Source organism: Heloderma suspectum, chromosome 7 (assembly GCF_057233095.1).
Source record: "Heloderma suspectum isolate Gila_16-S chromosome 7, 16-S_ref, whole genome shotgun sequence".
Classification (NCBI taxonomy): Eukaryota; Metazoa; Chordata; class Lepidosauria; order Squamata; family Helodermatidae; genus Heloderma; species Heloderma suspectum.
In genome coordinates this window covers 27,320,531-27,387,131 of record NC_139464.1, presented here as the reverse complement: position 1 = coordinate 27,387,131, position 66,601 = coordinate 27,320,531, and the positions used below count along the sequence as shown (strand labels likewise).

Here is a 66,601-nt window from a genome sequence, read left to right as displayed (position 1 = left end):
GATCTGCCCCATATTTTGCATGTATATAGCTATGTAATTTTCCAGTGGATTAGCTAGGTTTGGTGCATAACAAAGCTTATTATGGGATGTTATCAAGAAAAAGGATTTACCCCTCATGTAGGGCCTGATGGATGGAAGTTAGCATTGTCCTTTGAGATATAGGTCCATGGCGAGTTCTTCTAGTGCATTGTTGTTGTTCAGTCGTTAAGTTGTGTCCGACTCTTCGTGACCCCATGGACCATAGCACGCCAGGCCTTCCTGTCCTCCACTCTCTCCCGGAGTGTGCTCAAGCTCATATTCACTGCATTGGTGATGCTATCTAGCCATCTCATCTTCTGCCGTCCCCTTCTCCTTTTGCCTTCCATCTTTCCCAGCATCAGGGTCTTTTCCAGGGAGTTTTCTCTTTGCATTAGGTGGCCAAAATATTTGAGCTTCAGCTTCAGTATCTGTCCTTCCAATGAGCAGTCAGGGTTGATTTCCTTTAGGATTGACTGATTTGACCTCCTTGCAGTCCAGGGAACCCGTAAGAGTCTTCTCCAGCACCACAGTTCGAAAGCATCAATTCTTCGGCACTCAGCCTTCCTTATAGTCCAGCTCTCACAGCCGTACATTACTACTGGGAAAACCATAGCTTTGATTAGACAGACCTTTGTTGGCAAGGTGATGTCTGTGCTTCTTACTATGCTGTCTAGGTGTGCCATAGCTTTCCTCCCAAGGAGCAAGCGTCTTTTAATTTCATGGCTACAGTCACCGTCTGCGGTGATCTTGGAGCCCAAGAAAATAAAATCTGTCACTGCTTCCATTTCTTCCCCTTCTATATGCCAGGAAGTGATGGGGCCAGATGCCATGATCTTCGTTTTTTTAATGTTGAGTTTCAAACCAGCTTTTGCACTCTCCACTTTCACCCTCAACAAGAGGCTCTTTAGATCCTCGTCTGCGTATCTGAGGTTGTTGATAATTCTCCCGGCAATCTTAATTCCGACCTGTGATTCATCCAACCCGGTGTTTCTCATGATGTACTCTGTATATAAGTTAAATAAGCAGGGCGACAATATACAGCCTTCTCGTACTCCTTTCCCAATGTTGAACCACTCGGTTGTTCCATGTCCGGTTCTTACTGTTGCTTCTTGACCCTCATACAGGTTTCTCAGGAGACAGGTAAGGTGGTCTGGTACTCCCATTTCTTTAAGAATTTGCCACAGTTTGTTGTGATCCACACAATCAAAGGCTTTAGTGTAGTCAATGAAGCAGAAATAGATGTTTTTCTGGAATTCTCTTGCTTTCTCCATGATCCAGTGAATGTTGGCGATTTGATCTCTAGTTCCTCTGCCTCTTCGAAACCCAGCTTGTACTTCCGGTAGTTCTTGGTTCACATACTGCTGAAGCCTAGTTTGTAGGATTTTGAGTATAACCTTGCTGGCATGTGAAATGAGCGCAATTGTACGGTAAACACTCTCTGGCGTTGCCCTTCTTTGGAATTGGAATGTAAACTGACCTTTTCCAGTCTTGTGGCCATTGTTGAGTGTTCCAAATTTGTTGGCATATTGACTGCAACACTTTAACAGCATCATCTTTTAGGATTTTAAATAGCTCAGCTGGAATACTGTCATCTCCACTAGCTTTGTTGTTAGTAATGCTTCCTAAGGCCCACTTGACTTCACTCTCGAGGATGTCCGGCTCAAGTTCAGTGATGGCACTATCATGGCTATCAGGGACATTAAGATCTTTCCTGTATAGTTCTTCTGCGTATTCTTTCCACCTCTTCTTAATCTCATCTGCTTCTGTTAGGTCCCTGCCCTCTTTGTCCTTTATCATGCCCATCTTTGCACAAAACGTTCCCTTGATATCTCCGATTTTCTTGAAGAGATCTCTAGTCTTTCCCAATCTGTTGTTTTCCTCGATTTCTTTGCATTGTTCATTTAAGAAGGCCTTCTTGTCTCTCCTTGCTATTCTCTGGAACTCTATGGTAGAAAAAAAATGAGTGTGAAAATTCGAGAAAAAAGAGTGAAAAGGCATGACCAACTGCCTGTCTCGCAAAATATGGATGGAAAGCTCCCAAATTTTCCAGGCGGGGAGAGAGTGGGTTAAGTAGCAGTGAGGTCAAAATCCAGCAAGATTGGTCAAGAATTGGGGGAGATATGAGCTTCTCCAAAAAATCCCAGTTGTTTGTATTGAGGGAAGTCAGCTGGAGCCATCAGAATGTTTGCAGCTGAGCTGTGGCATCCAGCTGGTGGGGTGGGGTGGGGAGGGATTTAAAAGGGCTCTTCGGAGCCCATGGCAGAGCAGCTTGGTCCAGGTCAGTCAATCAAGGCAGGGAGATGGAATTACAGGGGCTCTGCCTGCCCCTGCAGAAGGATGCTTGAATCACATTTGTTTGTTTCCATGGGGTTGTGACTGAATAAATAGGGTAAGGGGTATGTATTTAAATCTGCTCCCACATTGTGTAACAATGTATTTGGGCTTGGTGTGTGTGTTGGGGGGGGGGAGGGATTTGTAAATTGTTAAATTCTTACGTGTGTGTGTTTGTACATAGTGCTTGGTGTGGGTGGATTCTATCCTTAATATAAATCCTTTTCAATGTATGGTGCTGCAGCTTAAGATGACACTATTGTGATAGACTACACATTGGCATTATTTGCTTGTGTGTGCCAGTGATGGGATATATACAGCAGTCCTGTGTAGGTCTACTCAGAAGTATGTCTCATTGAATTCAATGGGACTTACTCCCATGTAAGCATGTGTATATGTGTGTGAAATAAGTTTCTTCCTCCCATGCCCCTTGCTTTCAATAAGCGGGCTCTGCCACAAACTGCTTTCTGTGTGTTGTTATTCTGGAGAAATATCTGGGAGGAGGGGTTGGTGGATTGAACTGTGTAGCAAAAGGCTTATATATAGCAAAATAGGTGCCCTTGGGTCCACTTCTGTTGACCCCTTGGCTCTGCCTCCAGTGATCCCCCGCTTTCTGCCTCACCGGTTAGATTGGCCATGAGCCTCCACTGCAGAAACCTAGGTACAAACCCCCCAAACTGCCCCCCCAACTGCCCCCCCAGCCTGAAGCCCCAACCAAGCTCCCCCAACCAAGCTCCCCCAACCAAGCTCCCCCCCCGACCCCCACCCCCATCATGGGCCACCACCCCAGACCCCCCACCCCTGGCATGAGCCCTGACCCCAGATACCCATCCCTAGCATGAGCCCCCATGCAGCAGAAACAGGCATGAGCTCCTCCCCAAAACCATGCCCCTAGCCTGGAGCCCCCATCTCCAGGCCCCGACCCCAGGTATGAGCCCTGACCCCCACGCATCCACCCCTAGCATGAACTATGCTTTGGAGGGGGAATCTATTGTGATGACAGTATTCTTCTGAGCAAACGCATTGTGTGTGGGGGTGTATCCCCATGCTTTAAATGTGGGAAATTTTTAAAACTCCAGTGTTGATAAACACCAGAGTCTCCACATCCTTCCTAACAAAACCTGTGATATCAGTGGCAAAACTTACAGTGGTTTGTGAGTTATGGTTGAACTGAACACACAAAAGCTGGGAAATCATTTTTCCAACCATAACACCAGCCCCCTTTCAAACCACAACATGCCTTCAGCAAAGGGACCAGCACATGTGTGGCAAGTGATGAAGGGCAGGAGCCTGTTGGGATGCACATGTGATTGTTGAACCACAGGGCTCTCGGACCTATCAGTCAACAGCCTGAGTCCTTGGACCTGTGAAATAATATGCATGCCAAGTCAGAGTTGCCTCCTCATGCCTGAGTGAAAACAGCAGAGGAAAAGCCAGCAGTACAGGGGTGAACAGTTTGGTAGCAATGGCTGCCACCCCATATCCCGCTTCCCATTTGTTCCACCACCACCTGTGCCACTGTCAGCAGTGAAGGGGATAACAGCGTGAGTGCTGGTTGGCAGAGAGAAAGTTGGGATGTCATAGTGGATAGAGGGAGGAAAGCCACTGCCCAGCACAACAAAAAGTTAACAGTTTGGCCTGCATTGGGCTGCAGCAGCATGGCAAGGCAAACAGTCCCCCCCCCATACCCTCCATCCCATTTCTACCTGCCTATGGGACTGCAGGAGTTAATTTCAGGCAGCTCCAGTCGCTAGCTAGTAGCTACCAATGGTATCATCACATTGTTGATGTTAATAGGCTAAGTGGCTGAGGATACATTTCTAGTGGCCTGTAATTAGCTGGGGATGCATTTTCAACTACAATGTATCAAGCCATTGTTGAAGCCTCTAAGCTACTACAATGGGTACTGCCCCTGTGTATTGCCTGGCTGTGGGCTAGATTAATTGGTGCTAAGATAGTGATAAGCCTGATCCAGGTTTGCTTACAAGGAGACTTGATTGAGTACTTACAGCACACAGGCGTACCCAATGGTTGGATCAGACAGCTTCTCTGAAACCAGAGCCATGGGGTACAATGGGTTTTATACCATACATGTTAGCAGTGAGGCAGCATGACAGGAGCAAGCGCTAATTAGCATTCATCTGCAATTTTCCCAGCATAGGCTAACAGTGCTTGGTCAAAAGGAAAACAATCAGAACTTTCCCAGCACAGACACCTGTAACTCGGCATAAACATAACCTCACTTCCCAGGCACATCTTAGTCTCTGATAAGATACCAGCGCTCGTTAGCATGGATTGTGATGAGGTGGCCATATCGACCTTTGACTCATCTTACTAGCAAGAGAATTGCAGAGCATTATGGATCTCTAGGCCCCTCTAAAGCTACTGGTGACTTGGCTACAGGCCTGGGGCCATTACACACTGCAATACTATATGGTGCTAGCAGCTTCTGCTGATGGCACAAGACTGGGTTGGAAATATGTGACAGTCCTAAGGGGGTTCACAAACTTTTTTTCATCTCTGTATCTCTAACGCATGCTGCTTACTTTAAAATGAGCCTTGGTTCTTCTTTTGTGCCATCAACAGCACTTTTCCATTTCTCCTTTTTCTAGAGAAGGGGAAACCCAAACCACAACAACATCTTATTTTAATTCTCCTTCTATAACCTTTTACTGATCACCTTGTTGCCCTATAAAGACTCACACAGCTGAAAGATTAATACAACACGTCTCATCAATATACATATAGCATCTAAATAGTTTCTAATACAGTAGATCTGCATGTATTTGCTCCCCTACTTGCCCCGTCTACGTTCCAAAGTATTACCTCACTACAAGCACTATGATTAAGCTACTCCAAACTCCCCTGCACCCCAAAAGCTTCTTAGTACACTAAATAAAAATCGCAAAGACTAAGGAGTCCTTTCAAGTGGATTGCCACTTTGGCGTCTACCTGCCACATATGTATCTTTCGCTGTGTCTTATTAGGAAAAATCTTTTGTTTCATGTCTACTGGACACCACCATGGCTCTTTAATAAGGGATTGTCTAATTGCTGGTGGTGCAATACAGTTAGGGATGTACGGATTCCCCACCTTCCAATCCGGTGTGGAATCCGCCGGGGGGGGGAAGGCGATCCATTTCTCCCCGCCCCTGGAATCCTCTGGAGTGGCTCCTCTCCGGGATGATTCCACAGAGCAGCACTCCGGCTCCCTATACCAAGCAATATGGTAATGGCAGCTGCCATTACCCTATCGCTGGCTGCCGCTGTCCCTCGTCCATGCGCTGGCTGGCAAAGGCCGGGGCGGGGAAGAGGGGTCTTAGCACAGCCCCCCTGTGCTCTCGCCCTGTCCTTCTCAGGGCAAAAGCCCTGGGGGGGGGTGCTGTCACCGTTGCTCTTCCACGTGCCAGCTAGCAAAGGCCGGGGGGGGGGAAGAGGGGCCTCAGCGCAGCCATCCCCCAGCGCTCTCACCTGGTCTATGGAGCACTGCTCCCTTTACCAGGCAATACGCTAATGATACTGCCATTAGCCTATCATTGGGAGAAATACAGATGCAAACAGCGTATTGCACGCCACTTGCAGCTGTAAAGCACCGTGTTTGACCTAAATACAGCCCTGGAAAGGAAAGGTTCCTCCTGTGCAAGCACCGGGTCATTACTGACCCCTAGAGGGACGCCGCTTGCACTGGCGTTTTCATGGCAGACTGCAGCGGGGTGGTTTGCCATTGCCTTCCCCAGCCGTGACTACCTTTCCCCCAGCAAGCTGGGTCCTCATTTTACCGACCTCGGAAGGATGGAGGGCTGAGTTGACCTGAGCCGGCTACCCGAGACCCAGCTTCCGCTGGGATCGAACTCAGGTCGTGGGGAGAGTTTCGGTTGCAATACTGCCACCTACCACTCTGCGCCACACGAGGCTCTTAAATACAGCCCTAAATGGCTGCAATTAGGTCAAAGCCAGGGCTTTACAGCCGCAAGTAGCATCCAATATGCTATTTACGTCTGTATTTCTCCCAGCGATAGGCTAATGGCAGCCACCATTAGTGTATCACCTGGTCTAGGGAGCCGGGGAGCCGCTCCGCGCGAAATCCTCTGCAGCCGGAGGTAAGTGGAGCCGCTCTGCTGCGGATTCTGGAGGACTGGACTCCTCACTGGAGTCCGCGGAGGATTTCTCTGCCATCCCTAAATACAGCTAATGGTTCTTTTAAACATATCTTTTGGCAATGTCCAGTAGTTGCTTCTATGGGGGAGGAGGTTTTCACACAAATAAATTTTGTACTGGATTCTCTGCACACTTTTGACAGCTAAAAGACTGATATTACAACACTGGAAAGATAAACATTACAATGCAATGTGTTGAGGATCTTACAAGGCTTTGAATATTTGAATGGGTGGCATATAGACACCACTTTCAAATGGATACTTATTTGGATATTTAGTCTGCTTTTGTAGAAGCCTATGTATAATTGCTAGGAAGTTGTATGCATTTCATATGTATTCGTTGCTATGCACACACACACACACACACACACACACATTTATATTTTTAAAAGGGAAAAATAACGTGAAAAAAAGTTTTGTGGGTGCCACATTGGGGATCCCTGCTGTAGAGTCCTGCAGTCCAGAAAATGGCAATTAAGCTTCTCTCTCTCTCTCTCTCTCTCTCTCTCTCTCTCCATGGATTACCTCAACAAACTTCATGTCTTTCAGTATCACCTATCAGAGGTGGGCAACTTGCAGCCCTCAACTCCCATGTTTGGGCCTACAGCTCCCATCATCACTCACCACTGGTTATTGCTAGTGTTGCAGAATTTTACCCTTCTGCAGGCTCAGCCAGAGAACAGACTTTTGTTCGAGCGGATGTTTATTACAGAACACCAAGGTGCAGTGCAGTCAAGAGCTGCCAACATCGCCCCTCAGGATTGAATCCAGAACAATAGGCAACTTTAGTATTTATACAAACAAGTAAACAAGGCACATGACGTAAGCTTTGGTCAGTATTTGGTGCAGCACTTAGTCAAGGGGCTACAACCTTTCTTCAAAAGAAGTTTTCCCGTTTCCAGAGACAAGGGTCCTGCTAGGCATTGTGACTCATGTGCAGTAAGTTAATCAGCCACTGTCCTCTAGCATTAATTCAATCACTACGTCCTTTTGCCTACATGACTCTCTGCACCTCAGCAACACATTCACATGCTAACAATGCAAGTGGCTTCTCATCAATCAATCAATCAATCAAATAAATAAATAAAATATCCAGCACAAACTCCCTTTTCTTTCTTTAGTTCTCCACAGGCTTGCCTCACTCTTCTCATACAGGCTTTTTTCTCTCCCATTGTCTCTGCCTGTGACCTTCATTCCTCCAACTCTTACCACCCTCAGTCTTCTGCTCTCTTAAAGGACTGATTAGTGATTAAAATTGCAGCCTAAATTTCTGAAGTTTTTTTCTGGACCTGCTCTTGCAGTTTTAAAAAGTTTTAAAAGCAGCCCAACACACACAAATCTAGCCAGTAAAGCATTTCCTGTCATGGAAATAATAGTGATAGGAAAAGAAAAGTAATCTCCACACAAAACAACAGATGTTTGCATCAGCAGTGGCACCAGAAAAAAGGAAGAAATATACTCTTGATGTGCAAATTCTATTTTGGATGTTACAATCTTCTAAACTCCATTCTAAACATATTTTCTCAGAAGCCATTCATGCTTATTTCAATGGGATTTAATTCCAAGGATGTAGGCTTTGCTTAGGAGTGCATCCTTAATTAAATATTCTATTTAAACAATTTTAATAGTTGGATTTTGATACAATTTCTTAGTCTTAGGTGAGGCACATGGAGCCACACAAATTCATTTTTTCCCTTTGCCTCTGTAGGCCTCAAACCTTCACAATCATAATTTATTTATACAAATCTATGGTGCAACCACACAAGGGATACTGTATACCAGGGGTCCCCAACCCCTGGGCCGTGGACCGGTTCCGGTCCGTGGCCTGCCAGCAACCAGCCGCAGGGGTGTGGGAAACCCCCTCACCTTGGGTCCGCGGGGGGGGGAAGAGGCGATCCATCCCCCGCCCCCCGGAATCCTCGCCGGCCCTGGCCGGCTCTGCTCTGCAGTGAGTTCGCAGAGCTGCCGGCCGGTTCCGGCCACTGGAGGACTTCCAGCCGCTGGGACGCAAATGGCGTCCACTATGCGGATGCCATTTGCATCCCTGTTCTACAAGTAAAAGGCACATAAATCTTTATGTAGCTGATTACTGCAAAGAATAGGGACGCAAATTTGCATCCCAGCGGCCGGAAGTCCGCCAGCGGAAAAAAAAACACCCCGGTCCGTGGAAAAATTGGACCAGTCCTTGGCGCCAAAAAGGTTGGGGACCGCTGCTGTATACAATTCCAGTCACTGCACCTCAAAAAGGATATTGCAGAGTTGGAAAAGGTGCAGGAAGGGGCAACCAAAGTGATCCAGGGGCTGGAGTATGTCCAGTATTTGGAAGGGGTCTAATATTTGGGGCTTTTTAGCTTAGAAGAAATAGGAGAGTAAGGGGAGACATGATAGAGGTGTATAAAATTATGCATGGTGAGGTGAAAGTGGATAAGGAGATGTTTTTCTCCATCTCTCGTAATAGAAGAACTTGATGTCATCCAAAGAAGCTGAGTAGTCTATGGAATTATCCACAGCAAGAAATTATTGTTACTGTCAATCCACTACTGAAGGGGTTGTATGATATTGTTGACTATGTTGTGAAGAAACTGCAAACTGCTCACCTCGTCCTGAAATAGGCAGATGGCTTAACAAAGAGTCTTAAGGAGACTGTAGAGGAAAACCACCGGAAGACAGTTGTATATCGAGGAGATAGGGATGGTGTGCCACAGTTGTTCCTTCTATTCCCAAGTCTCCTGGAAGACATTAAAACTTAGGCCTCCTTAAGGCCCTTGGCTTGAAATTTATTTTCCAAAGTCAGTTGCAGGTGGGGATGGTACAGCCTTGGAATGCGGGAGGATACCATCTGGCTGCTGTCCATCTGGCTGCTGTCCACTCGCCTCGGCTTATCTTTTGGGTGGTACAGCCATGTGAACACATCATCATGAGACCTAAACACCACAGGTGTGATTAATTGAGGTGATGTCCTAGCCTATGTGAAGTGCGCATAGCACTCAAGGGTTTAGGGTATAAAAAAACCTTGTAGCTCTGCCCAAGAGAGCTTCGATGCAGACCTGACTGGGAAGGTGCTGCATGCCGGCCGCAGACTGGGGTCTCCTTGTTGTCGTCCAGTGGGGCTCCTGACAACTGATTGAGGAAGATAAGCTTGCTTGGTATTGTATATTCTTAATATCCCTTCACCTGCTTTAAATAAAATCCTTTGACTTCAACTCACTTGTGTGCTTATTGCTCCTGAATCCAAAAAAGAACCCTTGCCTTTGGAAACCTACACAAAGACCCCAGACTTGTATTTAAGAAGGTACCAGACCTACCTCATAACATTTGATGTTATTGCCTCATAACATCTCTGAACTAAAGGTTGTGAAAGCTGAAGGAGACCCTGTATTGGAAAAAGTACTGTGCAGCTTATTGTGCATTAATCTTTGTTCTTTGCTTTGTGCAGGGAAGGGAAAAAAAACAAGGGATGGTTCAGTTCAAGGCCTCACAGCTATTGATAAGAACACAGAAGAAAAGAGCTTTGAGGCATGCTACTCAGATGTTAATGAGTAGTTCATGGCCAGCACCTGAAATGAAAAGGAGATGGGGAATGTTCCTACTTGACACCTATTGGTTTGAGAAGTCATAACAATAGAACAAACAATGCTTGGGAGAGGGAATAAGTGGCCTTGAGCTTATGGTGATGTACTGGAGGGAGGGGTGTGTGTCAACCAGATAAGACATGCAGATAGAGGAGCTTCAGGGAAGTTTCAAAGGACTATGCAAGGAGATATAGCTCCTCTGTAACAGCTCACTTTGTTGTTTGTGCTTTTGCTCTGACTGTCACTTTAGGACCACTGTTGTAGTGGTCCCATCTCTGACCAGAATAAGGGTATAAAAGCTCACGCCAGGGATCTCTCTTTCTCTCTCTCTCTCATTCTCTCTCTCTCTCTCCATCTATCTCTTGTCTTCATGATGCTTTCATCTTAATGTCTTCACCTCTTGATCTTCACTGGATGATTGGACCCAGACATAACTATGGATCTCTGTGACACTGAGGCTTAGTGCCATAGTGTCTTAGTGCCACTGAGGCTTAACCCTATGCAGGCATTTGCCTGTAACCCAGATACAGCTAAAGAGGGGATGGGATTTGTGCAAACATGCATGCCCCACCCCAAACATCCCTGTGCCACTGTCATTTCAACATGTGAAGATCTGAATGAGGGCCTGTAAACATATTTGGCTGAATGCACTTACAGAGCTCTTGTAGTTGGGGACACTGCCTCATCCAGGAGTTCCAGGGAATATACTGGCATTAAAATCAAGAGTCTCAAGAAATTAAGTTTCCTTTTAAAAGTATTTTACTTTCAAAAGTAGATAAATACACATATATATTTAAAAATCAACCATTGCTTGTTTCAGCAGCCCTTGGGAGAGTTTTAGGTGCAACCTGAAACTATCTCAGCACCCGACAGAGCCTAATTTGAATATTTGCAGCATCCCCCCCCACACACACAACATTCCATCTTTAGACTGTAACTAAATGCAGACTTTATGGCTTAAACATCAGCCACCTTTTTCTCTCCTTATTTTGTTTAGCATCTTGTCTGTTGAAGAGTTCTGGAGAACTCAAAAGCTTGCACAATAGTTTGTGACTTTGAATTGGCCTAGTAAAGGTATTGCCCTAATATGGATGTTGGAATTTTCTTATGGCCAACCTTTACTTTTTATGGGAAACACAGCATACAATCACAAAACATAGTAGTTTCCTAAAAGAGCAGTTCCTCTTTCCTCCAAAAGAGCAGTTCCCCCCCCCCCGCAAAAAAAATTCCCAAAGAGACAGTGTCAGGGTTCCCCTTCTGATGGGACCCCCTGAGCAACTCCTTAAGGATCTCTTACATCCTTATGAGTCTCACCTTCCTTCCTTTAAACTTCTCCTTCCCAATAACATGGGGTTTAGGCTGGAAACATGGGGTGATTGGCACTTCAGACACTTGGGGTTTAACCACAACAGTTTACTCGTAAATTAAAGTAAGCAAATTACAACTAAAGGTATTTACAGAATAGAGCTGAGCGATACAAGAGGCATTCAGAGAAAATAAAGGTTGAAAAAATGCAAGTTCCTTTACCCTAGCTGCACTTCTTCCTGCTCTATCTTCAGGCTCTGGTCTCTATCTCTCAATCTCTGGTCTTCCTCTTTCTGGTCTCTCTCTCACTGGCTCCCCCCCGCCCCCGCCTTTATATCCCCCTTCTTCCCAAAACTGAAAGTACTGTTTCAAACCTGGAGAAATTAAATGTAACTCAGTAAAATGAAACTTAACAGGGAAAATGAAACTACTCTTCTCAGGATTACTCCCTCCCAACACTCCTCCCCACCCCCAGCCTCTAGGCCTGACTTTTCTCTTTTCCTCTTAGACTATGTTCCTCCATCTTGACAGCCTGTGTAGTCCTAGTTGAGAACAGCAGAACACGCTCTGCTGTCTTTCTTGTCCTTATATAGCAATGCAGTTATAAGGGAGCTGCAGGCAATCTGACAAAGGATACTGGTGGTAGCTTGTGCACATGCTTGACACTGTGCCATTATGTATCCAACCAAGGTAAAGGTTACCTGACTGCATAAATGTGTGTGCAACTTCTGCTTGCAAGTAGGTCAAACCACAGACTGTTCTATTTAGTGTTGTGGTTAAGCATTTCCAAAGACACGTTTCCTGATTTGTAAACACTTTGACACAACTGTGGAAAGATGAAGGGCTCACACGCCGCAGTGCTTGAAATAAGATGTGCCCATGAATGCCATGCATTGGCCACAAGACAGTTCATATATTCTTATAGGCTAATAACTGCTTTGCACGAGACTGTAAGAATATGATTGGCTATGACGTAATAAGTGTAACCCAAATATAAGCTTTGAATCACTGGTAAGAGATTGGGCAGGAGGATGGTGATCTGAAAGTGGAGGAATTAACATCTGTCCCTTTGTCATGGTCAGATCACTTCCTGCTGAGGTTTAGACTCCTGGCGGCCTTTCCCCTCTGCAAGGGTGGGGGACCTATTAAAATGGTCCGCCCCCGGAGATTAATGGATTCCGATGGATTCCAGAGGGCTCTGGGGGATTTTCCTGCTGGTATGGCTGGTGCTCCTGTCGAAGCCCAGGTCGCTCTGTGGAATGCAGAGATGACTCGGGCGGTTGACACGATCGCGCCCAAGCGCCCTCTCCCTCTGAGCAGAGCCCGGCCAGCTCCTTGGTATACACCTGAGCTGAGGGCAATGAAGCAAGAGGGGAGATGGCTAGAACGCAGGTGGAGGAAAACTTGTGCTGAGTCTGACCAAACACAGGTAAGAGCCCACTATCGAGCCTACTCTGTGGCGGTGAGGGTGGCAAAGAGGCAGTTCTTTTCCACCAGCATTGCATCTTCTCAGTGTCGTCCGGCGGAGCTTTTCCGAGTGGTTCACGGCCTGTTACATTCTGGGCCAGGGAGAGAGATGGTGGAACCCTCGGTAGCACGCTGTGACGAGTTTGCGCGGCACTTTGAGGATAAAGTCGCTCAGATTCGTCATGAATTGGACACCACCATTAATGCAGTTCCATTGGTAGAGGCGTTCAGAGCACCGTCTGGTCCAGTTTTATTGGATGAGTTTCAGTTACTGAGGCCTGAGGATGCGGACAAGGTGCTTGGCCAAGTCCGATCGACCACTTGTGTGCTTGACCCTTGCCCTTCATGGCTTATTAAATCAAACAAGGAGGGGTTGACCGGCTGGGTCCAGGAGGTTGTAAATTCCTCCTTGAGAGAGGGAGTGGTGCCTGCTGCTTTAAAAGAGGCAGTAATTAGACCACTCCTGAAAAAGCCTAACGTGGACCCAGAGGATGTTAACAATTATAGGCCAGTGGCCAACATCCCCTTCCTGGGCAAGGTGCTTGAGCGGGTGGTTGTAGGACAGCTCCAGGCACTCTTGAATGAAACGGATTATCTAGATCCATTTCAATCGGGCTTCAGGCCTGGTTTTGGAACGGAAACTGCCTTGGTCGCCCTGTGGGATGACCTCTGCCGGGAGAGGGACAGGGGGAGTGCGACCCTGTTGATTCTCCTGGACCTCTCAGCGGCTTTCGATACCATCGACCATGGTATCCTTCTGGATAGGTTGTCTGGGTTGGGAGTTGGAGGCACTGCACTACAGTGGTTCCGCTCCTACTTGGATGGCCGATTCCAGAAGGTGGTGCTGGGGGATTATTGCTCTGTGCCATGGCAATTGTGCCATGAGGTTCCACAGGGCTCTATTTTATCCCCCATGCTGTTTAACATCTACATGAAACCGCTGGGGGAGGTTATCCAGAGGTGTGGGCTGAGGTGCCATCAATATGCGGATGACACCCAGCTCTACCTCTCTTTCTCATCAAAACCAGGTGAGGCAGTGGCTGTTCTGAACCAGTGCCTGGGCACGGTAATGGACTGGATGAGGGCTAATAAACTGAAACTCAATCCAGACAAGACGGAGGTACTGTTAGTGGGTGGTTCGTCTGCCCGGCTAGGTGATATTCAACCTGTTCTGGAGGGGGTTGCACTCCCCTTAAAGGATCAGGTTCGTGGTTTGGGGGTGCTCTTGGATCCAGAACTGTCACTTGAGGCACAGGTGAACTCAGTGGCACGGAGCACTTTTTATCAGCTTAGGCTGGTATACCAACTACACCCTTATCTGGACAGAGATAGCCTAGCTACAGTTATCCATGCTCTGATAACTTCTCGTCTGGATTACTGCAATGCGTTATACGTGGGGCTGCCTTTGAAAACGGTCCGGAAACTTCAGCTGGTCCAAAATACGGCAGCAAGATTGTTAACAGGGACTGGCCTGCGAGCTCATATTACGCCAGTACTTTTCCAGCTGCACTGGCTGCCAGTCCATTTCCGGGCCCGATTCAAAGTGCTCGTGTTAACATTCAAAGCCCTTAACGGCTTGGGGCCAGGTTACCTGAAGGATCGCCTCCTCCCATATGTGCCTGCCCGGACCTTAAGATCATCAGCAGCAGCCCTTCTCCCTGAGCCCCTGCCAAAGGAAGTGAGGCGGGTGGCTACTAGGAGGAGGGCTTTTTCTGCTGTGGCACGCCGGCTCTGGAATGAGCTCCCTAGTGAGGTTCGCCTGGCGCCTACATTGTACTCCTTTCGGCGCCAGGTGAAGACCTTTTTATTTTCCCAGGCATTTTAGCTTTCTAAATTTTTATCTTTGCTGTTTTAAATCTGTATTTTAAACTCCTGTACTGCTGCTAGGTTATATTGTGGTTGTATTGTTATATTGTGGTTTTAATGTTCTATATATTTTAAATTGTTTTATTTTGTGTTGTTTGGTTTTAGTTTTTGTGAACCGCCCAGAGAGCTTCGGCTATTGGGCGGTATAGAAATGAAATAAATAAATAAATAAAATAAAATAAATAAGAGGGGGCTTGGCGATTGTCAAGTCCACACATGTGTGTTCTCTCATCACCAATAAACGCATGCTCCTCTAAACTAGTTTGTGAGTCTCATAGAGTTTTCTACAACACTCTGTAGGCCTCAAACCTTCATAGGCAGTAAGGGCAAAACACACAAACAAAGTGAGCTATTACAGAGGAGCTCCAGATGTGCTGATTCTCTGACACACGTTGTTTACATCATCCTTATTTTGACACCTTAGCTTAATGATCTATTTAAAGCTGTCAGGAGCATTGTTGAGGCTCTGGAACCTCCCATAGAGCACAGGAACCATAAAATGTACTTCCTCTCTCCTTGATTAAAGAAGATGGTTGAAAACATGCAAATGCCTGCCTAACTGACATGCCCTGCCAACTAATCCATGAAAGTACTTTTGAACTGGCCAAAGTCCGTAGTGGGATAAACGGTCCAATCCTGAACCATCTTTCCCCTGCATAGGTCAGCCAGGTCAAGTGCTGCCTGAGTATCCTTGATGATACCTATTGTTTTGCATATTTTTACAATGCTACTTTGTATAGCCAGATAGTTGTAAAATGGATCAAGAAGCAAGGAAGTTCCCTGAGCCTTCCATTAAATTGCCAGAACCAAACTATTGTTCCCTTTGTTTTAACCTCATTGGAAGCTCTAAATAGAAGCCCTGTTGCCAAGGCTCTCCATCTAAATCTCTTTTTAACCAACCAGGTGGTGGCTCCAGGGCCCCCAGTAATGGCTTAGCCTTTGTTCAGTCTCCCCCATCATGTCCCCCACACAAGCCTTTTTTTAAAACATGCCTGTGAATAATTTGGTGCAGCCCATTGTCAACAATGTAGAACAACTTGGGGCTATTGCCCTCCTGTTTAAAAATTTGGAAGTAAAATTGAAAAACCCAAGGACAGCCTGTGCCCATAGCATTTTTCTAATTTTTGGCAACCAACCAAAACCAGGTTCCAACCAGGAAGATAAGTTCTTTATGTTCTTTCCCTTGAAGTCAGGTAATCATAGCCACTCCTGCTCTATTTCTTTTCCTTTCCTCTTAAATCTGTCCATTTCCACCCCTGCAGCCCACCGTTGCCACCAGTATCCAAGCTCCCTTGATTGTACAGCATGTTCAATCCCCTGCTCTGCCATTTCTATAGTGCCACCTTCCCCTCCTTATTTGGCAAATATTAGTTTCCCAAGTCCTTGACCTGGTTTGCATGTAACAAGAAGCCACCATGGGTGAATTTCCCCACAGGGCTTCTCGTCACGACAGTGGCCACCTTTTGAATATTCGAGGCATGGCAGGGGCATACCATAGCTTCTCGCTATGTGCGAACCTGGCAAGGGGTGGGTTGTTGGGGTGGTTGACAATCACCCAGAACCCATGGGCTGTTTTAGAGTTGCTGTTCGCTTGTCAACCACCCCAACAACTCATTCCTTGCCAGGTTCGCACATAACGAGAAGCTATGGCATGCTCCTGCCACACCTCGAATATTAAAAATGGTGGCCACTGCCACAACAATAACCACCACATGGAAATTCTCCAGTGGTGGCTTCTTGTTACATGCAAACTGGGCCTTTGCCTTTCTCAATTTTTTTCTAGTTTGGCCTATTAGAACTGGTATACTGGCTCATGTGCTAAGGGGTGGGTATACTAATCAAACCGATTTTCTCATCTGTAATGAACATGCATGTGTGTGTTTTGAGAAAAATTTGTTTAAAAATCAGATCTATCTTTTTGGACTTTGAATAAGTGTTTGAGCTACTTTCTCCAGTTTAGAAGTAGCTATTTTCTATTTTTGTAAGAGCACATAATGCATAAATTTGCTGCATACACCACACTTCTGGTTAAAGGTCCCATGGAAGTTATGTGTCCATGTGAACAAGGACACATGGCAACAGAGATAAGAGAGCTCTGAAAAACAGTTACAGGAACATGCCTTGTTTCTTACCAATGGTGTTCAGAAGAGCCAGGGGTGTTCTGGTGAGAAAACTTACCTTCTGTCTAAATTCTCTCTATATTTATATGATTTTTGATGGGCTGGTATGTGATGGCCAACAATGAGGGGAAGTTACGATCAGCATTCTTCCTGGGAATAATGTTTTATTTCCTGGAATATTAAAACAATACATTTCCTCTCAGTTTCAAAACAAAACATTTGACTTTTAGTTAATGGTCATGTTTCCTTTCTTTGGGCTTCAGCATCAGCATTCTCCTTATCTGAACCACATGCTATTTTTTCATGTGTTAGGTGGGCAAAAAAGTTCAGCTTTGTTCGTTGCTTTGCCATTTCTAGAGGGTTGCCATGTTCGTATATTGCAGCAAAAACAACAACAAAGAGCCTTGAGGCACCACTTAGGTTAACAATAGTAGGCTAAAAGGTGAGAGTGAAAGAGTCAAACAGAGTGAATGCATCTGCTAGAATCAAAATTGATTTCCAGTCACATTTTCATTTTTCCTCTTAATATCCAAGACACCAGGACACATAACAAGGGCAGCTACAGCCACAGCCACATGCGGACAGAAGCAGACTTCAGTGGCGCACTGCACAGGACAGGGAGCGAGCTGAAATGTGAGGTTGAGCCCCACCAGAGGGAAGCTGGGGAACAGTCCCACTCATTTTTTGCATGCTTGGCAAAACAGTCATGACAGAAGCAAAAGGGAGGGAGCTCCTAGGACTCAAACCCATGCTGCAGACACCAAAGAGCACTTCCTCAACCACTTCACAGACAAGAGACACATCATGGGGCATTTGTCTTCCCCAACATTCAATCATAAACATCAGGACCACAGGGCCTGCAGGAGGAGCTCTGGTCCAGTAGAAGGACTCACGTTTCTTTTAAAACTTAAATGTCCCTAGTTTGAATCCAGGACACCCTGTCGTGTAAAATAATATAATGGCCCCCTTTTGGGTGAAAGGGTTCCTGAGCTTTGGATGGAGGAAAGTTACCAGAAAGAACGTGCAGAGACACCAGAAAGAAAAGGCTAAAGAATGAGAAAAACAGGTGTGACTACATCCAAAGCTGGCTGTGGAACAAGATGCAGTTAATTAGCTGAGTTTGGGGAAAACACTAGACAGAGAAACTTCCAAGATAAGACCAAAACTTAAGGCAATGTTCATATAATTCAGGAAGGTTACCAGTAGGTGAAATGACAGTCCAGGTTTCTGAGGGAAAGGTGATGTCCTTTAACATCCAAAATAGGAATTTCCAAAAGAGATAAGATGAGCCCAATTAATGTACAACCAGGACACCGGGCGGGGGGGTATCTTCGTGAGGCTTTTACTCCAGTTCTACTATGCCCACAGGTTGATAGTTTCAGATGATGCATGTATTTTTAGCATGGTGTTTCTTGCCCTAAATCTGGTTTAAAAAAACAAACTAATTTTGTGACTTTTTTCAGTTGCAGGCAGAAAAGCTCTTATCTCCCATCAGCAGCTGATCGGAAAGTGCTTAGCACTGAAAAAGGCTCCTTTCTCAGTGTTTAGCAGGCGAAAGCATTTATCTCCAATCAGCTGCTCATCAGAGATAAGAGCTTTTCCCTGAGGGCCAAAGGGATGGGGCCAGAGGAGGAAGCTGCTGAGGTTTTTTTGTCCTGCTTCCTTCTGACCCTTGCCCTCTTACTTCTGAGTAGTCATACAGAGGCTTGCCTTGCTTACTTCTGAATAGATATGATGTTCATGCTTACTTCTGAGTAGAAATGCTATTTGAAAGTGCAGCTGAGTGATTCAGTCTGGCTTGCTTCTGAGCCTTGTCCTGCAGAATTTTGTCCCGCTTACTTCTGAGTACACATGCAGAGGCTTATTCTACATAGTTGTGAGCACACATGCTGCTCATACTTACTTCTGAGTAGACATGTTTCCTACTATAAATTGGCAACAATGGAATTGGACAGGGGTAGATTTTTTCAGCCTCACTGACATTTGCCATTGGCCCCACCCACCACTGGAATATGCTCACTGAGAACTTCTCCAAAATGGAATCTGGCCCTCAGGCTAAAAAAGGTTCCCCACTTCTGGACTAGCAATCAATGGCCTAGCAACAAAGAAGCAACATATACAGCAAAGATAACTGTAGCCAGGTCTCTCTGTGCTGCAGCAGCTGCAGCTGACCTACTAGTCTAAATTTGGGGAAGGCTATTTGTGCTAAAGACACCACCTGAGCATTTAAAGTAAGGACTGGATGTAACAGTACCCTGAAACTGTACTTTCCCTTTAAGGAGTGGGACAGCTTCCTCCAGAATAGGTTCAGTTGACTCCTTGGGAATGTGGGAGCTTTCCTCCCATTACAAGTATTTATTTATTATAATAAGTAATACAAAGCAAAAAATTTTGAGGGGGAGGGGATTTTGTTGTGACAGAGAAGAAAGGGTTAAACTCCACCTCCATACCTGCCATGGTCCTGATCCTGCTTGTGTTCCCCCTTCTTGCAGTAGCTATTTCCATTTTTTTAATGACAATTAAATGCAATAATACATTTAGTGTCATGTCTAGTTTGGCCTACACACTTAAAATGTGAGCCACTGTACAATAATTTTATGTATAATCATTGAAATAATTGGTTGCCAGTAATCAGAAGATCAGAATCCAGAAAGTTGCTTCAAATCAGCCAAATAGAAAATTAGCTTCTGGCAGGGCCAGCCCAACCATTAGGCAGAGTGACTCAACTGCTTCAGACAGCAGATGTTGTGGCGGGTCAGCAGCGACAATCCTCTGGCCATTCCACCTGAGCTCTCCCAGCCGTTCCATCTGTTGGAAGATAGAGCTGTACGTACCCCATGGCCTGACCTACACCACTAAGCTAGCCTGCTGCCCTCAAGTGTGGTGGAGGATGCTGTCCTATTGTCAGTGTTGAAATAAAATTCAAACTGTTCGTTTCTATACATAGAATGGTCCTTAAGTATCAAAATGTCTTGGGTCAGCCTTGGCTTCTGGTTATGTAATAAGATCTTGACAGCTTCAAACAAAACAATACCAAATACCTCCCCACCCCCACTCCAAATTATCCCATTAGAGCTTGTCTAACATGAAAATATTGAACACAGAAAAAGCAATGCAATCCTGCACAACTGCAAATACTCAACGCTCATAACATCCGCTATTGATGAAAATATCCATTTGATTCAACCTTGCCTTATTCACATTTGTCCTTTTAATCCTTTAATTCTCTTGTTATCAACACAACAGGGTCAATTTTTTACCTGTATCTCAGTGGGATTAAAAGGAAGAAAATACTTTAGATAAGATGGAGTCAGTAAGTAGGGGAAGTTAGTTAGTGATGATCTTCCTGGAAGCAGAAAAAGAAATAATTTTGTTTGAAGATAATAGTGTTGGAATGAATGCAGACGAAAGAAGTTAATTATAAATCTGATTTAGAAACACCTGTGACCCAAAAATGCATGCAGCCTTATTTCAAGTGCCACTTAAACTACGTTCAAAAGCTCTCTGCAAAGTGAGTGCAGACCTCAGTGGAGACCTCTGGCAAGAGCAACGTGTCCCTCCTTTGACAGCCTGCTGGGCAGGGAGGGAGGTGGCAGAAAGAGTTAGTGAAATGTAGAGAATTATCTGTTGTTAAACCTACCTACAGCAGGCTTCTGCACAACAAATCAAGCCTGTGGTTTAAATCCATTAGATTCTTATATTTCGTTTTTATTTAAACAATATATATAACACTTGCCCACAAAATTGGACAAATGTTTTTTGTTCTTTATGAAGCACATCCTTCATTTCCCTCCCCGGAGATGTTTTAGGGAGCAATCCTATATCTCCTAGACAGCATCTGGAAGGCATAGGATATTTCGGATTCCTGGATCTGAGGCCAGAAACAGAGCTCCGACTTTGGAGCTAGGAAACTGAGCTCCCCACCCCTCCTCCTCCCCTTTGCAGCTGGCACTGCGAGGACTGCACCACCTGCTTCTGTGAGCTCGTGGAGGGGCTAAAGGGACCGTATCGGTGGGCAGGGAGGGGAGGAGACTGGGGATCTGCGCTATCTCCAGCTGTCACCAGCCTCCTTCCTTCCCCCTCCCCAAAGCCTCTGCTAGATGGATGAAAACGCCTGTCTAGCTATAATGCAGAGCGAGAGGTGCAATGCACTTCCTGCTCTGCATTGGCTACACATAATTCTTTGAGTTCGGAGGTACATGGATGAAGTAAATAGATGAAGTAACTAGAGGCCACAGAGCTGGCCCAAGGCATTTTGCTGCCTGAGGCAAAGGACAAGATGGCACCCTCCCCTGTTGCATGTGCAAAGGCTGACCGGACAGGCAGTTGAATATTTTTTCAACAGTGGCAACGGGACAGCATCTTCCACCACACCAGAAGATAGCAAGCTAGTTTACAGGACGTAGGACAGGTCAAGTGGCCCTAGGGATGGCAGAGAATTCCGCCACGGATTCCAGTGAGGCCGGATTGGCCCCCTGGAATCCATGGCGGAACAGCCCCATGCCCCCCCGCACGGAATCCCCCGGGGATGGCACTTACCTGGGGCGGATGCGGTGGATGCGGCGGATGCGGTGGCGGTTCCGGCGGCGGCTGGTCTCCTGGCCGGCCGTGGCCGGGCTGCCGCCACCACCATTGCTGTTCTTGCAGCCGTGATGGGCTACGTAAGAATTTACGTAGCCTATCACGGCTAACCCCCCCCCCAAAAAAACCCAGCGTACGCAAATGGCTACGGCGGCCGCCATTTGCGTTCCCTATTTTTCAGCAATTTATCTTACATAAATATTTACGTAGGCTAGAATGGCAAAAAATAAAGGAATGCAAATAGCGCCCACTACGCTATTTGCGTTCCCCTTTTTTTCACCATTTTATCTTACGTAAATATTTATGTAAGATAAATCAGCGAAAAAAAAGGGAACGCAAATGGCCGCCGTAGCCACCGCCATTTGCGTACGCTGGGTTTTGTTTTTTGTTGGAGGGGTTAGCCATGATAGGCTACATAAATTCTTATGTAGCCTATCACGGCTGCCTTGCTGGATGCAAATGGCGGCCGCTATGGCGTCCACCATTTGCGTCCACAGAAGCCCGTCCGCAGCCGGAAATCCGGCTGCGGATGGCCTGGAGCCAGCCATCGAGGATTCCGGGGGGGGAAGACTGGATTGCCTCCCCCCCATCGAGGATTCCGGGGGGAGGGACGGAGCACCTCCCCCCCCACCACGAAAGATTCTGCGAAAAGGTAAGTTAGTTTCGTACATCCCTAAGTGGCCCACAGCTCTCTCCTACAACACTTTGCTGCCACCTCCTAGCATCTGTTGCCTGAAGCGACTGTCTCACTCTGTCTAAGAGTACGGCTGGTCCTGAGAGGCCATCCTCCCCTCCCCCTGCAAAAAGTGCCAAATGTATGTTATGTGTGCCTCTCTACCTTCTCCAAGAGAGCCAAAAAGGCCAAGGGAAAGAACAGGATGAAACATCTACCTCAGGGGTGTTCTTCTTTCAGCCCAAGGACCAAATTCAATTCTGAAGAAGCTCCCAGGGGCCACATTCCAGTGGTGGGTGAAGTAGAAGGCAAAAGGCACAGGGCCAAAAACACCAGCATCTTTTAGCTTAAAGTTCTTACAGCCAGTAAGTAACTCAGCCTTCGAAGAGGCAGTTCAAACTTTTAGAATGGGAAAAAAAAAACTGCACAAAAGCTGGGAAACCACAAAACAATTGGTGGGGGAAAGGGCATCAGATGCGGACCCCAGGCCAGCCAGATTTGGCTCGTGAGCTAGAGATTCAACATACCTGATCCACCTCCTGGAAGTCCTATATTAGCTGATAATAATCATGGGCAGGGGGTAGTTACAGCTTACCTCAGATAAGACTTATACCACCCACAGATACCAGATTAGTATATTTGGTCTGCAGGAGAGTGAGGGCAGGGGGCAGGGAGTAAGCTGAGGTAAATTTCACACACACACACACACACACACGAAAAAAATTGGGCCAAATGGTAATGAAATGCAAAAAGTACAGACTGTGACAATTCTATCTAAAGAACAGCTGAAACGGGTGATAATACAATTATCCCAGTTTTGCTGTCCCACCTGTGGTGGGATAGGAAGCCATTGTCTCTGTTGAAGCTTCAGTTAATAGAATAAAACTTTTTGATTAGTTCTAATTCAGCAATTTCATGCTGGGGAGAAAAACAGCTTTTAAAAAGTGTTCTAGCGATGTGTTGGAACAAGATGGTTGCAGACTGGCAGTGGCCTAAGGCAGCCAAGATAAGAGAGAAAGCAGAGAATGTATTGTACCTTGCCTTGATCAGAGATAAGATAAGAAGAATGGTCAGTATGTGCCATGTACCACCCCATCTAAAATGTTCCAAGAATGTGGTGAAAGTTTTCTTTTTATTTACACTTAGTTTGAGCTGTTAGTGGGGGCATTAAATAAATCATTTAGGACTGTATACTTTGTACACAAGAAGAGCCATGCTGGATCAGACCAAGGGTCCATCTAGTCCAGCATTCTGTTCACACAGTGGCCAACCAGCTGTCGACCAGGAAATCACAAGCAGGGCATGAGCACAACAGCACCCTCCCACCCATGTTCCTCAGCAACTGGTGTACATAGGCTCACTGCCTCTGGTACGGGAAATAGCACATAGCCATCAAGACTAGTAGCCATTGATAGCCTTTCCCTCCAGGAATTCCTCCAGGAATCCTATGGTCCCATATGCACTAATGGTCAATAACATCAAGGTAACATCATCATAGGGTAGTTGCCACCCTATTTGCTCTCAGCAGCAAAGCTGACAACAAAATTTTATCATTTTAAATAGCAGAGAACACAGCAGCTCTACCAGGCATGTCCCCAACCTCCATGGCAACACCACCAACAGCCACCAATCCCAGAGCAGCATGCTGATGATTCTCCTGTGGTAGCATGCACAGGAGTCAAACTCATGGTAACAAATCCATGATGTCATCTTGCCGCCGCCCCCCTGCCCCACCCCCAACACAACCTGGAAGATACAAACACATGCCAGTGCCCTAAGTAGTGGAAGCCACTGTGACGGACCTGATATAAGGCCAGCCACTGACATCCTAGAGGGATCTGTGCACACGGAACTTTGAATCTTCTTACATCACCCAGTCAGCCAGCCTGGAAATGACCATACTTTTGAAATGCCAACACACAGGGAAGGACAGCTCAGTATAACACCCAGAGAGCTCACCTGGGAGAAGGCAGGCATGGACAATGCACAGGCTCTCTAGGATATGGTATTCAAGCCCTAATGGGGGAACATAAGAACATCAGGAGAGCCCTGCTGGATCAGACCGAGGTCCATCTAGTCCAGAATTCTGTTCACACAGTGGCCATCCATCTGCCCAAGGGAAACCCACAAACAGGACATGACTGCAACAGCACCCTCCCGCCCATGTTCCCCAGAAACTTCATATTGCCTCTGGTACTGGAGATACCATATAGCCATCAGGACTAGTAGCCATTGATAGCCATATACTCCATGAATTTATCCAACCCGCTTTTAAAGCCATCCAAATTGGTAGCCATCACTACATCTTGCGGATGAGAATTCCATAATTTAACTATGTGCTGTGTGAATAAGTCCATCCTTTTTTTTTGTCCTGAATCTCCCACCAACAATACTTGTTCAAGGAGAAGGAACTTTTTGCCTGGGAGAAGAAAGCAGGAGGGTGGGAGGAGACATTAGGACAAGCAACAAGGGTACGAACAAACCCCACTAGCTCACTGTGACCCTTACTACATTCCTTTCTATTGTGCACTCGTGATTCCTCACTTATGGTAGTTTGTGGATCCTTTACACAATGTCATCCTCCTCCAGGGCCTCTCCTGTGCTTTGCAACCATTTTAGTGGGAGTGGGTGGGTTTCTAACGAGGAAAGCCTGGTATTATTTGTGAATGGCAGAATAAAGCCTAGTGCAATTGTGCAATTCTGGTATACCACAATGCCACCTAGTGCTTGTGTAATGGAACATAAGGAAAGGAAGAGAAAGCCACCCCCCGCCAAAAAAAATGTGTAAAGGAGCCAAGCTTAATCCTGCAAAGAATCCAGAAACAGAAGCCTCCATAAAGTGGCAGGTTAAAAGCCTCATATAGAAAAGCCCTGTGACTGAGCACTGGGATGGGAGACAGGAGATGTGAGACTGAGTCCTCCTGCAAGGGAGAATTCAAGCAAAACTCATCTTGTAGATGCCTGGCCAGCAACATTAACATCAGAGGCAAAACAGTTAAAGGGTCAAACAGGACTAGAACCCACACTTCCTAACAGTGCTATGCATAGTTTATGCCAGCTGGGGAGGTGACCAGTGTCCACAATTTCTTTTCCCTCTGACCAGTTGACCTCAGTAACAATAAAAGGACCAGGATTCTACCGTGGTTACTGCTGCTATGATGAACCATACAGTTGATCAATGTAAGGTGGGGAGCTGAACAGTGGGAATTATACACCAGCTTGCAAAGCTAATCAAGGAAGGCATCAAGGAAGAGATGTGGCTATATGGGATGACAGGGCTGGGTGACAAGAAAGGCACTAGCACTGATGCTGCAAACTGTGTATTGGCTAAAGTGTATGACAAGCCAATTGTTACATAATTGTAGTAAGTGAGTCTACCAGGGGCATTTTCATTAATTTATTAATTCTATTACATTACATTTCTATACTGTCCAATAGCCAAAGCTCTCTGGGAAGTTCACAGTATGATAAAACATAATATAAAACCTTTAACATTCAAAAATTTAAAATAATTTAAAAACTATTAACAATAAAACTACTAAGATCTAATAAAAACCTAAGATGCCCCATCATATGCTGTCAAATGCCTGGGAGTAGAGGAAAATCTTAACCTGGCACTGAAAAGATGACCATGTCGGTGCCACACAGACCTCACTGGGCAGAGCATGCCACAGGCCACCACCAAGAAGTCCCTCTCCCTTGTTGCCATCCTCCAAACCTCCCTTAGAGGAGGGCCACAGGTTTCCTTTCTGCTCCGCATTTTCAAAGTGTGCCTTGGCAGCAGCAGGACTACCTACACACGCTTTGCCACTGTGTGAACCTTGGGGTTTAAAAGACAGAAACTTGGAAAATCCACCCTCAGCTACCTTGTGAACGGTAAACATTATTAACACACACCCCCTCCATTTAAATGCTTACTAAGCCCATCCAGACATTTGCCCCTGTTGCGATGTTTGGAAGGGGATTGACCCCACCCTACCCAAATGCAGAGAAATTTGGCTTTGGTTAGATGTTTCAACACAGCTCTAACTCCACTCAAACATTGCAATCCTAGCCAGACAATCATGACTCCCTTTGCCTTGCAGGATGGCAATCCAGGTTCACAGAGCAAAAACAAAGAACCCACAGGCAGAGTTTCCATATAATTCTTCACAGGGGCTTGGTGAGTTTGTCTTAACTTGTAACTTAAGCGCTACTAATGTAAACTTCAGTAGCCTGTAAATGATTGAGAAGAGGTTCCTAATTGCTGTCAGGCTACTTGGATTGTGAATAGGGATGTACGGAAGTGACTTACCTTTCCGCAGATTATGTTAATGGTGGGGGGGAGGCGTTCTGTCCCTCCCCCCGGAATCCTGGCCAGCCAGCTGTGCTCTGCAGCGATTCTGCAGAGCCGCCGGCCGGCTCCGCCAGCAGCCGGGACGCAAATGGCTAGCAGGGACGCAAATGGCGGTGGTTGTAGCCGCCGCCGTTTGCGTCCCTGCAGTCAGCCTTGATAGGCTACGTAAATGTTTACGTAGCCTATCACGGCTGATTTAAAACAAAAAACAAAAACGCGTATACGCAAATGGCGGCAGCCATGGCCGCCGCCATTTGCGTTCCTTATCTTGGCACGTCTTAGTCTATGTAAACATTTACGTGGACTAAGACGGCGAAAATAAGGGGAACGCAAATAGCGTAGCGTCTACGCTATTTGCGTTCCCCTTATTTTCGCCGTCTTAGTCTACGTAAATGTTTACATAGACTAAGACGTGCCAAAATAAGGAACGCAAATGGCGGCGGCCATGGCCACCGCCATTTGCGTACGCGCGGTTTTTGGTGTTTTTTTTAAGTCAGCCATGATAGGCTACGTAAAGATTTACGTAGCCTATCACGGTGTTTTTTAAAAATCTAGCTGTGATAGGCTATGTAAATCTTTACATAGCCTATCACGTTTTTTTGTTTTTGTTTTTTTTTTAACCTGGAAATGGCGGCAGCGGCAGCCGGTCGGAAGACCGGCCGCTGCAGCTGCCGCCACTGAACCGCCGCCACCGAACCGCCACCGGAGCTGCTGCCGGAGCCACCGCCGCCACCAGGAAGATCCGCCCAAGGTAAGTCTCATCCCGGGGGGGTGGCGGGCCGTTCCGCCACCGATTTCGGGGGGCCAAATGCACTGGCATTTGGCCTCCCCGAGATCCATGGCGGAACTTTTGTACATCCCTAATTGTGAAGCATCACTAGATCTTTCCTGAATATATAATTACTCACTCAGCACTTATGAGCATTTAAGTTAGATTGCCCTTCCTTTGCAAGAGGAGCAGAGACTTCAGAGTAACATCAGTTTCTCTTTTTTGTTATACACCTGGACCTGGCATTGCACAGTCTTGACTGCTAAGGATTGGCCCAATATCAAAACACGTGCATGGCTACCTCTGCCTTCTCCCCTATCAGACTGCTTCTGTCTCTTAAAGCAGCGGTCCCCAACCTTTTTTGCACGAAGGACCGGCCTCGTGGAAGACAATTTTTCCACGGACTGGGGGGGGGTTCCACAGGCGGACTTCCGGCCACTGGGACACAAATGGTGTCCACTATGCAGACGCCATTTCCGTCCCAGTGGCCGGAAGTCCGCCAGTGGCTGGAGCCAGCCAAGGCCGGCGAGGATTCCGGGGGGAGGGACGGATCGCCTCCCCCCCCCCCGCGGACCCCCACGGACCCAAGGTAAGGGGGTTTTGCACACCCCTACTGCAGCCCGGTTCCTAAAAGGCCATGGACTGGTACCGGTCTGCAGCCCGGGGGTTTGGGACCCCTGTCTTAAAGGGAGGGACCTGGAAAAAGAACCATTTCCAGTTAGAACTGGCTAGAATGTAAGGCCCTGAACACCTGATAGTAGTAGCAGTAATTTCTACAATTTGTTGGCCTTTGGGAGGAAACTGGTTGAGGCAAAGTGATGGGGTGGGGATCTCTGCTTCTCCCATGTCTCCATGCTACCCTGATTCTGGTGACATTTGATTGGTACTTGGAGTGATACAGGAATTAATAACCAAATCGCTAAATATTATAAGATCCTTTACTTTTCTATAGGGGCTGGCAACAGTGGTGTCAAAAACGCCCATATCAACCAGCCCATACACCCAGTTGCTTTCTTTCAAAAATTACCAGAATCACATGAAGTCTTGTATTGTTAGGATTGCCAGGTGATCCAAAAAACAAACAACATAAAACAGCGCTGAATGAATTTCCCCACTCTGCACATCATAATAGTAAGACTTAGCATTTTGGCAGTGCATTTCAAATATTTAAAACATATCACACAGAATCTATAATAGATTCGAAATAATCCTCACAGCAATCCCTTAAAGTAGACCAGGGTTATTATCCCCACACTGCAGATAGAGGGAATAGGGCTGGCAGAACAGTGGCAAACCTAAAACCACCTAGTGAGCTCATGGCAGAGCAAAATTCAAACCAGGGATTTCAGCTCACAGCCTCTTCTCAAACTGGTACGCTAGCTCTCATGTCAGAAATATAATCGTATAAGGAGAGAAGGGAAGTAGGGTCACACCGTTGCATCTGCAAGGCCTCTTTTGCCAGGATGCTGGAGATGGGGAGCCAGAGCAGTCGGTGGCTCAAGGTGAACAATTTGCTTCATGCTTTGCGGATAAAGATAATCAGATTATTCGCCTTGACTTGGACACTAGCATTAGGGCAGGTTGGAGTGATGTAACCTCAGCAACCACTTATCCAGTTGTTTTGGATGCTTTTCAGCCTGTGGATCTCGAAGATGTGGACAGGGTCTCTAGAGCAGTGAGGGCCACCACCTGTGTACTTGACTTTTGCTCTTCTTGGGTGATTATATCTGCCAGAGTGGGACTGATGCCGTGGCTAAGGGAAGTGATTAATGCCTCTTTGTGGGAGGCGGTTTGTAGGCCCCCAGGCCTATAAGCAAGCTAACGGTAGTTCTAGAGATGCTTAGATATCCATAATGCTCTCTGCTTTTGCTTATTAGTTGCAATTCCTTGCAGTTGAGCCACTTGGCTCATAAGGTGAGTCAAAGGCCGGTGTAGTGCCCCCTCAGCTTGTTAGCTCTGGAACCATTTATCTTATCAGAGCCTAGGATGTGCCAGAAAGTAAAGCTATGTTTATCTTAAGCTACAGGTGTTATGCTGAGAAAATTATGATAGTCTTGCTTCTGCCAAATATGTTACCAAGCACTGCTAGGCTATGCTGGGAAAGTTGTAGATAAACTCTAACACACATGATTAATGCTTGAACCTGTCATATTACCTCACTTATATGGCTGAACAACATGTATGATATAAAAGTCATCTTGCAGCACAGTTCTTGGTTCAGAGCCTTGTCGGATCCAATCACTGGGTATGCCTGTGCTCTGTAAGTACTCAATAAAAATCTCCTTGTAAGCAAACCTGGACCTGACTTATCACTTTCTCAGTACCCCTAAATTTTGGAAGCCCATGGCCAGGGCATACAAGCCTGTTCCCAACTGCTTAAATGAGGCAGTAATAAGACCTTTATTAAAGAAACCTTCTCTTGACCCAGGAGATCTAACCATAGACCAGTCTCAAATGTACCATTCTTGATAATCTGGAAGGTGGTGACATTTCAAATCCAGATGCATCTGCATGAAACTGATTATCTGGATCCATTTCAGTTGGACTTTAGCTGGGATATGGGACTGAGACTGTTTTGGTTGCCTTTGTTGCACAAGGGGCAGTTCCGCTTCCCTTGGAGGCAGTCAATTTCCCCAAGAAAATGAGTCACGCTCAGGCTTGGTCCAACACAGTTTTATTGTTTGCAAACAGTCTAGCAAGTGGCTAATGCCGAAAACAAAGCTGGCCCCGGGCAACGCCCGAGGCAATGTATTTATAAGCTATACAGACAAAGCCTCTTCCTCTGATTGGCTAATGCACTTTATGGTACAAATAAGGCAATAAGTGACTCACTTAAAACTTTGCCCCTTCCCCTTCCCCTTAGTCTAAGAATGTACTAGAATAAGCAAAAGCAGTTCTTTGTTGACCAAGGGTCTAAGAATATGCTAAGATAAACAAAAGCAATTCTTGCTGACCAAATGTCTAAGAATGTGCTAGCAAAGCAATCCTTGCTGACCAACTGTCTAAGAATGTGCTAGCAAAGCAATCTTTGCTGACCAACTTAGTTGATGTACTAATTCCCAGCTCAGCTAATGCATCACCTTGGTGGATGACCTGTGCCGGGAACTGGATGAGGGGAATCCAATCCCATTTGTTCTCTTGGACCTCTTTGCAGACTTTGATACCATTGACCTTTGATATCCTGGTAGGGCTGGGTCTTCTGGGGTACTGTTTTGCAGTGGTTCCAGTCCTTTCTGTCAGGCCATGTCCAGAAAGTGGTGTTGGAGGTTTCCTGTTTGACTCCATGGCCTTTGACCTGTGGTGTCCCACAGAGTTCTGTTTTGTCTCCCATGCTGTTTAATATTTACATGAAACTGCTGTGAGAGGTCATTTGAAGCTTTGAAGTAAGGTACTACCAATATGCTGATTGCTTTATTGCTTTATTAAAGCTCTGTTGCTTTTTGTCACCTAACACCAAGGAAGCAGTCAAAACTGTGAACATTTCCTAGGTTCGATAATGAGCTGGATGGGAGTGAAGAAGCTGAGGTTAAACCCAGACAAGACAGAGGTGTTGTTGGTCAGCAGAAAGCCTGACTCGGGGATTGGGATTCTATCTTTTCTGGAATGAGTTATGCTCACCCTGAAGGATCAGGTGCATAGCTTGGGAGTGCTCCTTAATCCTTGGAACTTCAGGTGGTAGCAGTGGCAACAAGTACATTTGCACAATTATGCATGGTGCGCCAGCTGCAATCCTTCCTGAGTCTGTCTGACTTGGGAACAGTTATCCGTGCCTTGATTACATCACATTTAGATTATTGCAATATGGTCCACATGGGGCTACCCCTGAAGAGTGTCCTAAAGTTTCAAAAGATGCAAAACACAGCAGCTAGACTGCTACTTGGTACATGGTATCAGGACCATATTATACTTGTCCTGAAAGATCTGCACTGGTTGTCAATTGCTTTCTGGGCTCAATTCAGGATTTTGGTTTCAGCCTTTAAAGTCCTGAATGGCTTAGGACCAGGCTACCTTAGGGAACGCCTGTCCCCCTATGAATCTCTCCAGATATTAAAATTTGCAGGCGAGGGCCTTTTGAGTGTGTCATTACCTGCAGAGGCCCACTTGTCAGTCATGTGTGAGAGGCTTTCTCTTTTATTGCTTCCAAACTATGATATGCACTCCTCAGGAACTATGATTGGCCCTTACTCTCTTACCTTTTAGAAAGGGTGTAACAGAGCATCTTTTCAATTGAGCCTTTTAAAAAGTTTAGGGCGCAGTCCTATGAATCTTTAGACAGAAAAAATTATGTCTAAAGATGCATAGGATTGTGCCCTTAAGGTTTTAATGCTTTTAACATTTTTAAAGGAGCAATCCTATCTGGGTCAGCGGTCACCTCCGAGCCCAGGGGCGACCACCTATCCAGTGCAGGGCAGGAGGAGTTTTGGCTGTCTAGCTGCGGGACCTCAGAGTGCAGGAAGTGGCGGCCCGACGACACATAGGTTGTGTTGTACCAGGATTTCTGACTTTCCCGCCCCGCCCCCAGGAATGCCCCGTTTTCGCCGCTCTGTACTGCTCTTCCGAGTGCGGAGCATGAGGCCAATCCACGCTGCCTACAAGGTGTTGCTTCTCTGGGAACCAACCTCGGAACATGGGCTCTGAGGTTGGTTCCTGGGAACTGACCTATCCTATGGCCATCTAGCCGCTGGCTAGCAGCCATAGGATTGTGCCCTACGTTTCCCATTTTTATTGTTTTATTGTTTTACGGTTTTATTGTTTTACCTTGTTGTATGCTATCTTGATGGCTTTTTAGCAGAAAGGGCAGTATATACATGCTAATAATAAATAATGGTTGTAACAGCCTACTCACTCAACTGTTGGTAGCCATTCCATTAGGCTACAGCAGAAGAGAGAAAAGAAGCTCGATGCTCTGACTTGGATTCCTGCATTGAGCAGGGGGTTGGACTCGATGGCCTTGTAGGCCCCTTCCAACCCTACTATTCTATTCTATGATTCTAAGCAAGACTGCTACTTCATTGGCTCCTCTGAGAGACCAGCTCCATTTGGCTTCCACTCTTCCTGAATGTCCAGCTGGTCATTATGAGAACTACTATATAACTTTAAGGATTGGTGCATGGGTTTGCTTATTTTCCTCTTAACTCCTTCTAATCCCCTTTTTCTTTTGTGTTGTATATTTTAGATTGCAAGCCTGCAAGCAGGGATTGTTTTATTTTTGTTGATCTTATGTAAGCTGTTCTGGGTGCCTTTTCAGCTGCAGAGTGGGGTAAAAAATGTTTAAAATAAATAGTCTAAACTGACTGAGAAAGCTTGAAGGCCAACATAGCTGATCCAAGTTATTGTATATCCTCAAGCGTTACACCAAAATTGTGTAGATATTTAATCCTCTACTCAAACTAGACGAAGTTGAAATTCAGAGCACACTTATCCAATTTCTGGCCAATGTGGTGGGAACTTATGTGTTAATTTTCTGTCCTAAAGCAAACCTAGAGAACATTGCTTATTACATTTTAAACTGCCCAGTAACCAACCAAACAAACTTGTACTACAGAGTAAACAAAACTAGAGCAAGAGTCATAGGCATCCAATGTTCTAGATTAGAATGGTCAGCCTCTTTGAATCCTGTGCACAACAAACCCTTATCTTCAGGATGTAGAGACCAAATTGGATTACGTTCAAGGTATTTTTACTAACTGTGTCTTCTAAATCAGCATGTGTTGTCTAAGATCCAGCATTTAACAAGGCCAGGAGGTGGTTCTTTTGCAGCTTGTTACTGTTTTTTAGCTTGGCTTGCTGATCAAAGCATCTTTCCTTGCTATTAAATTGCTGATGAAGCATCTTGACTTGCACATATTGTATTATTTTCTTACTCATGGGTCTAAACGGAGCCTAAGTTTGTCTGGGACAGATGCAAATGAATGACTAATATTCTGATATTGGGTGGATTACTTAACATGGACTTCTGTTTTCTTGTCAGGCATATTTTTGCTTCCAATGGAGGGCTCATAAGCAGAATTAATCCAATTGTGTTAATATTCCTATACATATCTTGCCACGCTGCTGGGAAGTCACGGGCCTGGAGTACATTTCTTGAGTACTAGAATGTCCCAGCAGCCAGGAGAAACAAAACATGATAGCCCACACAGGAACTCTGAAAATGGGGATTAGGGTTGCCAGATGTTTAGAAAAGCTTGCTTCTGTGCCTTTAACATCAGCTTGATCTGCAGAAATCAGCAGATAATGAGCTGGTTCTTTCTCCTTGCCCTGCAAAGTTTTATGATATACCAATGGCTGTGAATCAAGTTACTGTTAAAGGCATGGGAGCAGGGGCTGGTAAAATGTTAGCAAACTCTCCTGGCATGAACTGACCCATACACTGTGTTCTGCATCGAAGACCCTCCTCCAGGTGCCTCCTCTGAGGGAGGCTTAGAGGGTGGCAACAAGGGAGAGGGCCTTCTCAGTGGCTGCCCTCCCAATTATGGAATGATCTCCCCGACGAGGCCTGCCTGGCGCCAACATTGTCATCTTTTCAGCACCAGGTTAAAACTGCCCTCTTCTCTCAGGCACTTGGCAGCGTATGAGTTTTTAATCAGGTCCTGGATTGTCTTTGGCTGATTGTTTAAAAATTGTTTTTAGATATGTTATCTCTGTATGTGCTATCTGATTATATGTTTTTATGGAAATGGTTTTGTGCCTTGTATAATTATTTTACTGTTTTTTAATTTTTGTGAACTACCCAGAGAGCTTCGGCTATGCGGCTGTATAGAAATATAATAAATGAATGAAGCTGAATGAAGGATAGGAAAGAAAATCTTGTTTTGCAGCCAGGAAAGAAGAAAGGAGAAATGTGCATTTATGTATGCATTTGTTTATTAACAAATTTGCATTTATATATCACCCTATAACTGTGTGTTGTCTACAAACAGCAAAACATTAAAATAATTAATCACAAAGCAATAAAAACAGTAAAACAAACTCCAGTATTAAAAAAAATGTCAATTGTAGGAGTATGAAGGTATATAAAGCTTATACACAAATATATATCAACTACATAATAGTAGCAAAAAGCTAGCATAGACATAAAGGTAAGGCATAGGTCATAGCCCTGCTACAGGCATAGCACAGCAGTAAACAGAAGTTAGGCTGGCATGTGCAGTGTGGGCTTCGGAAGTTACAAGAGAAATAGAGCAGGGTACAACCACAAGAACGTGTCTCTCTTGTGGTTAGGACAAATGTACAAGAAAATACCAAATGATGTGGAAGTTGTAGGGGTTCAGTAGAAAGGATAAAGAGTCACTAGCAGAAAGGGTTGATAAACAAGTATATTTTATTTATTTAAAAGATGTTTAAACCACCTTTCAGGGCGCACTGCTCTCATAAAGTGACTTAATATTTTAAAAATGAACACACACATAACAATTTAAATGCACACACAACAGTAGGAGCAGCTGCTAATGATTTTTAAAACACCAAATGCAGACTAGAATAAATGTGTCTTCAGGTTGTCGTTGTTGTTGTTGTTTTAAAGCCAGCAGTGATGAGGCCATATGTATCCCTCCCTGTGCAGGGAGGGACAAAGGTGTTGGGGCCACCACTGAGAAAGCCCTATCCCTTAGGATCCAATAGCCTAATGGCTCTTGCTGGTGGGACAGAGAGTAGGGCCTCTGACACTGATCTTAATGTTTGGGCAGGCTCTCACAGGTGTAGGCAGTCCTTCAGATAATGTGGTACCAAACCATTTAGGGCTTTAAAGGCCAAAAGCAGCACCTTGAAATGGGACCAGAAACGAACAGGCCACAAGTAGTATAGTCAGGTGTCCTCTTTTCTACTGGACCACTTGGTATTTTAAGTGTTGCCTAAGAAAATGTCCAGGGACTGAATAATATGTCTAGTATTAGACAAAAACAATGTGCCTGTTGATCTTTCTTCTAACATAACTAAGGCAGCCAAAGGCAAGGAGTTGCAGAGCTGCCTGTCGCATGGCATGAACTGATTTGTCTGTCTTGGAAGTCCCCATTTCTGGCCATTTTCCAAAATACAGCCTTTGCCTGAACCAGGTACTGCAACATGGCTTTGTGGATTTTTTTCACAGAATCATAGAATAGTAGGGTTGGAAGGGGCCTATAAGGCCATCGAGTCCAACCCCCTGCTCAATGCAGGAATCCAAGACAGAGCATCCCTGACAGATGGCTGTCCAGCCATCTTGAATGCCTCCAGTGTGGGAGAGCCCACCACCTCCCTAGGTAATTGGTTCCATTGTCGTATTGCTCTAACAGTCAGGAAGTTTTTCCTGATGTTCAGCCGGAATCTGGCTTCCTGTAACTTGAGCCCATTATTCCGTGTCCTGCACTCTGGGATGATCAAGAAGAGATCCTGGCCTTCCTCTCTGTGACAACCTTTCAAGTACTTCAAGAGTGCTATCATATCTCCCCTCAGTCTTCTCTTCTCAAGGCTAAACATGCCCAGTTCTTTCAGTCTCTCTTCATAGGGCTTTGTTTCCAGTTCCTTGATCATCTGTGTTGCCCTTCTCTGAAGCCTCTCCAGTTTGTCTGCATCGTTCTTAAATGTGGTGCCCAGAACTGGACACAGTACTCCAGATGAGGCCTAACCAGTGCTGAGTAGAGGGGAACTAGTACTTCCCGGGATTTGGAAGCGATGCTTCTATTAATGCAGCCCAAAATAGCATTTGCCTTTTTTGCAGCCACATCACATTGTTGGCTCATATTCAGCTTGTGATCGACAACAGTTCCAAGATCCTTCTCGCTTGTAGCATTGTTGAGCCACGTATCCCCCATCTTGTAACTGTGCATTTGGTTTCTTTTTCCTAGGTGCAGAACTTGGCATTTATCCCTATTAAATGTCATTCTGTTGTTTTCTGCCCAGCTCTCCAGTCTATCAAGATCACTTTGAATTTTGTTTCTGTCTTCCAAAGTATTAGCTATCCCACCCAATTTTGTGTCATCTGCAAATTTGATCAGCATTCCCTGCACCTCCTTCTCCAAGTCATTAATACAAATGTTGAGGAGCACTGGGCCCAGGACTGAACCCTGCGGTACCCCACTCGTTAACTCTCTCCACTTTGAGAAGATCCCATTGATCAGCACTTTTTGAGTCCAATTCTGTAGCCAACTGTGGATCCACTGGATCGTTGTTTCATGTAGCCCACTTTGAGCTAGTTTGCTCATCAGGATATCATGGGGCACTTTGTCGAAAGCTTTGCTGAAGTCGAGGTATATTATGTCTACAGCATTCCCACAGTCCACAAGGGAGGTGACTTGATCAAAAAATGAGATCAGATTCGTCTGGCAGGATTTGTCTTGACAAATCCATGTTGGCTTCGAGTAATCACTGCATTGTTTTCAAGGTGCTTACAGATGGATTGCTTTATCATCTGCTCCAGAATTTTCCCAGGGATTGATGTCAGACTGACTGGTCTGTAGTTCCCAGGTTCCTCCTTTTTACCTTTTTGAAGATAGAGACGACATTAGCGCTCCTCCAGTCATCTGGCACTTCACCCATCCTCCATGATTTCTCAAAGAGAATAGACAGTGGTTCTGAGAGCTCTTCTGCCAGTTCCTTTATTACTCTAGGATGCAGTTCATCTGGCCCTGGAGATTTGAACTCTTTCAAAGTAATTAGGTGTTCCTTGACCATATGCCTATCGATCTCAAGCTGCAATCCTGCCCCTTCAGCCTGTACTTCACCTTTGCCAGGGGGGTCATAGACGCTCTTTTGGGAGAAGACTGAGTCAAAGTAGGAATTGAGCACCTCTGCCTTTTCTTTGTCATCTGTTATCATTTTGCCATTCCTATTTAATAGCTGAACCACCATTTCTTTCTTCTGTCTTTTACCATGCACGTAGCTGAAGAAAGCCTTTTTGTTGCTTTTAGCGTCCCTCGCTAACCTCAGCTTGTTCTCAGCTTTAGCCTTCCTGACACCATCCCTGCAATTCTGTGCTACCTGCCTTGTACTCTTCCTCTGTAGCTTGGTCTTCTTTCTACTTCCTATATGTGTCCTTTTTTGTTTTCAAGTCATCTCTAAGCTTTTTGTGAAGCCACATTGGCTTCTTCTGTTGTCTTCCACCTTTTCTTCTTGTTGGAATTGTTTGTAATTATGCCTTGAGAATTTCCTTTTTTAAAAGCTCCCACCCATCTTGGACTCCTTTTCTTGTTAGAGTCACTTGCCATGGGACCTTACTGATCATTGTTCTGAGTTTATTAAACTCAGCTTTCCTAAAATCCAGGGTACGCATTTGACTACAGTCGGTTTTTGCTTCCCTTAGAACCAAGAACTTAAGTACAACATGGTCGCTTTCCCCCAGAGTTCCTGTAACTGCTACTTTATCCACTAAGTCATCTCTGTTGGTTAGGATCAAGTCAAGGATAGCCGATCCTCTAGTTCCTTCCTCTACTTTCTGTAGGAGGAAGTTATCCACCACACAAGTCGGGAATTTCCTGGAGGGGCCATGTTTTGCAGAATTTGTCTCCCAACAAATATCGGGGAAATTGAAGTCCCCCATTACTACTACATCATGCTTCCTTAAAACATTGGCTATTTGCTTTTCAAAAGTTTCATCCTCGTCTTTTCCTTGATTGAGTGGCCAGTAGTAGACTCCGACCACCAGGTTCCTTTTATTCTTCGCTCGATTTGTTTTGACCCAGATGCCCTCGATGGGGCTACCAAGCTCATCCTCCTGTATTTCTGTGCAGAGATATGAATTTTTCATATATATCACAACCCCACCTCCCTTTCTGTTCTTTTTGAACAAGTTATATCCTTCAATTGCTGTATTCCATTTTGTGGCTCATTGCATCACTCCCATGCAGTTATGTGTGACTGGTGAATTTGGTTGGTTTGGCTCACTTGGAAGTTGGCATTCTGTGCTATTTTCTAGAATACAGATTATTGCCCGGAACAGGTACCAAAATGTGGTTCGTGGAATGCATCCTTTAACCTCACCCTTAATGTGTCGTGTGTACCCCAGGGTGGCAACACAGTTATAAGAATGCCATTGGCATCAATATAAGGTGTCCAACAGATGCTTGTGTATGTGTAAGTCTTAACCCAAATAGCTTCATGTTTGTTCGCTAGTTCACCCTGTCTTAGCTCTGAAAGTCTGTACGTAGCAAATTGCAGCCTGCCAGCAGCCTGTTCTGGGAATTGCTAGGGAGTGTAGGTTCTTCCCCAGTGAATCGCAAACTGCATTCTGTGCTACAGGCTGATAAGCATTGTATTTTGTACAGCGAGCGACATAGTATCAACAGCTGACACATTCACCCTAGTATCAACAGCTGACACATTCACCCTACCCAGGGAGGGAACGTCCAGCTTCTCTCAAGATAGCAGAGAGAGGGAGCACGCCTCCAGGTGGTGTGTCTAGTAGAACATGCTAGAGATCTTTGTGATGTATTTTCCTGTATAAAAATCTGCTCCACCGAACATTCAGGGCTCTCTGCCCCTTTGCAGACAGAGTGCCTGTGGGTCTCGTAATAAAAGTGCTTGATCCAGAAGTCTTACCCATGTCTAGTGGTTTCATTGGATCTCCGGCTAGACACTGAGCCAAGGAGCGAATTCCGCTCTTATCACAGGTTTCTGTGGAAGTTGGCATTCCAGACCATTCTGTTTTGGATGGTTTCTGGGCATTATGAGGTTAATATTATAATATTGCAAGCATTTCAGTCCTAAAATATTGTTCTCAAGTGTCTCTAACACATGCCGTTTGGCACATTAAAAATAAATAAAGGGCTCAGCCTTTATACAGTCCCCAGTTGAAAGGCCTAGGAAAATAAATAGGTCTTTGCCTGCTGCAGAAAACACCACAAAGGTGGCACCAGGCAAACGATGCTCTTCCTCCTTCATATAAATCTTGGCAGTTTAATTACCCCTTCACCCACCCAGTAAGGTTGTTCTGAGGTTGATGCATTGGCTGGCACTGTGTTACCAGCTGTGCGGGGTATCAGCTGACACTGCATTAACTGAGCCAACTAAGGCGCCATTACTTCCGCTTATTTTAGCACGACCACAGACCCTGTTGCTATGAGGGGTGGGCAAGCAATGTTTCAAACTGTTTATTACCTTATATGTACATGAGATAAGCAGCCTAGCGCGGGATATATTAACCAATTGGGAAGAGGCGCTTTGTCTATGAAACCTATTATGTGTTGCCTCAGGCATTGCCAGGGTCCAGCCTTGCTTTGAGCAATAGCTCCTTTGCTGACCTGTTTTGCAAAACAAACTGAATTGGATCCAGCCTGTGGTGTGACTCCCCTCTTTGGGGCAAATTGGACTAGCTTCCAGGTGTTAGATAAAAAGTTCTTGCTTCTGGTTGAAAGAAAGGATGCCAGACAGGCAGCAGTGGATCCAACACTATTTTATTGAACGTTTTGCAAAACGGGTGCAGAGCAGTCAGCAGTCTGGACCCCGAGCTAAGCAAGCATAAGTCTTTTTATACCCCCTCCCCTTTACAATTTTTTGTTAGCCACAACATGTCAACTGACTGGCCGTTAGCTGACTCCTTAGAGCACGACTGTGTCAACATGTTTATTTCTGATTATGCTTATGTGACTGTCTCACCAGACTTCCCCTTTTTAACAGATGTACACTGCCACTGGACATGTGTCCGGTGGGCTCAATAATTATGACTAATAGCTCAAAGGTCTAGCAAAGGGCTGACAGCCAAAGAATAAGAGGACAGTCTTTTTCTAACACAGGGGACGAAACTAGCCTATTGTGCAACAAGGTTAGCAGCATAACCCTATGCACTTTTATTCAAAGTGCCCTGCTGGGTTCAAAGGGGCTTGCCGCCAAGCAAGAGTTCATAGCTGTGGCCTAAAACCCTAGCAGAGGACTGAAATACGAACATAACAATTAGCTTAGTTGGTGTTGTTAGATAAAAAGTTCTTGCTTCTGGTTGAAAGAAAGGATGCCAGGCAGGCAGCAGTGGATCCAACACTATTTTATTGAACGTTTTGCAAAACGGGTACAGAGCAGTCTGGACCCCGAGCTAAGCAAGCATAAGTCTTTTTATACCTCCGCCCCTATACATTTTTGCTAGTGATAAGATATTTTAACGGACTAAGCTACTAGCTGACACAGCAGAAGCATGACCTGCACATGTACAATGAGATGTCGGCATGTTTATTTTTGTGATTATGCTTATGTGCCTGTCTTAACCATGTTTTACGACTTCCCTTTTTAACAAATGTACATTCCCACTGGACATGTGTCCGGTGGGCTCAATAATTATGACTAATAGCTCAAAGGTCTAGCAAAGAGCTGACAGCCAAAGAATAAGAGGACAGTCTTTTTCTAACAGTGTGAAGTGTTTTGCGTGGAGGAGGCTTGGTAGGGAAAGTCCCTTTTTTACAAGCTGTTTTTTGCAGCCTGAAGGAAACCTAACAGCCAAAAGCGTCCCCCACCTCATCCCACCATGCTAGGAAACGTCCCACATAACTACATTTCTGTGTGTCATGCTAACGTTATAGTCAGGTCAGGTCCAGTGATATTCTTGGCAACCCTAGCTTATAATGGTTTTTTCGCTTTAGAACTGAGGGCTGCTTTTTAAACATTTGCAGTTGAAATTCAATTTCTTAAAAGAACCTGGCGTTACGCAACGCACGTCGTATTCTAATTTATGCCCCTTCGGGCCTTAAACCCGAAGGGGCATAAATTATGTCTGAAGGGCCGCACGGATTTACGCAGGAAGCGCCTCTCGTCATTTCTGCTCAAGAGAGCCGTCCCGAGGGTGTTTATTTTGGAGGTAACTCCCGTTTCTTGCAGCCGGTCTTTTCTTTCCAAGACTGTGTTCACGGCCGCAGCTCGAGCAGCCTGTTTCGACGCCAGCTTGGGAACGAGAAACCCGGTTTGAAGTCTACCCGCCGCATTCCTCCGCCCTGTCTGTCCACCCAGCCTCCGGCAGGGCTTCCCGCCCTCGGCGAGAGACTGTACGCAACCTGAGCGGCCGGCGTTTGGAAAAACAACATTTCCCAACATACTCCGCTCTCGCCCAGGCACGCCGTGAGAACTCCGAGCCCCTTCTCTAACCTCGGGGGAGATGAGCGCGGGGAAGGGGGCACGGCCAGCCGCGGGGGGCGCTGCGTTCGCGCATTCTGACGAATTGAAGGACGCTCCCTGACTCGGCAGATCCCCGGCCTGAGAGGAAAAGAGCGAAGCTGTCCGCGCCGGGCGATGAATTACCTCAGCGGAGGCGCTGTTAGGCCCCTGCTAGACATGTAAGCGGCGCGTGGCGTGGCGTGGCGTGGCCGGGGTGCTCGCAGGACAGCTCCTCTCTCCCCACAGACTTGCCCCCCCAAGTGCCACAGCCCTCCCCCTGGTCCCTCCCCTTGATCCCCGCTAGTCATTACCGTCCTCCCCACGCACCCCGGCGCCTTCTTCCGTTGCCCCCCTTCACCCGTTATGCCCCCATCCCCAGTGTCCTTTTGCAGCCCCTGTGTCATGGCCCCCCGTTAGGATTTAATCGGAGCCAGTGTGCGGCCCCTCAAGCCGAGCGACAATAAAGAGAGCGTATCTGAGCATGTACAGAGGACGTTCAGTTCTCCCCCGAGTTGGCTTGCCAGCTGTTCAGTGGGCCACTGCACCTGCATCTTTTAAACAGTATCTTGAGCGGCAAGCGAGGCATCCTCGGGGAGCCGCGTTTTATCTCTCAAAAGCTTCACCCGCGAGTTTCTAACCAGACTGGATCCTGTCCTCGTCCTTGTCAGTTGGTAATGGCGCCCGCGAGTTAAATACAGAAAGCACCCATCTGAGAGACGCACGCAGGTGCGAAGGTTTGGCTTTCATCATCAGGCAGGATTGAGGTCAGGATCTTTCGTTAGAAATTAGCCACTATTGCTATTCTCCCAGTGCCTACCTCTCTAGTTATTGTTCTTAGGGTTTCATCCTGTGCACACATACTGGACAGTAAGTCTAACTGAACCCTGCAGGCCTTATTGCCGAGTAATGATGTAGAGCAGCTTTCCCCAACCTGGTACCCTCAAGACATTTAGCACTCGGCTCCCACCATCTTTGACCTTTGGCTATGCTGCTGGGGCTGTTTTTAACTTCTAAATGTTTTTATGTGATGTTTTATTGTGCAGTTGTATTTTACGGTTTTAAGTTTTATGAACAGCCCAGAGCGCTTTGGCTATTGGCTGGTATAGAAATTTAATAAATAGAGTGATTAGGAATTACAGGTACTATGATCTGATGCAACAATGGAAAACAGTAAGTGGGTTGTGAGAAGAAATATTCCTAGCCCAAACCTGTACATCGGCCTTCCCCAGTCTTATGCCCTCTAGACTTCAATTCCCATCAACGTCAGCCAGCATGTTGAGAATCTTACTTTAATACTGGGGAAGGCTGTATTCTTGCATAATTGCAACCATATTCACCAAGAAAATATGTTGTCTTATGAGTGCTTTGTATTCCTTTTTTCTCTTCAGATGTCTTGATTGCTTAACAAGAAATATATCCAGATATGCTGCAGATATTAAGCCTTTGCCTCCCAACATAAAAGATAAACTGATTAAATCACTGAGTGTCCAAGGGCGGATAACTGATTCAAATATTAGTATGGTAAGATCCCATTTAGACCACAATTCTTGTGCCACATTCTCATTGTTGTGTCTTATAAAATGGAAAATACATTATTCCTTACAGCCATTCCTGCTATGTTTGACCCATCTTACCTCAGCTCTCAACTAAGGTAATTACAAAATATGGGTGTACATCCTGGAGGAGATACCTTACAATAAATCTTTGAACCTATGCACCCCCACAGCAAAGTTTAGTAGACACCCCTAAGGCATAATTTCTAAAAACACTGTGAGACAAAACAAAGCAACAAAGTCTTGTGGCACCTTGAAGACCTAACAAAATTATTATGGTATAAGCTTTTGTGGACTGTAGTCCACTTAATTAGATGCATAAAACGTTACTCTGAGTTACAGGTGTGTGTGTGTGTGTGTGTGTGTGTATATATATATATATACACACACACACACACACACATACATGGTTGCAGGGATGGGGGATTGTAAACAGTGAGGTCAGAGGGAAATGAAATGCAATCACATTATTAATAATGGCCATTCACAAAACAGGTGTTGCTCATAAGACAAACATCCTGACACTGGATAAGCCAATTAACACGTACAGTGTGATTTATTTATTTTTTAAAACAGCTTTATCCTGATTCAAGCTACAGCAGATAGAAGTGAGCCTCTTGATCAATTCTGTCTCCTGTGGGTTGAATTGGAATAAAGGGTTTTCAAAAAATCACATTACATCTGTGTTTGGACAATCAGTGGGGGAAACTAACACAGCATTTGTTGATTTCCACGCCCATGCGTGTGCCAGACACACAACCAGGATTACCCTGATTACCCACACCGCATCGCAGGTTGCTTTGTCATCTGAACTTGGCACGTGGCACAGGCATAATGCATTTTCACCCACCCTCCAACCCCTACTGCAAGCTGTGGGTTGTAGGGTGGATGAAAATGTACTACATCTGTGCCACATGCCGGGTTTGGACATCACAGCAACCCATAAGGCAGCACGGGTAATTAGGGTAATCCCAGTTGTGTGACTGGCACACTTGTGTTGTTTCCCCTGCCGATCATCTGATCAACCCCTACATGTGTTAATTGGCTTACCCAGTGTCAGAATGTTTGTGTTATCAGCAATAACTGTTTTATGAATGGCCATTGTTAATATGATCCTCCCTCTGACCTCACCATTTACAATCCCCACCCTTCTGTCCAAACCATGTGTATGTATACCTGTCACTCAGAGTAACACTTCATGTATCTGTTGAAGTGGACTGCAGTCAACAAAACTTATGCCATAATAAATGTGTTCTTCTTTAATGTGCCACAAGATCCTTCATAGTTTTTGCTCCAATAGACGAACACTGTTAGCCCTCTGGAAACTGAGACCAGTGTATCTTAATCCAGAAAAGCAACTACTCTTCTGATGTTACCCAAAAGGCTACAACTTCGCTGATGGTTTTGGATGCTAACAATGATGTCATAATTGCTTAACTGCGTTGTGCCGCAATTGATCATGTGACCACAAGCTGAGAATGCTAGAATACAGTAACTTTCAAAGCTTCTACCTTTAAGGAACTCTTTCCACATCATGCATCTGCCATACAGTTCCAATGCAGTGTAGAGGTTCGGGGGCACATTCTAAAACTAAGGTTCTTGCTCAGTTCATCTGGGGTTCTGACGAGGCCTGTTGGGCCTCTCCTTCACGGTATGTGGACTCAAGAGTGTGCCTCAGAACACAACCAGTACTGTCCTAGAGATGGTTGGCATGGGTGATGGCTTTAGCAGCTGGGGGAATGTTATTTTTCCCAACATGACTAAAAGCAGTCTGTAATTTGTAAGGGTGCTTGTTCTTCACCATAGAGGATTTGACTGACGTGTTTGCATTTTAGGTTTTGCACCCTGCAGTGGAAGCATTGGACCTTCGAGACTGTGATATTTCGGATAATGGCCTGCAACACCTTTGTAACTGCAAGCAGCTTAAAAAAATAAACTTAAATGTTTGGAAAAGAACCAGACTAACCATTACTTCAGAAGGTATGTTTTTTATGTGTTAGTTATTTGAAAAGACACTGAGAGAAATAAGTTAAATTATATTTCAGGGTTGTTGTTTTTTCCAAATTATGATTGAAAAAAGTTTTAAGCAAGTAAACCAAACACACAGAGGATTGGCTTCCCTTCCATACGTCTGTTTTGGAGGCTATACACATTCCCTCTTTATATAGTTCTGAGCTTTTTCATATGACAGAAGAAGCTTCCTTTTGATAAGTCAGACTGTTGGTCTATCTAGTCCAAAGCATTATCTACTATGACTGATAGCAGCTCTCCATTGTGTCTAAGTCAACTTTCCCCAACCTGGTGTCCTCTAGCTATGTTGGACTGCAATTCCCATCATTCCTAGCTGGGAATGGTGGGAGTTGCAGTTCAACACAGCTGGAGGACACCAGGTTAGGAAAGGCTGTTCTAGTCAGAGGTCAAACCTGCTACCTAAGGAACTTTTAATTGGCGATGCCATGGATTGAACTTTGGACCTTTTGTGTGCAAAACAAATGCTATACCTGTGGAGCCACTGTTGTCTTTCCCACAATTGAAATTTCAATTCTAAGTTTAATCAGAGATCCTTCTCTGTTCTCTGGATCCCCCTCCATCTGGAGAGAAGTGGGTGGTTAGAAGAGGCTTTTTTCAGTGGTGCCATCCTGGATTTGAAATACTGTCTCTAGGGAGGCTTGCCTTACACACACACACACACACACACACACACACTGATATCCTTCTGATGCCTGGTGCAGATCTTTTTATTCTCCTAGGCTTTTAAACTTTTGTTGATCTATCTTACTCTGATTGTTTAATGTTTTTATGCTGCTTTTATAGATTTGCTGTTTTTAGCTTATTTTTATGTATTAGCTGTTTTTTGGTGCTTTAAATAATTTTATTGTAAACTGACCAGATGATGTGCTTGAAGGGCAGGGTATAATAATAAATAAATATGTAATTCTCAAGGCAGGGACCACTTTCTTTTGCCAAATCTGTTATTTGAAGCGCTATGTGCATTGTTGGCACTATAGAAATAAGTAGTAATTATATATTTGTTAGCTGAAATGTTTAATATTCTGTCTTTTAAGAGCTGTAAATAATCCCATTTATTTCCAGATAACTATTTATACCACAGAATGTGAAATATTGGTAGAAATCCATACTTTGTAGATCAGTCATAGTGTTCCTAAATAATAATAATTTTAAATGCTCTGTATTTCAATACAGTATAAACTCATTTAGTCTAAAATCCACATTTGGGCAATACTTTTATTAGGACCAACCAAAATGTCATAAGAAAGTGCAAGCTGGAGAACTCAAAAGCTTTCACACACTTTTGTATCATTTTGCTTGGTCCTAATAAGAGAGTGCAAGCTTTCAAGTTCTCCAGCTTGCACATTATTCTTGTGACATTTTGATTGTTTCAAATAAAGGTATTGCCCAACTATGGATTTTGGATTTTTTTTCATGGACCAATGCGTCTATCTCTGCTTTTTATGTCCTTTAGTCTAGACCAGCCTTCCCCAGCGTGGTACGCTCAAGATGTGCTGGGCTACAACTTCCATCACCCGAGCCAGCATGGCCAATGGGTGGTATATATGTAATTATTGTGGGTTTTTCTTGATTTTCTTGGTTTTAATGACATACTGTGTATTGTAACCTGCCCTGAGATCATTTTGTGATGAAGGACAGGATATAAATGTTGGAAAACAATAAATAGTGGATTGGGAGGAAACATAAAACATTTAGGTAGATGAATTTGATGTAATGTTTGCCAGTGATTGTGTTGACAGAGAATTCAGATTATCAGGAGAGATTAGCATCTGAAGTATGAATATGGAGTGGTAATTGTTCTACTATCTTTCAGTCATTCACCAGTTTAGCTTGCCACAGATATTGGACCATAAGGTCCCAATGTTTCTTACTGTGTTGTGGACTGCAAACTGCCTATCCTCAAGAAAATAAACACCTTTTTCTGATGGGGGACAGAGCTTTCATAGATATGATAAAAGTATGTTCTGGTGTTCCAACACCTGACCAAGTGTGAATGTGACATAGTGTGATTTTATTTTTCTTATTTTTTCATGTTGGCTTCCATATACAGTCAGGGCCAGAAATATCGGAACAAGGATAACTGTTTTGGCAGTTGGCCTCTGTACACCACCACATTGAAGTTGAAAAGAGACATACCCAGATGGGAGTGAAGTCAGGACTTTCAGCTGTAATTCAAGGGGTTTGACAAAAGTGGGGCATTAACCATTCAGGAAGTACAACCAGTGGCATGCACACACTCCCATCGTTGGTGGCTCATAAGTAATGGAACAAATGGCTGACAAGCAGCTGCATGGCCAGGTGTGGCCTGTTTCCTGGGTACCCCATGACCAATCAAGCAGATAAAAGGCCTGGAGGTGGTTCTGAGTGTGACATTTGCATTTGGTAGCTGTTCACTGGAACTCCCAACATGAGGCCCAAAGAGGTGTCCATGCGAGTGAAGGAGGCCATCATTAGGCTGAGGAAACAAAATAAACCCATCAGAGAGTTAGCAAAAACATTGGGAGTGGCCAACACAACAGTTTGGCACATCCTGAAAAAGAAGGAATTAACTGGCAAGCTCAGCAACAGCAAAAGGCCTGGAAGACCATGGAAGACAGCTAAAATGGATGACCGCAGAATTCTGCTCATGGCGAAGAGGAACCCTTTCACAACATCTAGCCAGGTCAAGAACACTCTTGCGGAGGTAGGTATGTCATTGTCAACATCTACAGTCAAGAGACGGCTTTATGAATGTAAATACAGAGGCTTCACAACAAGGTGCAAACCACTGGTACCGCTCAAGAACAGACAGGCCAGATTAGCCTTTGCCAGCAAACACCTAAAAAAGCCTGCCCAGTTGTGGAATAAGATTCTTTGGACTGATGAGACCAAGATTAACTTGTACCAGAATGATGGGAAGAGAAAAGTGTGGAGAAGGAAAGGAACAGCTCATGATCCAAAGCATACCACATCATCTGTCAAACATGGTGGAGGCGATGTTATGGCATAGGCAGGTATGGCTGCCAATGGAACCGGGTCCCTGGTGTTTATTGATGACCTGACTGCTGATAAAAGCAGCAGGATGAATTCTGAAGTGTATATGGCTATACTCTCTGCTCAGATTCAGCCGAATGCTGCCAAACTGATAGGATGCCGCTTCATATTGCAGATGGATAATGACCCAAAACATACAGCAAAAGCTACCCAAGAATTTCTGAAGGCAAAGAAGTGGGATGTTCTTCAGTGGCCAAGTCAGTCACCTGATCTCCACCCAATAGAGCATGCTTTTCACTTACTGAAGATAAGACTGAAGGCAGAAAGACCCACAAACAAGCAGCAGCTGAAGGCAGCTGCAGTAAAGGCCTGGCAAAGTGTCTCGAGGGAGGAAGGAAGCATTTGGTCATGTCCATGGGTTCCAGACTTCAGGCAGTCATTGACTGCAAAGGATTTTCCTCCAGGTATTAAAGGCGATCCTGAAGTTTGAAATGATGTTGGTTTGTTCCATTACTTATGAGCCACCAACGATGGGGTGTGTGCATGCCACTGGCTGTACTTCCTGAATGGTTAGTGCCCCACTTTTGTCAAACCCCTTGAATTGCAGCTGAAAGTCCTGACTTCGCTCCCATCTGGGTGTGTTTCCTTTCAACTTCAATGTGGTGGTGTACAGAGGCCAACTGCCAAAACAGTTATACTTGTTCCGATATTTCTGGCCCTAACTGTATCTCCTTACATCCACATATATTTCCCTTAGGTAATTAAGTTTATGTCTTACTTTAAATATCTTAGCGCTTTTATTAATTCCTCTCATTTCTTAAATCCACCTTTACTTGATTTTTGTCAGTGAAGATTGCTTCCCTCTGTAACTTCTCTCCCTGCTCCTAGTAGATAACCTTGTAGACTTCAGGCACCACAATGATCTCTTGTCCTCTTTTGAAAAGCAACAAACATGGTGTGAAGCAAATAGAATGCAAAGTTTGACCCTGAATGTAACATGAATTGTACACATCCTGAATGTACCCTGCAACCCAAAGCATTTAAGTGTCTATTGAGAACATCATAAAATGTGAAAAGGTTAACTTTTAACCATCCCATACTGTGGCAAATTCTTAAAGAGATGGGAGTACCAGACCACCTTACCTGTCTCCTGAGAAACCTGTACAAGGGTCAAGAAGCAACAGTAAGAACCAGACATGGAACAACCGATTGGTTCAAAGTTGGGAAAGGAGTACGACAGGGCTGCATATCGTCGCCCTGCTTAGTTAACTTATATGCAGAGTATATCATGAGAAACGCCGGGTTGGATGAATCACAGGTCGGAATTAAGATTGCTGGGAGAATGTTCAACAACCTCAGATACGCAGACGATACCACCCTAATGGCTGAAAGTGAAGAGGATCTAAAGAGCCTCTTGTTGAGGGTGAAAGTGGAGAGTGCAAAAGCTGGTTTGAAACTCAACATTAAAAAAATGAAGATCATGGCATCTGGCCCCATCACTTCCTGGCATATAGAAGGGGAAGAAATGGAAGCAGTGACAGATTTTATTTTCTTGGGCTCCAAGATCACCGCAGACGGTGACTGTAGCCATGAAATTAAAAGACGCTTGCTCCTTGGGAGGAAAGCTATGGCAAACCTAGACGGCATAGTAAGAAGCAGAGACATCACCTTGCCGACAAAGGTCCGTCTAATCAAAGCTAAGGTTTTCCCAGTAGTAATGTATGGCTGTGAGAGCTGGACTATAAGGAAGACTGAGCGCCGAAGAATTGATGCTTTCGAACTGTGGTGCTGGAGAAGACTCTTACGAGTCCCCTGGACTGCAAGGAGGTCAAATCAGTCAATCCTAAAGGAAATCAACCCTGACAGCTCATTGGAAGGACAAATACTGAAACTGAAGCTCAAATATTTTGGCCACCTAATGTGAAGAGAAAACTCCCTGGAAAATACCCTGATGCTGGGAAAGATTGAAGGCAAAAGGAGAAGAGGACGGCAGAGGATGAGATGGCTAGATAGCATCACCGATGCAATGAATATGAACTTGAGCACACTCTGGGAGAGAGTGCAGGACAGGAAGGCCTGGCATGCTATGGTCCATGGGGTCACGAAGAGTCGGACACAACGACTGAACAACAGCAACATCATGTGCATATGAAGAATTCTAGCCCAGGTCAGGTAGGGGAGGTGTGCATGGAGAATGAATGGCTTTATTTCAGGAAGGCCAAATGGTCGTTCCCTCTTCAGAAAATTTAACTGTATTCAATTATGCTATAGGAGAAATAACACTAATAAGCTCTTACATATAGCCACCATGGAATAAAAGCAAGAGGAGAGGTCCTCTTACGGATCAATAACTGGTTAAAGAACAGGAAGCAGAGAGTAGGAATAAATAGTAAATTCTCCCAGTGGTAAATAGTGGGGTTCCACAGGGATCTGCATTGGGACCAGTGCTTTTCAATTTGTTCATAAATGATCCACTGCAGCTGATCTCTTTTTCCTAACTGTTCTGAAATAAACAGGCTTTTTCAAGTGTGGACTGGCCTGTGTGGTAGGAATTTCTTAATTCCCACTACTACTCAACCGTGACAGAGCGTGCAGTGAAGTGGCCAATTTTGCTGATGACACGAAATTATTTAGGGTGGTTAAAACAAAAAGGGATTGTGAAAAGTTCCAGAAGGATCTCTCCAAACTGGGAGAATGGGCATCCAAATGGCAAATGCAGTTCAATGTAAGCAAGTGTAAAGTGATGCACATTGGGGCAAAAAATCCCAAGTTCAAGTTCAGCCTGATGGGATCTGAGCTAGTGGTGAACAACCAAGAAAGGGATTTTAGGATTACTGTGGACAGCTCAATTAAAATGTTGACCCAGTGTGCAGCTGCTGTGAAAAAGGCAAATTAGAAAAGGAATTGAGAATAAAACTGCCAATAACATACTGCTTTTGTACAAATCTATGGTGCGACCACACTTAGAATACTGTGCACAGTTCTGGTCACCATGCCTATAAAAAGATACTGTAGAGCTGGAAAAAGTGCAGAAAAGGGCAACTAAAATTATCAAGGGGGTGGAGCATCTTCCCTACGAGGAAAGGTGACAACAGCTGGGATTGTTTAGCTTGGAAAAAAGGAGGGTAAGGGGAGGTAGAGGTGTATAAAATTATTCATGGTGCAGGGAATGTGGATAGGGAGACATTTTTCTTTCTCTCTGAAAATACTAGAACCTGGGGTCATCGCATGAAGCCAACTGGTGGGAGATTTAGGATGAATAAAAGGAAGTCCTTCTTTACACAGTGCATAGTTAAACTATGGAATTCACTAGTTCAAGATGTAGTGATGGCCACCAATTTGAATGGCTTTAAAAGGGGGTTAGATAAATTCCTGGAGGAGAAGGCTATCAGTGGCTTCAAGTCCTGATGGTTATGTGCTACCTCCAGTACCAGAGGCAGTAAGTCTATGTACATGAGTTGCTGGGGAACATGGGTGGGAGGGTACTGTTGCACTCGTGTCCTGCTTGTGGGTTCCTGGTCAACAGCTGGTTGGCCACTGTGTGAACAGAATGCTGGACTAGGTGGACCCTTGGTCTGATCCAGCATGGCTTTTCATATGTTCTTATTTTCAAGAACCTCCTCCTCCCTAATACTATAGACTTCAGGGGATGTTGTATAGAAGGGATGTTGAAAAACTGTTACTTTTTTCCTGCTGGTTTTCACTTACACTCACCTAAGGCTAATTTGACTGCTTAGGCCTCATTGGCTTCACCTCCCAAGAGGCCCTGTGGAAAGGAGCTGGAGGAAGCTCTGTCAAGTTGATTAACAACTTACATTTGCAGTTCCTTGGCTGTACATCATGTCTCTGTATCCCTTAGCCTTTTGCTTTGATTCCTGCTCTTTTCGTGACCCCTTTTTCTTGACCCTTTTAGATACCTTGCTTTTCTTGGTTCTTAAACTGCCACAGTGTACCTTACTGGCTCCTGATGCAATTATGCCACTTTTATCTCTGGGTGAGCCCTTGATAGTGAATAAGAAGTTTAAGGGAATGCTAGCAGAATGGGAGGCACAGAAACAAAGGAAGAGGGAATGTGAGGGAGCAATGTGAATGTTCACTTCATTTAAAAATTATGTAAGTGTTGCAGTATTGTGGAGAGACCATACCTCAGTGAAAAACAACTGTCTTGGCGGACCTTTAAAATTAACAAATTTATTTTGGCATAAGCTTTTGTGGACACAGTCGACTTCGTCAGATACATGAAGTGTTAACCTCAAGTTGACACACAGAGAGAGAGAGAGAGAGAGAGAGAATGATATGCGCTTCGTTGGGGGAATGTAAGCAGTGAGGTCAGAGGGAACTGAAATACAAAAACTACAGGCAATTATATTTTCTTTAACGGTTGCCGTTCACAAATCTTGGGTGATAACACAGACATGATTGTACTAGTGAGGAGATTAACACTAGTGTGATTTAAAAACAACACGTTTGTCTTTGTTCAATCCAGAGGAAAAACCTTTATTATGCCAACCAAAAGATTGCAAAAAACGTGCAAGCTTTTGTGATCTCCGGATCTCTTTGTCAGGCAAGATGTTACAAAAAGCAAGTTTTGGGGGTGTGGGTGGAGAAAAAAATCCTGACTTTATGATGGAGTCCTACTGTTCAGAGTCCCAACCAAGATGAAGTGGGGGAGGAGGGTTATACAGACATTCAAGGTGCTGCAGGTCATGTCATAGTCATGTGATGGTTACAGACCTGGACCTAGAGCTGTCCCCTAGGATTGCTGGAAACAAAAAAGGGGAAAATATTGGATCCCTGGTTTTGGTCAACGTGGCCAACTCTTGTTTTTTTTGTGTGACTAGGAAATCTCTTGATGAACAGCTCAGTGGTAGAGCATATGCTTTGCATCCAGAGGGTCCCAGATTCAGTCTGCAGCACTGAAGGATCTTCGGGTAGCAGGGCTGAACCTGCAAAAGATCTTGGCTCAAGACTTTGTAGAGTTGCTGCCAGGGGGAATAGGTGGTCCTAGGCTAGATAGACCAGTGGTATAAGACAGTTTTCATATATTCATTACAGTACTTTAAGGTCTCATTTATTTATTTAGATTGGCTTAGAATAACCTTGGACATGATATTCCTGGCACAATCCAAAATCCCACCTGTAAATCAGGACATTGGAGAGATGTGATATGGGCAGGTCATTATCTCTTTATAGTACAGAATGTGAGGTTTGGTGCAGAATGGCTCCATCCCTACCTTTTTTGCCTCTTCTTGGAAGGGCAGTGGGCTTAAGTGGGCTTAACTCTGTTCACTTGTTCCCATCTAAGTCTTTCTTGTCTATCTGATTTAATATAGAAAGTTTCCTTACACCAGGTCAGACTATTTGTCCAGTTAGCCCAGTACTGCCTACTCTGGCCTTCCCCAACCTGGTGCACTCCAGATGTCTTAGCCTACAATTTCCATTATCCCTCACCATTGGCCAAGCCATCTAGGGCTTATAGAAGTTGTAGTTCAAAATATCTGGAGGGACCCAAGTTGGGGGACACTGATCTACTCAATCTGGCAGCAGCACTCCATGGTTTCATTCAAAGGTCTTTCCCATCACCTGCTACATGATTCTTTTAACTGGAGATGCCAGGGATTGAACTCCATGCCAGGGATTGAACTCCATGCCAGGGCGCTTGTGCCAACAGCTCCTGAAGGGACCATCAACGGCCTGAGAGGCAGCCCCACCTCTACCTTCCTTGGGGCTACTTAAGACTTCTGTACCTGAGGGAAGACAGAAGAGGAGAAGCCCAGGCCAGGGTGCTTATGCCATCAGCTCTTGAAGAGACCTTCAGTTTCTCTGAGAGAACTATATTCTAGAGGGTTGTGGCCTTTTTGGGTAACATTTGTTTCAGTATTTAAAAACTGTAAACTGACTTGGGTGGCTTGGCAGAAAGGCGGTATAGAAATGTATTAAATAAATAAATATACTTGGGGCCTTCTGCATGCAAAGCATGTGCTTTGCCACTAAGCTACCGACCTTCTATTAATAGCACAGCTATTAATGATACCTCTGCCTAAACTCACATTTCATTTGTTTAGTTATGTTAATATCATACCTTCTTTCCATGTTTAATATCATACCTTCTTTCCATGTCTACATAGGGTTCCTATGGCAGTCTCAAATCTGACCAGACCCAATTTTGCTAAGTTTCAACAAGGTGGCTACATCATGTGCCTTCAGACCATGCTGTGGGACTTCTTAACTTTTCCTTGTTAATTGCCTCTCTATACTGAAATATATGACAGCAACAGCCATCCTTAACCTTTAAGAAAGTGCGTGCCTGTTTGTGTATTCTTATTTCCTCTCCCTTACCACTCTCTTTCCTGATGCATTCAGGACTGAATGCATCAGGAAAGGGGACTGGGAGACAGAGGAAAGACGAATATGCAAATACTCAGACACACACCTTTTAAAACTTTGCTAAGGATAATAATTCATAAGATGTGTTTTAGACTGTTAATAAGAAGAGAGATGTCCCAGGGCTTGGTCTGAGGGCACATAATGTAGCATGCTTGCCGAAATGATGCAGGATTTGAGTCTGGAAAGGAAACCACTTGGGAATCCTATCTACAATGCCTTGAGCTCCATTATAAAAGAAAGGTGGGATATAAACATAAATAAATGTGATTTTAGGCAGAGGTACCATTAATACCCCTTCATGGATCACTGCCTTGTTGTGGCGAAGGGGCTAGCATAACTCAGTGAAGCCATAAGCTATGCCGTGCAGGGCCACACAAGACGGACAGGTCATGGCAGAGAGTTCTGACAAAATGTGGTCCACTGGAGAAGGAAATGGCAACCCACTCCAGTATTCTTGCCAAGAAAGCCCCATGGAACGTATCACAAGGCTAAAAGATATGACGCCGGAAGATGAGCCCCTCAGGTCGGAAGGTGTCCAATATACTACTGGGGAAGAGCAGAGGGTATTTCCAAGTAGCGCCAGAAAGAGTGAAGCCACTGGGCCAAAGCCGAAAGGACACTCAGCTGTGGATGTGCCTGTCTGGTGGTGAAAAGAAAATCCGATGCTGTAAAGAACAATATTGTTTAGGAACCTGGAATGAAAGATCAATGAATCAAGGTAAGCTGGAGGTGGTCAAACATGAGATGGCAAGACTGAACATCGACATCTTGGGAATCAGCGAACTAAAATGGACAAGCATGGGCAAATTTAATTCAGGTGACCATCATATCTACTACTTTGGGCAAGAATCCCTTAGAAGAAATGGAGTAGCACTCATAGTCAACAAAAGGGTGGGAAAAGCAGTACTGGGGTACAATCTCAAAAACGATAGAGTGATCTCACTACGAATCCAAGGCAAACCATTCAACATCACAGTAATTCAAGTCTATGCCCCAACCACTGAGGCCAAAGAAGCTGAGGTTGATCGGTTCTATGAAGACCTACAACACCTTCTAGAACTAACACCAAAAAAAGATGTCCTCTTCATCATAGGGGATTGGAATACTAAAATAGGAAGTCAAGAAATCACCGGGATAACAGGCAAGCATGGCCTTGGTGTACAAAATGAAGCAGGACAAAGGCTAATAGAGTTTTGCCAAGAGAACATGCTGATCATAGCAAACACTCTTTTCCAACAGCACAAGAGGCAACTCTACACATGGACATCACCAGATGGTCAATATCGAAATCAGATTGATTATGGCCTTTGCAGCCAAAGATGGAGAAGCTCCATACAGTCAGTAAAAACAAGACCTGGAGCTGACTGTGGCTCAGATCATGAGCTTCTTGTTGCAAAGTTTCAGCTTAAATGGAAGAATGAAGGGAGAACCACTAAACCATTCAGGTATGACCGAACTCATATCCCTTATGAATATACAGTGGAGGTGAAGAATAGATTTCAGGGATTAGACCTGATAGACAGAGTGCCTGAGGAACTATGGACGGAGATGTGTAACATTGTTCAGGAGGCAGCAACTCAATCCATCCCAAAGAAAAAGAAAAGCAAGAAAGCAAAGTGGCTGTCTGATGAGGCTTTACAAGTAGTTGAGGAAAGAAGGGAAGCGAAAAGCAAGGGAGAAAGGGGAAGATACACCCAACTGAATGCAGAGTTCCAGAGAATAGCAAGGAGAGACAAGAAGGCCCTCTTAAATGAACAATGCAAAGAAATCGAAGAAAACAACAGAATGGGAAAGACTAGAGATCTCTTCAAGAAAATTGGAGATCTCAAGGGAACGTTTTGTGCAAATATGGGCATGATAAAGGACAAAGAAGGCAGGGACCTAACAGAAGCAGATGAGATTAAGAAGAGGTGGCAAGAATACACAGAAGAACTATACAGGAAAGATCTGAATGTCCCTGATAGCCATGATAGTGCAGTCACTGAACTTGAGCTGGACATCCTAGAGAGTGAAATCAAGTGGGCCTTAGGAAGCATTAGTAACAACAAAGCTAGCGGAGATGTCAGTATTCCAGCTGAGCTATTTAAGATCCTAAAAGACGATTCGGTTAAAGTGCTGCACTCAATATGCCAACAAATTTGGAACACTCAACAGTGGCCACAAGACTGGAAAAGGTCAGTTTACATTCCAATTCCAAAGAAGGGCAATGCCAGAGAGTGTTCAAACTACCGTACAATTGCGCTCATTTCACATGCCAGCAAGGTGATGCTCAAAATCCTACAAGCTAGGCTTCAGCAGTATGCGAATCGAGAACTACCGGAAGTTCAAGCGGGGTTTCGAAGAGGCAGAGGAACTAGAGATCAAATCGCCAACTTTCGCTGGACCATGGAGAAAGCGAGAGAATTCCAGAAAAATGTCTATTTCTGCTTCATTGACTATGCTAAAGCCTTTGATTGTGTGGATCACAACAAACTCTGGCAAATTCTGAAAGAGATGGGGGTACCAGACCACCTTACCTGTCTCCTGAGAAACCTGTACGAGGGTCAAGAAGCAACAGTGAGAACCAGACATGGAACAACCGATTGGTTCAAAATTGGGAAAGGAGTACGACAAGGCTGCATATTGTCACCCTGCTTATTTAACTTATATGCAGAGTACATCATGAGAAACGCCGGGTTGGATGAATCACAGGTCGGAATTAAGATTGCCGGGAGAATTATCAACAACCTCAGATACGCAGATGATACCACCCTAATGGCAGAAAGTGAAGAGGATCTAAAGAGCCTCTTGTTGAGGGTGAAAGAGGAGAGTGTACCAGCTGGTTTGAAACTCACATTCAAAAAATGAAGATCATGGCATCTGGCCCCATCACTTCCTGGCATATGGAAGGGGAAGAAATGGAAGCAGTGACAGATTTTATTTTCTTGGGTTCCAAGATCACCGCAGACGGTGACTGTAGCCATGAAATTAAAAGACGCTTGCTCCTTGGGAGGAAAGCTATGGCAAACCTAGACAGCATAGTAAGAAACAGAGACATCACCTTGCCGACAAAAGTCCATCTAATCAAAGCTATGGTTTTCCCAGTAGTAACGTATGGCTGTGAGAGCTGGACTATAAGGAAGGCTGACCACCGAAGAATTGATGCTTTCAAACTGTGGTGCTGGAGAAGACTCTTACGAGTCCCCTGGACTGCAAGGAGGTCAAATCAGTCCATCCTAAAGGAAATCAACCCTGACTGCTCATGGGAAGGACAGATACTGAAGCTGAAGCTCAAATATTTTGGCCACCTAATGCGAAGAGAAAACTCTCTGGAAAAGACCCTGATGCTGGGAAAGACTGAAGGCAAAAGGAGAAGGGGACGGCAGAGGATGAGATAGCTAGATAGCATCACTGATGCAATGAAGATGGACTTGAGCACGCTCCGGGAGAGAGCGCAGGACAGGAAGGCCTGGCGTGTTGTGGTCCATGGGGTCACGAAGAGTCGGACACGACTGAACAACAACTATTAATACAAACAGAAAAGGAAGGTTTAGATGGGAGCAATCTAACAATGGTTAAGCATGCTTAAGCCCATTCAGAGCAGTGGTCTTTTAACTCTGAATTGAATCACAGCCTTTCTTAATAGAGCATAATAAATATATCAGTATGATGGCAACAGTTTTAAAGTTTTGTAAAATTCATACTTGAGGTATTAGTATCTCTCTCATTTGGCAGTAATTTTTTATGTTGATACTGAAAATGTTTTGATACACTGCCGTAAGATAATGACTTCTTATGCAATCTTATATTCAAACTTCTCGAGATAAAAGTCTAGATGAGAATGACCTGCTTTGTCTCTTCAACAGGTGTTGCAGCACTGGCCTTGTCATGCCCTTATTTGCGTGAAGTCCATTTTAAAAGATGCAGCAACCTTACAGACAGTGGAGTCCTCACCCTTGCCCTCAATTGCCCACTTTTACAAATAGTTAACCTAGGTGGATGCTGCAGCATCACAGACACATCACTGCAAGCACTTGGACAGAACTGTAGATCCCTACATAGTGTGGACTTTTCATCTACCCAAGTAAGATTGATGATAATAAAAACATATGTAGCAGAATGGCACAAGCAATTAAAAAGACAAATTGGAGAAGTGACTTATAATTTTCCTGATTGTTATCAGTATTTTGGGATTTGTAGCTAAAATTATATGAAATAATAACTGTTTCTTGATAAAAGTAAAATTGGTAATTCTGGGATCTTTCGCTTGACCACTATCTTAATTTTTCCTAACTTGATTTCTGTCAAGCATTACGTAATAATAGGCCATAGGAGTCTTCCATAGAAAGAAATATCAAGTGGTCTCTCCTTGCTTGGCATAAGGAATCACATCAGGGCTGGTGTTAGGGGTCAGCATCATTGGGTACTTGCCAAGGGCCCCCACTACTGACCACTAAAGCCCCCCTGGCTGCTCTGCTTGCCATTTCCACCTGCTCTCCTGCTCTATCCTTTTGGCCCAAAAGGAGAGAGCCAGGAAGCAATGGGGGTGAGAAGAAAAAACAGCAGCTGCTACTGGCTGCTTACCCATCTGCTCTTTCTCTGTGAGCCGTGGTGGGGATTGGGCCCAGGGGCAGAGTTGAATTATGTACTGGCTGTGTGAATATGCCAGCTAGAAACCAAACTGGAATCTTTCCACATCACTGACAAGTAACACATTTCAGGAGACAACACCTTCCCTCTTATACACACAACATGCACACTCCTCCCTACCTACATTCTAGGACTAATAGCAACCAGAGGTGTGTCTGTTATGCCGTCTCTTCTACCATATACTTGTGTAATGGTGTTTGTCAGGGATTGCACTGTCTACTTCTAAAACTGCCACAAAATTATAAATAGACCCTCCATTTAAACTGTAGTGAGATTCCAAAATGGTTGTCATCTAGCTTGTAAATCTGGTTCTCCTACCTCACCCCTTTCTCTCCCACCCATGTTATTATTTATTTCTTTATTAACTTCCTTAGGAAGCAATCCTATTCAGATAGGCAGCTGCCTCTGAACTTGGAGGCGACCGCCTATCCAAAGCAGGGCAGGAGAAACATGGAGGGGATCGTTCCCTCCATGCTTCTCCTGCCCTGCTTTTTTGGCTAGACAGCCGATTGCAGCTGTGTATCTGCGGGAGCATGGAGTGAGGAAGGAGGCTGCTGTATGACACATAGGATGTGTCATACAGGCAGTTATGCTCTCCCCACCCTGGAACACCCCCAGCCATGCCCCTTTCCAGCCACTCTGCACTCCTCTTGCAAGCGTGGAGGATGGGGCTTCTCCACGCTGCCTCTGAAGCAGTGTGGGAGTGTGGGGAGGTCAGGTCTCCAGGAACCAGTCTTGGAGCACAGACTCTGAGGTTGGTTCCCAGAAAACAACATATCCTATGGCTGTCTAGCTGCTGTCTAGTGGCCATAGGATTGCTCCCTCCAATGTCTTTCTCAAAACAAAAAACTCAAGGTGACATAGAAATTTACAAATTAAAACATACAGAAATTTAAAAAGAATTTAAAACAGATTAAAACAATTACCTACTAAAATACCACCACCCCATAAATAACTAAAACATCAGTGACAACCATAAACAATTCAACTGATACATTAAGAAGTCCATCATAGTCAAATGCCTAGGAATAGAGGAAAGTCTTAAACTGGTGCTAAAAAGATAACAGTGTTGGCACCAGATGGTCCTCACTGGGGAGAAGATTCTACAATTGGGGGGCCACCACTGAAAAGGCCCTCTTGTTGCTTTCCTTCAAACCTCCCTCAGAGGAGGCATTTCGAAGAGGGCCTCAGATGTTGTTTATAGTGTATGCGTAGGGTCATACTGGGAGAGGCATTCCATCAGGTATTGTGGTCCTGAGCTACATAGGTTAAAAGCAGCACTTTTATTTGGGCTTGGAAACGTTACACTCCTTTAACAACCAAGTTAGCGTATTCGCCAAGAACTCCAATGCATGGGTAGATCAACTTCCAGCTTAGAGAATCAAATCAGCTCCAGTTTTCAATTTATTATATATAATATAAAAGCAAGCAGAGAGTAGTTCAGCTTAAGGATGGTGGCGGTGATGGGAGAAAATCCACCTGGGACTCCATGGGAAATCTTGCCTTGGCTTTCTGCCAACTACCGGAAAGACAAAAAAATTCACATGCAGGTATTACTATGGGGGCTGGATAGCTCCCAGAGAGGGATAATTCAAACTGAACAATCTATAGTCTGGGACTGGCAGATGGTGCGTCCTCCACGTGATTTGTAGTATGCCTAGTTAGTATAATACTGAGTCCACCTGGAATGTGTACACACATGCAGATTTTGAGGTCTATCACAGCCTGACTATGCCTAGCGTATTCTTTGTTAAAAGATATTTCCAGAAAAAAGGTAGAGAGAGGAGGTTTGGTTTGTCACAGATTATTAATGTGTTCTACATGGGGCTGCCTTTGACAAGCATTTGGAAACTTCAGCTGGTGCAAAATGTGGTAGTAAAACTGATCTCTGGAATCTGCTTTTCTGATCACATCACCCAATTTTTCTTCATCTGCATTGGCTTCCAGTTTGTTTCCAGGTGCAATTCAAAGTCCTGGTTCTTACCTGTAAAGCCCTAAATGGTATGGGACTAGGATATCTGATGGACTGCCTCCTCCGATATGATCCTGCCCACCTACTGCATTCACCATCAGAGGCCTTGCTTTGCATCCCACCTCCTTCAGAGGTATGTCTGACTGCGACATGAGACAGGGCGTTTTCTGTTGTGGTAACCAGGCTGTGGAACTCCCTCCTTAGAGAAGTTCAGATGGCTCCCTCCCCTTTTGGCTTTTAAGCTGTTGAGACTTTTAAAATTTTGCGTAGCTTTTAGTTCGTAAGAAATTTCTGTCTCTCCTTGCTGATTATGTTTTAGTGCTTTGTTGTTCTTTTTTAAATTCTTTTTTCATTGTATTTTCCTTTGGGGGGGTTATGCAGGGTGCATTGGGAGGCCTGTTTTAGGGACAAAAAGTAGTATGTTCGCACAAGTGTGTGCATGTAAACATATTTTTCAGTCATCTGGTGCGAAGGAATTATTTTGACTTCCAGCTAGTGCAAAATTCAAGTTTATAAAACATGTAAACTGAAGAAAACCAGATTGAAGCTGTTATATTTTCCCCTCAGAACTGCTTTAATGTTGTGTTGTTGTTAAGCGGGCAATTGCTGTATTTTTAAGCGGTGTACTGACAAGAAATCTTCGTTTACCAGGTTACTGATGATGGTGTAATAGCACTCGTTAGTGGAATGTGTTCAAAGAACTTAAAGGTAACCTTTTAGTATATTTAGTTCAAAACATTCTTAGTAAAGTATATATTTACATTTCTTAATTGATTTATCAGGGGTTTCTTTTCATTGCTGTTTTTGTTTGTAATAGTTATTGATGCTAGTATTCATTCTGATTAATAGGAGATCCATATGGACCAGTGTGTGAATCTGACTGATGTAGCTGTGGAAGCTGTCCTCACTTGCTGTCCAATGATATACATTCTTCTGTTCCATGGATGCCCACTTGTAACAGGTGATTTCAAGCATTGCCTGGGGCAAACAAGTCTAGCTAATTTGGACAATACATTTTAAAATGGAGGTCAAATGAGAGATGTCTGGTAATAAATATCAAGCTACCTAAAGCTATTAGAATTTGTTACTGAGTGGGAGTGGGGATGATTTTCCCTACTGGTGGAACCCTTCCTTATAAGAGTTTTCCCCCCCAAAAGAATTATTGATAGGCAGCCACCAGTCAGGATGAACCTCCTGACACACTCTAATCTGTCTAGCTGCTTGGGGAGATTCTGAGCCCTTTTGCCAAGGAGCACTCCCTTCAGCCCAGCCCTGGGAAAAAATTAAAAGGTGCTTTGGATTTTCTTGCCCAAAGCTCAGGTATATAGAACTTAATAAAATCTTGTAAAAATCCTAAGAACCCAAGTGGTAATTTTGTAACCATGCAGTTCTTCACATGGAAAATTGTTTTTAGTGAGAAATGACCTTTTAAAACAATGCAGCCATATGTCCAAGTATAAAAAGGAGTTTAGAGAGCAATCCTGTGGCCGCTGAACACTGTCTAGAGGGCCGTAGGATTTTTTTGTTTAATGGCTCTGAGCTTGTAGACAGCGCTCTGAGCTTGGATCCAGGAAACTGTGCTCTTTGTCCCCTTGTAGCTGGCATGGTTCTTTCCATGTTGCTGCTGTGTCCATGCTCATAAATGGAGCACAGACAGGGTAAAAGGGGGGTGTTTCTGGGGGTGGAGAGGGGAGGAGACCATGGAAGCTTCATCCCCCCCCCCACTCCCCGCTACAAAGTGCCCCGGCTAGACAGCCAAAATCAGCTGTCTGTCCACATAAGCAGGGCAGGCAGGGCGCGTGGAAAGGATCCCCTCCATGCTCTGCCTGCCACATAGGATAGTCAGCCGCCTCTGACTTCGGAGGGGGGCGACTATCCTGATAAGATTATACCCTTCCTTATTTTGGGAAAGAGGGAAAAAAAACAGTAAAGGCAATCAGAAAATTATTTAATGGTGTAATCCACCTTCATAACAGCTACAAACTTACATCTCAACAGAACCAGCCAGTTTGAAACACTTAGCCCATTATATATAGGAACTGAAGTTTTGGGATGCTTATTGAAGAACAAGAAGGTGAGATAAGCCTATTAAGGTATCCCAGCATAGTGCCAACTTAACAGATGCTGTTGGGGGCACTGTTAAGCTACATCAGAATATAGAGGGCTGTCACAGAACTGTACCAAATTCTGAAGGTCATATTCTGTTTAAGGTGGGACTCTACCAAATATTGTGGGCAAACTGTGGTTTGAGTGAGCCACAGTTTACCATGTTTGGAGACATGGTCCAACTGCAAACTGTAGTTTGCTGAGAACCCAGAAGGAAATTTAGAAATTGCAGCACGCAAGGGGAGAAGGAGGGATGACAGAATAGATAAGCACGTGGCTTGCTACTACTTCTGCATGTAATGCCAAATTACAGTTTGGTGTTATGTCTGAATGTGACCATGATCTGAATCTTCTAGAATATGAGTAGCATTTCTGAGGGAAGGGGCAAATTTGTCTTATTTTTGACAGTTATTGCAGTTTTGCATTCTAAACTGTCACTGTACCTTGTAAAAAAGACAATTGGTCTCATATTTAAACAGTTTCTTTCTTGGCTTCCACTGACATCTCAAGAATAAAACATAGTGTCTTGCCAAAGGTTCTTTTTGGATTCAGGAGCAATAAGCATACAGGTGAGTTGAAGTCAAAAGATTTTATTCAAAGCAGGCAAAAGGATATCAAGAAGAATATACAATACCAAGCAAGCTTTCCTCCATCAGTTGTCGGGAGCCCCAGCAGACAATGAGGAGACCCCAGACTGCGGCTGATATGCAGCACCTTTCCGGTCAGGTCTGCATCGAAGCTCCTATTGGGCAGAACTGCCGGGCTTGTTTTATACCTTAATCCCTTGAGTGGTACATGCCGCTTAGGACAGCACCTCAATTAATTACACCTGTTGTGCTTAAGCCTCATGACAATATATGTCATAGCTGTACCACTCAAAAGATTAGCTGAAGTGAGTGGACAGTAGCCAGATGGGACCCTCCCACATTCCAAGGCTGTACCATTTCCACCTGCAACTAACTTTTGAAGAATAAATTTCAAGCTAAAGGCCTTAAGGAGGCCTGAGTTTTAAGGTCTTCCAGGAGACATGGGAATGGAAGGAACAACTGTGGCACACCATCCCTAGCTCCTCGGTATACAATAGTCTTCCGGTGGTTTTCCTCTACACATAGCTATTAGCACTTTCACAATGGAAAGACACAGCCGAGTAGCCAGAAAAAGTTCAACAGCAGTATCTGTAGCCCATCTCTGTGCTGCACAGATGTGGCACTTTTATTTCTCTCTCTGTTCAGTGGTAAAGAGCAAGAGCCCTTAACACTAAAACAGAGGGAACTGGTTGTGGAGGAAAGTGAAGGTGTGGATGGATAATTATCCCCCCACCCCCCCAGTAGTTATTTACATAGCTAACATAATAGCTGGCATAAAAGAATGGATAATCACGAATGATTTCATTGGAAATTCCAAAGACAAATTAACTTGAAGTTGAGATCTTGGAGGCTGGTCTCAAGATAATCACAAGCCAGTGGCCGGGTTTGCACATCACACTAAGCCACCCTGTGAATAAGCCACAGTGGGTTGGTTCTTTGCTGAACAGCCCACAGTACACCCGACAGATGATTGGGCTTGCCATGGCTTGTTCTTCCCCTCCCCCTCAGTCCTCCAGCTGGCTCTGGCATGTATCCCAGGTGCCTTTGTGGCAGAACCCTTCTTGTCTCCTTGCCCCAGCCCCCTCCCCATTCCAATCACTACCCCTTTTTGTTTGTCACCTTAAAAAAAATTGGGGGAGTATGCAGATGTGTTCATAATTTATTTTTATTTTTTCCCATTCTTTCACAAGTGCACAAAAGCACACTTTTGCTGGCCTGATATGTGCAGTCTTGCCTTGGGTGTTGGAGCTGCTAGCAGGAGTGCCAAAGTGGAGTAGGTAACGTACAAGGAAATTGACAAGGCAAGACTGCAGATAGGCTAATTTGCACACAGTTGACAAGGACCGAGAGAAAAATAATACTAAGGGAGAGGAAGAGCCTATTTGCACAGTCAAGAAGTACTGAAAAAGGAGGGGGGGATCAAGAGCAGTAAGTGCATGAAAGGCGCAGGGGGACAACAATGTCCCCCACTTGGCAATGTAATCCTCTCGCTTTTAAGTATTGACCTGACACTTGTCAGTGTCCTCCCATTCAAAATTTCCCCAAGTCTCCAGTAAATCCAGAATGAGGAGATATTGGTCCCTGTCCCCTGCCCTTTTCACAGCACCTTTTTGGAGCAGTTACTGCAATAACCACAGCAGTACCTGCTCTGTTTGCCAGTCTTTTTTATTTTTTTACTGTCACTCTTGCAAAAGTATTGTCCCAGTGTTACCAAAAGCATGTTGAAACAAACATGACTTACAGCACAATCCTATGCATGTCTACTCAGAAGTGTGTATAGGAACGTGTGTTTAGGATTGCAGTCTTAAAGACCTGCTTGCAGAATATTGGAAGGGAAGGCTAGACAAATTGCAAAAGCCAACAAAGCATTCATCCAGCAAACAGCAGCAACTTACTGACCTGGCATTTAGTTGCTCATACAATGATCTTGTAGAAAGATATGAGACCCACTCCTCCTCCCCAAAATATTTGTTTATATTGTCCCCCAAACATTTCCTTATTCTAAAGAAAACTGCATTTTTCATATTTGTTTTGCAGATCGTTCCCGAGAAGCCCTGGAACAGTTGGTTGGATCAAACAAATTTAAGCAGATTTCATGGACTGTTTATTGACTTTTTGTTTAAAAGTGTGGACAGTACCTCTTTTGGAGGAATGAACCATTTCTGGAAAGATTTGTCCGTCTGTCGTCCGTCCCCCCCCCCCCCCAGTGATACAGGGTATAGTTCCTGCTGATGCCATTCAGCAGTTGCCATTCATATTCCTTCTTGTTCAAAAGTACTAGTATTAATGCTGTATCTGTTGAAGTTCTCGATAACAAGAGCATTGTTTTTGTGTTCATAGAAGAGCAATACTTGAGGGCTGTAATGAATATTCAAGAGTCATTATGTTCAAAAGTTACGCTCTCTACTAATGAAGGCCCAAGAGTGAATGAGGACATGGAGAATGTGGAATGATCCAGCAATATGTGGGAGCAAGTACTGCATAATGCCACCAAGCTGCTCAGCCGCCACTTTGATGGGGACCAGTTATGTTTCAAGGTAGCACTATAACTGCAGCCATGTTTCCTTCAAGTTGCTTCTCATGTTGAAATAAAAGCTCCCCACCTTCTTCAACTTGCAAATGTATTTTCTTTCATTCTTTTAGGAGCCAAACAGAGAAAATGTGTATTCATAGAATCCTTACTTTGTTCCTGGGTGAAAAGCTAACACATGACCTTATGGTGACACCTTCTGGCCAGGATGCCAAGTTCTTGCTCCAGTGAAGAATACAGTGATCACTAGGATATTGGCGCATTTTGGCTGATCGTAGTAAAAGTATTGCTTGACTCTGGGCTTTAGGATTTTTCTTATGGACCAGTATAGCTACCTTTTGCTTTTCGTGTCACTAGGAAGTATGTTCCTATCAAGTCTTGCTGAATAGGTATTTTGGATTTCTTCCTAAATGCTGTATATAAACATATTTCAGCATTTCTGTTAGTGAGGCACATGTCTTAACAGAGAAAAACAGTAAATTTATTATGTATGCTGTCCATCTGCAGAGTAGCATTGTGTAACATGAAAACCCCTTTTAAATTTTGCAGTTCATACACACACACACACACACACACACACACACTTTAATGTC

At 44.6% G+C, this 66,601-nt stretch overlaps 1 protein-coding gene across 5 annotated transcripts; it reads left to right on the top strand.

The window, feature by feature from the left end:
- Positions 1–41,341: 41,341 nt before the first annotated feature.
- On the top strand, positions 41,342–66,303 carry AMN1 (antagonist of mitotic exit network 1 homolog). 5 transcript variants are annotated; one of them, XR_014784252.1, is made up of 8 exons: positions 41,342–41,419; positions 42,629–42,761; positions 44,629–44,773; positions 60,761–60,918; positions 61,437–61,493; positions 61,635–61,746; positions 65,819–66,015; positions 66,122–66,303. XR_014784252.1 is itself a non-coding variant. In XM_084809416.1 (7 exons), exons 1-7 carry the CDS (start codon positions 41,376–41,378, stop codon positions 65,587–65,589), a joined length of 723 nt encoding a protein of 240 aa, XP_084665542.1. In that variant the 5' UTR covers positions 41,342–41,375; the 3' UTR covers positions 65,590–66,095. The 5 variants fall into 5 exon arrangements, 2 of the variants coding, with proteins under 2 accessions (XP_084665542.1, XP_084665541.1); XR_014784250.1 differs by lacking the exon at positions 60,761–60,918 and adding an exon at positions 58,030–58,247; XR_014784251.1 differs by lacking the exon at positions 60,761–60,918 and adding an exon at positions 58,030–58,247 and having other exon boundaries at positions 65,516–66,015.
- Positions 66,304–66,601: the final 298 nt, after the last annotated feature.

Coding starts and splice junctions, on each gene's coding strand:
- AMN1 (XM_084809415.1), top strand. CDS start 41,376: ATGAATTACCTCAGCGGAGGCGCTGTTAGGCCCCTGCTAGACAT. Junction 41,420..42,628: donor GTTAGGCCCCTGCTAGACAT/GTAAGCGGCGCG, acceptor TTTTCTCTTCAG/ATGTCTTGATTGCTTAACAA. Junction 42,762..44,628: donor CTGATTCAAATATTAGTATG/GTAAGATCCCAT, acceptor TTTGCATTTTAG/GTTTTGCACCCTGCAGTGGA.